This window comes from Pelophylax lessonae (assembly GCF_965119305.1).
Source record: "Pelophylax lessonae genome assembly, chromosome: 10".
Lineage (NCBI taxonomy): Eukaryota > Metazoa > Chordata > Amphibia > Anura > Ranidae > Pelophylax > Pelophylax lessonae.
In genome coordinates, this window is record NC_138777.1 from 75,450,100 (window position 1) to 75,521,443 (window position 71,344).

Below are 71,344 nucleotides of genomic sequence, written 5' to 3' on the forward strand. Positions count from 1 at the left end.
GCCCCCTCCCTCCTGATTGGCTAACTGACTTTGATTGACAGCCGCGGGAGCCAATGGTGCTGCGGCTGTGTCCCAGCCAATCAGGAGAGAAAGTCCTGGATGGCTGAGGGACTTGTGGACATTGCTGGAGAAAGAAGTGGTTCAGGTAAGTATTAGGGGGTGCTGGGGAGGCTGCTTCACACAGAAGGTTTTTTATCTTAATGCATAGAATTATTGATTAAGATAAAAAGCCTTCTGACTTTACAACTCCTTTAAGTAACAAAGAGCTCATGCATATGGACTGGTTTGGCTCATATAGTATAGGTGTAAAATAGGGGTGCGCTGATATAAATGATAGCTGCAACCTGAACTGTGCCTTAGTGAAAATTGTGTGTAAAATAGGTGCGCTAACAATGAATATTCTCCTATCTCAGCAGAAGCCTGTTTGGAAGAAACGTCGTTAGAGAGGAGGCGTGTCGCGCCGCCACGAACGTCCAACACCGCTCGGTCTGCAGCCGAGTCAGGTGTATCGTTTCTGTACTGCCGCAAATGTTTCCATCCCTAATGTAAGTGCAACACTTTATTTTGAATAAATTTACCTCGGGGATATTACACTATGGTCCGTTTATTTTCTATCACCATAATGCTCATCTTGGAGAGCTAATAGGAGGACGGATTCTTAGTGAAAGTGAAACACAGCTGCCAGTTACAGATACAGTGAAGAGGCATTGTCTGCTCCATATTCTCTGTGCTGATTCCATCTGCCATTTGGTAAGAGGCTAATCCTGCACCATATCACAGGGTGGATTAATTGATTATTTTCTTCTCCCCAACACTATCATCAGAGTTTTCTCTGCCTTCCTAATTCATTCATCTGGTAAGAAGGATAGTGTGGTGGTGGCGGGATCTTCAATCACAGAGCACTGGCAACTTACTTTACCTTTTCAACATTTTGGTGAAGAGTTTTTGTGGACTTTTGAATTCACATCACCATATGAGTTTTTGTATTTAATAAGTCAAGGATCACAACGTTTCATCACTTGTCACTTTTGATTTCTTTTGGACATTTGATTTATTTTATTTACTCACTTGGAATATCACCATATTTAAGATTGTTATTTATCACTGTGTTGATATATTCATTTATTCATATAGTATAGTAAACAAGCGTTTTGGGGGTTTGGTAGACACAGGTGCAGTGTACAGCTTGCTGCCAGCAGCCTGTCAAAATGTATGGCTTATGGCCATGTGCTTTCAGGGATGTATGCCCCAAACATGGAGTTCTTGTGTTTGGGACATACATTCCTAAATAGCTCTAAATGGGAATACTGCTCGGAGCAGCGTCAGCTGACATGTCATTGATTTTAAAAATATAGAAAATGTGCCACACTATGTATTAGAGCTATCTAACTAATAAAGGGGTAATTCTCTTCCTGTTTGTTAATACAAGCATTATATGTGATCAGAATTTACTGTATATACATGAGTATCTAATATACATCAATTCTTATGTGCCACCAAAAACCCAAAGAGTGGTATAAATTCTTAAAGAATACAATCACAAATATAATGTCCACAAAAAATAAAAAATAAAAATTGTGAGTTGCATCAAAAAGCTATATAAAAGAAAGAAAATATATAATAATATTATTATTATTATTAATATTTATTATTATTCGATTATATAATAATCTAATAATAATAATAATAATAATAATAAAAAAAAATCAAGAATAAGGCTAACACCAGAGAAAATTGTAGGTAACTCTTACTGTAGGTCTTTCACCCGGATGGGGGACTCAAAACAGAGAAAAACAATCCATAGTGCTCTCCACAGTCCACACATTTTAAAATGTATTTTCTTACACTGTGCGAGCCAAACCAACCATGTGCATGAGCTTTTAAGAGAAATGCTGTGCAGCAACCTATCCAACATCAACTTTTTATTACAATTTTGTACTTGGTGAATAAAGAAAAGTCGACATACAGAAAATCAAACAAAAAGCAAACGCTTTATGAAAAACATCATAACATGTATACAAAAGTTACAAAGATACAAAAATATGCATGTTTACAAACTATATTATTACAATCACTATGCAATGCATAATATACTGTATGTTTGGCACACCAAACTGTTTACATTTTAGATAGGTGGTGGCCACATTCTTTACATTTTTTGGTATAGTAAAAAAATACATTCACTAAGCATGTAAAAATCTGGTTTATGGAGGGAATTGACAAGAAATGTGAGTAATAAATCTTACTAATTCTGAGTAAGCAATACCAACAGATGTATTCATGAATCCATAGCACACAATCAGTTCATCAAAGGTCTTGTTTACATTTGCTGTGTGGGAATCTTTGGTGGATCGCTCTTCACAGGGCTTTTTACAGGTGGTGAAGAGGCATTTTATCACCTCCTCACCACCTGTTTTAACTTGCATTGCACGCGGTGGCCGTGCAGACCCATTCAATCGAATGGGTCACGTTCAGTGGATGCTACTGCCTGCCGAATGCAACAGCAGGGATCTTTTTTGATTTGCAAAAGCATAATGGCCACAATGTGTGTATACCCCTTTACAGCTTAGAGGAATATTTGAGAGGTGGTAAAATTGCTGCTCAACCTTGAGTTTTTACAGCTTTCACTGGAACAGACATAAAGGGGGAAATTTTCCAATGGAGAGCCCAATTCCGGTGACAACTATTTTAGCCTCCTTTTACTTGGGTGGCCAGGGTCCGGTAAAAACAAATGGTTGATCTACCTCTGTACCACCCAAGACTGCCCACCTACAAGCAGGCATGGTGCTACTCAAGTGAGTAGACATTGCCACGTGGACTATGCTTTGCATCACAGCATGACATGGGGAATTTGACAGCCGGCTCCACCTGTCAAACTCTTCTTGAATGGGACCGCAGCTCAACTGCGAGCCAAAGGCTTGGCTCACAGTTGCTGTTCAGTCCCGCATAGTGAAGTGATCCTATGTCTAGCCCTGTTAGCAAGAAACTATAGAAGATGCCCTTTCATTTGAAAATCCTAGTTGCCTGGCTGTTTAAATCCAAAAACCATTGTTTCTGGTCATTGATTTAGAAAGTATTGAGCACAGAGTCAGGCAAAGCATATTTTAATAAGGATGTCAGAAATTGCAGCTCCTATATTTTATTTGTAAAGAATTTCTGTATCCTATTGTTACAAGTGTCGGAGGGATATCATAAGTTGTAAGGAGGCTCTTGGGTTTCTTTGGTCTGTGGAAATTCCCTGGGACCCAAGAAGTTGGAGGTTTCAATTGCATGAGTTTATTCATCTCAAACAGCTTCCCCAATCTTTGCAAATATGACTTCACCTAAAGTGACTCTAACATGATGAGGTAGTTATGGAAGCTGTCATCACTTTCACATCATTGTGAAATGATTATGAAAAGCATTACGTTAACCTGCCTAGCAATATATCTGCCGGTAAGAGAGCAGCAGAGAGCACAGCAGGTGATCCTTGGTAAAATCCATGATTTACCATCTGCAAACAGTAAATATTAAGGTCTACCAAAATTCAAATTTTCTTTTTAAATAGAGTATAGAAGTGCTTGGTCAGATTTTTTATTGCTGTCTATGTCCATGGTGGGCAATTCACAGGACAAAAAGTAATGACGAAGCCAACATTTTTAAAAAATGTTCCAATGATGGCTGTCAAAAAGAAGATGTTCTTTCAGTTTGGAGAGATTTCCCCTGACTTCCGTTGTGTCTCTAGGGTAGGAATGGGAAGAAGATAGATATCATCCTGCTCCTAAATAATACAGTAAAACCTTGGTTTGAGAGTAATTTGGTTTGAGAGTGCTTTGCAAGACAAGCACATTTTTTAAAGCGATGTCTTGATATACAAGTAGCGTCATGTATAAAAAAAGAAGAGAGCAGCCTCTAAAGTGTAGCAATATGGTTACATTTAATGAAGGTACAATATTTAGCAACTCGCATGGTTGATGATTAAAACAGGCACATCTAAGTATGCAGGCATCTGGGGTAAAGCTGTCCACATAGACCATCCACCGCACTGCCATCTTCATCATCCCTTCGCCGCTGCACTCCACGAGTGATTCAAAGCCTCACTTTCAGATCACTCTACTGCAAGCTATTCTTCCCGGTCATGATTGCAGACTGACAGTGGTGAGAGCCGGTGGTTCAGAAGATGGTCTATGTTACATAGTTACATAGTAGGTGAGGTTGAATAAAGACAATAGTCCATCCAGTTCAACCTGTGTAGGTGTGTGTGGCTGTAATCATCTCACATACCCCTGAATGTTCTGATCCTTGAGATGCACGTCCAATAGTCTTTTGAAAGCCACCATACTACCCGCAGAAACCACCTCTTGTGGTAGAGAATTCCACAATCTTGTAGCCCTAACAGTAAAGAACCCCCCACGTTGCCTGAGGTTAAAACGCTTCTCCTCTAATCGCATTGTATGCCCCCGAGTCCTCATGCAATCCCTTCGACTAAACAGCTTTTTTTCTAAGCTGAGATCCCCATTGAGATATTTAAAAATTGCTATCATGTCACCCCTCAGGCGTCTCTTCTCCAGGGAGAATAAATCAAGCGATTGCAGACGCTCTTCGTAATCAAGGTCCTCCAATCCCCTATGTGGACAGCTTTACCCCGGATGCCTGCATTCTTAGGTGTGCCTATTTTAATCATCAACCATGTGAGTTGCTAAATGTTGAACCTTCATTAAATGTAACCATATTGCTACACTCTCATCTCTCTTATATTCTGTAGCTCTGCTAGATTTTGCTTCTAATCCCCTTGGGAAGGCTGCATATTGTGGATGGACATTTTATGGTTACACAACCTATCACATTGCTATAATCTTTGTATATAGACTATAAACTGAAGGACTTGTGGAACGAATCATCTGAGTTTCCATTATTTCTTATGGGGAAATTTGCTTTGATATGAGTGCTTTGGATTACAAGCATGTTTCCAGAACGAATTATGCTCGCAATCCAAGGTTTTACTGTACATATTTTGCTAAACATTATCCTTGAAATAGCAGTAACATGACCTGTCTCCTCATAATCTGTCTGGACTGGTAGAGGAGCAGAGTGGCACATACACATGACACAGTAACGAAGCATGTGTTCTGCTCCTGGACTATATCTCCATTAATGCTCGGCTTCAGCAAAGTTCTAGGGGAGCATTCTCTCAAATATATAGGCATGGCAAGGGATATACTTTTATTTATTTATGATCACAAATTTGGTTATGCTCCCAGAAAAGTCCTCATAGATGGAATCAAGCATTAGGAAGGGCTTCATTTAGTCCAGAAGAATAAAGGAGGCATGTCTCTGACATCCAGCGATAGAGAAAAACCAGCAGAACAGGACATTTCAAGCTTTCCATCAGAAGCAGAAGGAAGTGTTGGCTGATTCAGTTATTTGCATGACAATAGGCAAGGAAATAGCAAATATTTAACAGGAATGTTGGTTTGGCTTTAACCATTCCCTAGTCTACTAAAAAAAATTGGTTTATACCTTAAGGACAGATCTAAATTGTAGAATGGGAAATGATTAACAGAATCTGGAGAATGGGATTTATAACTGTACAGTTAAAGATCTGATAAGGCCCTGGTGGCTGCCAAGAAACAAAGCGATCGTGTCCACATTTGAAATATATGTGTTGTGTGATATTCAAAGACTGTCTCTATTTGGAAGACAGAATAAGAGGCAAAAAGAGGCTGAAAAGGCATAGTCATTGATTTGTTCCTTAATCCATTCCATTAATCCATTCATTAGCCATATCTTTGGTTTACACGATCATGGAACATTTCAAACATTTTGGCTGACCGAAGAATGGAAAATATTATTACAATGGCAAAAAACAGGAAGCTAAGGACAAGGGCGGCGATGTTCAGGGAACGGGCGGTGGTTCCATAGCTTTGTGCTCCATGCCTATCTCCTTGCTGTTTCCTGTCCCGAGACTATGAGATAGAAAAATAAATAATTAGAATTTGGAAGTTTGAATTTGTTTTCACTTACAAAGTAAGGACCATTTTATACTATACAAGAACAGAAATATAATAGGTTACAGAATTATTCTATTGTACCCAGTGCCCAGGGTACTGCATTAATTCACATACACTATAATACCAAATGTATTGGGAAGCCTGCCTATACATGCACATGATCTATAATGGCATCCCAGTCTTAGTCTGTAGGGTTCAATATTGAGTTGCCCACCCTTTGCAGCTATAACAGCTTCAACTCTACTGGGAAAGCTGTCCACCAGATTTAGGAGTGTGTCTATGGGAATGTTTGACCATTCTTCCAGAAACGCATTTGTGAGGTAAGGGACTGATGTGGATGTGAAGGCCTGGCTCACAGTCTAGTACACTCTCTAATCTAACCCATCCCAAAGGTGTTCTATCGGGTTAAGGTCAGGATTCGTCCACCCCAAACTTGCTCATCAGTGTCTTTATGGACCTTGCTTAGCACTTGCACTTAGCAATAAGTATCCCATCCTTGCTCAGTATGCTTTGTGCACTGGTCCAAATCATTTGGTGGAGGGGGATTATAGTGTTTGGTTGTTTTTCAGGGGTTGGGCTTGGTCCCTTAATTCCAGTGAAGGGAACTCTTAAGGCGTCAGCATACCAAGACATTTTGAACAATTTCATGCTCCCAACTTTGTGGGAACAATTTGGGGATGGCCCCTTTCTATTCCAACATGACTGCGCACCAGTGCACAAAGCAATGTCCATAAAGACATGGATGAGCAAGTTTGGGGTGGAGGAACTTGACTGGCCTGCACAGAGTCCAGAACTCAACCCCATAGAACACCTTTGGGATGAATTAGAGTCCACATCCACATCAGTGCCTGACCTCACAAATGCGCTTCTGGAAGAATGGTGAAACATTCCCATAGACACACTCCTAAACCTTGTGGACAGCCTTCCCAGAAGAGTTGAAGCTGTTATAGCTGCAAAAGGTGGGCCAACTCAATATTGCACCCTATGGACTAAGACTAGGAGGCCATTAACTTTCATGTGCGTGTAAAGGCAGGTGTCCCAATACTTTTGTTAATATAAACAAAAGGAGTAGGTGACAATCAAAATATTAATACCCACTCACCTAGCGCTATATCTGATATCAACAGACAATGGATAAATAACAATATTATAATAGAATCTAATTCCCTTACGGGAGAATCAAGCTGCTGCTATAATGGCAAAAGATTATGTATAAAGGTGCTGAATTGACTTGATATTCTTATACAAGCACAAAAAACACTAGCAGCGCTGGCAGTGTATATCAATAAGTCCACCACAATAATGAGAGTACTGCTGTTGCAGCTGATACTATCACAAGTCCAAGAGAACTGTCGGGACTATTGGGGGGTTGATTAAAATAATAATAGGTAAAAAGAAAAATGATTTTAAAAGCCATGTATATTTCATATTATGCATATAAGGGATTCTGAACAGGATGGCGTCCATCTTGTTTTTAAGGTGAAACAAAGTTCATATATACTTGTTAAACAAAATGTCTCTCACAGGCTTACAAAGGGTCTATGGTTTCAACAGAGATCTTTGTATTTCTATGTAATCGTAAATAAGATTTCTTTTGACATCTCGATCAGATAAAACTTAGTCAGTCTGACGCTATGTTAAGGGGGGATATCTCAGTCTGTCTATAGGTATTTAACAATAGACAATGGCTCAGTGTTTTTCAGCATACATTTAAAGATGAACCATATAAGTTTTTATAGAAAACATCATCATATGTAAGATGTATATTAACGGTAATACATTGTATTCTTATTAATATAGAAGTGTGAACTTGATACTTATATAATATTAGATATATAATATATAAGTATACTTTTCTATGATGTGTAAGGACTTGTGCGTCTTAAAAACAAATTACTTCATGTTAAGGCATGTGGTAGGAGTGTTTATATAAGGATTGCTTTGGACTGGTTTAGTGCTCAAGGTGTCGTAAATATTCCCAAACCTAGACTATATCTGACAGCCCTTTGGCATGGTCAAATAAGTAATTGCTTTTCACTAGCCGACAGGTCAATAGGTCATCAGATAACAAATTGTTTTAATTATATTAAATACAAAATCTAATGAACGGTACGATACTGCCCTCTGGAGGCGAAATACCAGGTGCAGTCTTGAGATAATTTGAGATATTCCAATATAAAAATATTATATTGTGTTAAATAATATAATTATTGAAATGGCATTACTTGCCAAGATGAATAATGGAAATACAGGTGGACATTTATGTATGTACTGGTAGTCTGGACAAAGTTCTATGTTGTGTTTTATGATTAATCTCACATATAGAGAAATCATCATTTAATTTTATTATCCAAGTACGGGGTTAATTATCAAAAGAGGTGTCTATGATCTCATCAGTTTAGGTATAGAATATCCCAACCAATTGGGATAATGTTTCATCCCTCTGGGTTTTACTTATGGTAATTTTTATAGCTCTTTGTTCTTACCATATAAAAGACCAACCCAGATATGAGATAGACACACTTTACACTACTGACAACACACCTCACACTTACACCACACACGCTATTACATTTTTCAATAGACTCATGCAGACATACTCCCTGATCCACATCATTCATCTGAAACTTGAAGGGAAGCCACCATCTTAAGAAAGGCATCCATCTTAGGACTCTGGTAACGATTTGAAGCTAGCGGCTATCTTAAGTGTGGTAATTATGCCTTGCTATATTATTTGATTTTATTCAACAATTGTTTATTCCTTCCTTATATGTTTTATATTGCATATTTAAGGGTAATGAGATTACAATCCCAGCCGTATAAACCATGGTAGATTTTTCTCTAAAAAGCTGATTTTTGTTTTTATACATTTTTATTAATATCAGATTAAGTGCATTATTTGCAATTTTAAGTCTTCCGTTTTGCATGGCTTATTCTCATTCCTTCTGCAGTGGAATGACTTTGGGCCCTGTGATTCGCAGACCATTGTAGTCTGTTTATATAGAACATTAATTTATGGCTTATACTATACCTGGGAAGAAATGGTAATCTTGCTTTCATTTTGTTTTGGTTTCACTTTGTTTCACTTTGTTTTAGTTTCACTTTCATTATTGAGCTAAACATCACATTGCATTGATTATTTGAAGTTAGTATTTTTCTTGTAGAGTTATCTTTTTGTGTCACTTCTTGTTTGATCATATATTGTGTTTGCATGTCTTGAGAATAAATATTTTTATATATATTCCACGCTGTAGACTGTACTCACTAAGATTGGTATATGCTTTTAAAAAGAAATTAATCAATTAAAAAGAATTCACGACATTGATTTATGGCAATAGGTGAAGACTCTCCTTTTTCACAGATCTTTGCTTATTAACCATAAATAAATACACTGCTATATTCAGAGCAGTATAAATATTCTGACATAATTAAGTACGAGCGCAAGATATTTATTATTAAATATTCTTACATATAATGGAGGCCCCAGCGAGATAATTATTGATTTCTTACATATGCCAATCATAATATTGATCAGGTGACATAATCAATAACTTAAAAAAAAAAAAAAAAAAATTTTTTTTGGATTTTTTTTTTAATAATTATGAATGTTGATAGAAATGCATTAAAAATGTCTACAGCAGATAATGTTCATGCTGCCAACTCTGGCAAGGTGTGAGTCCCTAGTGGTAATGCCACAACCCCAGTAGATTTGGCACAGATCATACATGTGTGGAAACACCTCTCTGAGTCTGAAATGGTGGAATATGTAAATGCTGGTTAGAGTCATATATCAAAATCCTCAGAACGTCGGGCCAATAAAGGGCATCTGACATGGGTAGAGGAAAACCTGTATGTATGAACTCACCAATAAGCTTATCTAACACCAAAAAACGTCAGGAAGTGTGATCACATACTTTTTGAGTCATGGCCAATCTTACTGTATCTTTATGAGGAACTGCACCAGAAGGCTCAGCAAAAAGGAGTTTAGTAAAGTTTCAATCTCCACTCCAAATAAATGAGAGTATGAGATTAGGAACCTCCTTGAACAGGTGAAAGTAACCTCTATTGGGACACATAAGTTAAGAGAATGTAGCGTGAAACTGCAAAATGAAGTAGAACTGTGGCAAGAAGTTTGATCAAGTAAACTGTAATGGAAGTAACCATTTGAAAGTGAAATGTAAATGATTAATGCAATATTTAGGAAGTTTGAGCAAGGAAAAATGTTTTCTAGCAAAAGTTGCCGAGTAATAAGCAGTGGAAAATTTTGAAAAAAAATAAATAAATATATAAAATAAAAATGTAACAGTTCATTGTAATGACAGGAACTCATCAGTAAATACATAGGAGAGTTCCATAAGGTCATGGTGTAAATGCATAAGGGTAAATGTTTTATTAATCCTGCATTAAATATAATAATTATTCATAGACCCAGATATGACTCCCAGTCTGTTGGTTATGACCCAGACAAGGGGGGGAATCAGGCAAAGAGTCCATATCCTACCCCAGCCATATTCCTAAAATAGGAGGGCAGGAATTGGGCAGCCATGCATAAATAGGTATGAGTCATATCAGGTCACTGCAAAAAGACTAGCACCCCTAAAAAGACACCATGCACCTCCAGAATTTAAAAGTTTTAAAAAGAGTACTGTCCTGTATATTTTTTTTTTTGTTAATAAAAGGTCCTTAAACTTTATTGATCATCTTGAGGCCTATGAAAACAACTTTCTGTGTTGTGCCTGCAGGATGTCATTTAAAATGCAGCCCATATAAAACTTCACTGCTGCTAGAGCTGTGATCTACAATTTAAAATGTACACAGCACCAAAGCCCCATTGAATTATTTTTTTTTTTGCTGTACTCAAAAGTGCTTAACACCCTTCAATGAAGGAGCTGAGTACAACCATCAGGAATTTATATCCCTGTGCTTTGAGGCATTGCCCATGCACATAAAAATAATATGTTTGGCAAAGGAGCAAGATCTGCCACCTAGGCCCCAAGGGGAACACCGGATACCTTAAGGAGGACACCGGACATCCCATTAACAAGGGGGGGGGACAACCGCAAATAAATAGGGATTTGCCCCATCCTAGGGTTCCCCAAAATCCTTGGGAAAATCAAGTGACATTAAGGCCCAGACCTCACGCCAGAACCGCGTAACTGGTTCTGATGGGGATCTGTCCCATATGTCTGAACCCGAGAGATATAGGCACCGCAGGAGGCGGAGCCAATAATTCAACTCTGTAAAGTTTTCAGCAGAGTAGAAGCCAAGTTGGATCGGCTGATCACTTGGTTCACTTTGGGCACTGCAGCCCAGAATTAAAATAATTCCTCTTCAAGAACAAATCCTGTGGCCAGCCAAGGGCCACAAAATCCTTTAATGCCCAAATGGCAGGAATCAAAGGGATACACTGAATAGAGGCATAGGATGCAGAGGTTCTAACACCCTTTTATCCCAGGTCACAGCATTGAGGATCCTGAAATCCCTGTCAGGGGGGGATCTTGGTTGTGAGATACTAACTACCCTCCTATTTTTCAGTGGTCACTTCATCCCTCTGACTCAAACAGGTCGCTCAAAGCGGGCACATTTTCAAAAATCGCCAATGACGGTGATACCAAGGAAGATCAAACCCTAATGACGTAATGCAGTCAAGAGGTTAAAGGTTGTATACGGTAACCAAGAAGGAATCCTCAATGCCAGGTAGTTTGTTGCCTACAATAAATTGCATTGATGCCCCAAAGGGGGAGATATTATATTTTTTTCTCCTAAGTAGTAGGTAAATTTTAACAACATATTGTATTATTGTATCATTGTCCAATGTGTGGCATCCATGGCGATGGATACATCCCCATGTTAATAAAGCCCCAGAAGTCAGTCGCCCTAGGAAAGGTCGCATATATAATCTCACCTTCCCTTGTGTCATAAAAAGACTGATCACACGGTGAAAAAGCTTAGGGTACCTACATCGCATTGAAATGTCAATTGATAAGAATGTATATTCATACTGTATGTTTCATCCAATAGGAAGAGATTAACCTTCCATGCCAGGTCGTTGATTGGTACAGACGGTGATGTTTGCCAAAGACACAGCGATCGGATGGGTCATCTCTCCCTAGAGCACAGCTCAGGATGGAACCTCTCATTGAATCGGATCCCTCTACAGGAATCAAGCTGCGAGACGCCCCAGATTCTTGTTGACGGAGAGGAAGATTTGTTTCAACAGATCTTTGTGCATTTGATCCAAGGAAATCCATTGAGAGGAATCACACTACCTCCTGTTTTCAGTTGAAGGAGATGTGAGAATGGTGCATTGCACATGTGAGCAAAACCTCAGTCTGGGTGTATGACACTCTAGACCTTGCTGAAACCATTCATTATCCAACCAATATCCAAGGTTGAACGTCCAAACAGATTTCTCGGATTCCTGATTGCCAACATTGTTTTACTGCGATTTGAATGGTAATTGTCAATGCCATTGCAGCAGTTAATTTCTGTCTCCATCAAGACTTTGCAAGCTGGAGATGCAGATTTCAAGGAACATTTGTGTTTCTTTACCAGGAGATCAGAATTCAAAGAGACTAAATAGGAACAGTTTGTGACATAGCTAACACCAGCAAAGTCGCTACGAACTGACATTTTGAACTGATTTTTTTTCTCAATTTTTTTTTTATCGCTTTACTTAAAAGTTATGAACAATTCCCAATATGAACTATTCTCTTAAAAAAAAAGAGAACAAGACATTTTTTTTTCCCTTTTACTACTCCTTAAAAAGCTTTCTTTCCAGATAGGCCTAAGTTGCTCACTTGTCTACTGGGAAGAAAGGGGGGGATATGTCGGGACTATTGGGGGGTTGATTAAAATAATAATAGGTAAAAAGAAAAATGATTTTAAAAGCCATGTATATTTCATATTATGCATATAAGGGATTCTGAACAGGATGGCGTCCATCTTGTTTTTAAGGTGAAACAAAGTTCATATATACTTGTTAAACAAAATGTCTCTCACAGGCTTACAAAGGGTCTATGGTTTCAACAGAGATCTTTGTATTTCTATGTAATCGTAAATAAGATTTCTTTTGACATCTCGATCAGATAAAACTTAGTCAGTCTGACGCTATGTTAAGGGGGGATATCTCAGTCTGTCTATAGGTATTTAACAATAGACAATGGCTCAGTGTTTTTCAGCATACATTTAAAGATGAACCATATAAGTTTTTATAGAAAACATCATCATATGTAAGATGTATATTAACGGTAATACATTGTATTCTTATTAATATAGAAGTGTGAACTTGATACTTATATAATATTAGATATATAATATATAAGTATACTTTTCTATGATGTGTAAGGACTTGTGCGTCTTAAAAACAAATTACTTCATGTTAAGGCATGTGGTAGGAGTGTTTATATAAGGATTGCTTTGGACTGGTTTAGTGCTCAAGGTGTCGTAAATATTCCCAAACCTAGACTATATCTGACAGCCCTTTGGCATGGTCAAATAAGTAATTGCTTTTCACTAGCCGACAGGTCAATAGGTCATCAGATAACAAATTGTTTTAATTATATTAAATACAAAATCTAATGAACGGTACGATACTGCCCTCTGGAGGCGAAATACCAGGTGCAGTCTTGAGATAATTTGAGATATTCCAATATAAAAATATTATATTGTGTTAAATAATATAATTATTGAAATGGCATTACTTGCCAAGATGAATAATGGAAATACAGGTGGACATTTATGTATGTACTGGTAGTCTGGACAAAGTTCTATGTTGTGTTTTATGATTAATCTCACATATAGAGAAATCATCATTTAATTTTATTATCCAAGTACGGGGTTAATTATCAAAAGAGGTGTCTATGATCTCATCAGTTTAGGTATAGAATATCCCAACCAATTGGGATAATGTTTCATCCCTCTGGGTTTTACTTATGGTAATTTTTATAGCTCTTTGTTCTTACCATATAAAAGACCAACCCAGATATGAGATAGACACACTTTACACTACTGACAACACACCTCACACTTACACCACACACGCTATTTCATTTTTCAATAGACTCATGCAGACATACTCCCTGATCCACATCATTCATCTGAAACTTGAAGGGAAGCCACCATCTTAAGAAAGGCATCCATCTTAGGACTCTGGTAACGATTTGAAGCTAGCGGCTATCTTAAGTGTGGTAATTATGCCTTGCTATATTATTTGATTTTATTCAACAATTGTTTATTCCTTCCTTATATGTTTTATATTGCATATTTAAGGGTAATGAGATTACAATCCCAGCCGTATAAACCATGGTAGATTTTTCTCTAAAAAGCTGATTTTTGTTTTTATACATTTTTATTAATATCAGATTAAGTGCATTATTTGCAATTTTAAGTCTTCCGTTTTGCATGGCTTATTCTCATTCCTTCTGCAGTGGAATGACTTTGGGCCCTGTGATTCGCAGACCATTGTAGTCTGTTTATATAGAACATTAATTTATGGCTTATACTATACCTGGGAAGAAATGGTAATCTTGCTTTCATTTTGTTTTGGTTTCACTTTGTTTCACTTTGTTTTAGTTTCACTTTCATTATTGAGCTAAACATCACATTGCATTGATTATTTGAAGTTAGTATTTTTCTTGTAGAGTTATCTTTTTGTGTCACTTCTTGTTTGATCATATATTGTGTTTGCATGTCTTGAGAATAAATATTTTTATATATATTCCACGCTGTAGACTGTACTCACTAAGATTGGTATATGCTTTTAAAAAGAAATTAATCAATTAAAAAGAATTCACGACATTGATTTATGGCAATAGGTGAAGACTCTCCTTTTTCACAGATCTTTGCTTATTAACCATAAATAAATACACTGCTATATTCAGAGCAGTATAAATATTCTGACATAATTAAGTACGAGCGCAAGATATTTATTATTAAATATTCTTACAGAACCACAGCCAAATTCAGCAAGGCCATACTCCAGTGGTTAATAGTGCACCTCCACCGCACCACTATGAAGCCCTGCAGCAATTCACACTCACCAGATATGACTTAAATTGCGCCTTATTCCACCACTATGATGCTTATGTCACCCAGAAGATCCCAGTCTTGCTGCTCACCAAGACAGAGTAATCCAGATGATATTCAGCACACTGTGAAGCTTGGTCCCATGGAATCTTCCATGGGATCTTCTGGGTGATATAAGCATCAGTGTGGTGGAATAAGGTGCAAGTGAGTCCATTGGAGTATGGACTCACTTGCGATCCATTCACTGAATTTGGCTGTGCTGCTAGTGTTTGTTTCAAATCTTTGCAAATGTATTAAAAAAAAAAAGAAAAAAATCCCATGTACATAAGTATTCACAGCCTTTGCTCAGTACTTTGTTGAAGCACCTTTGGCACCAATTACAGCCTCAAGTCTTTTTGAATATGATACTACACCCATTTTTGGGCAGTTTCTCCCATTCTTCTTTGCAGGACCTCTCAAGCTCCATCAGGTTGGATAGGGAGCTTGAGATGGGGTGCAGCCATTTTCAGATCTCTCCAGAGATGTTCAATCGGGTTCAATTCCGGGCTCTGGCTGGGTCACTGAAGAACATTCACAGAGTTGTCTCTCTTGTTAGGGTCGTTGTCCTGTTGGAATATGAACACTTGCCCCAGTCTGAGGTCCAGACTTTTTTGTTTGAGTGTCATGGCGAAGGCTGTGAATACTTATGTACATGTGATTTTTTTTTTTGTTTTTTATTCTTAATAAATTTGCTAAGATTTCATACAAACTTTTCATGTTTTCATTATGTGTTATTGTTTGTAGAATTTAGAGGAAAATAATGCATTTCATTTATTTAGGAATAAGGCTGTGACATAACAAAATGTGGAAAAAATGAAGCGCTGTGAATACCTTCCAGATGCACTGTATCTAATTATTATTTTTGTATTTGCGTTGCTTATGGAACCTTTTGCTCAGAGTATTAGAAGCAACATGAAGATAACAGGGTGGAAAGTCGCAGAAGTGGAACACAAGATTAGCTTGTTTGCTGATGATGTTATGCTAATCATCACAAACCCATTATCTTCTTTAATAGAAGTAGAGAAAATGATAAATGAATTTAGCGCAGTATCATTCTATAAATGAAACATTGCAAAATCACAAATTATGGGCATTAATTTTCCTACTTTAAGGGTAGTTATTCCATATAATTTGGGAGTGTAAATCGATTAGAGCATTCTGGAACAAAATATTCTCTATGGTTTCAGAAGTTGTGGGAAAAAAACACAATTCCAAGCCCAGAGATGGCGATTCTTCATTTAAATATACATGAGATTCTCCCTAAGTACCGAGTAGTTATTATACATCTTTTATTAGCGGCAAAACTTTTAATTACAAGAAGGTGGAACTCCCAGGAAGTACCAACTCCATCTGATGCGGTTGAATTACTTAATCAACAATGTGAGATGGAAAAAATTATGGCTACTATAAGTTCGACGAAGAAAATATTTGGAGTCAGATGGAAGCCATGGTTAAATAATTTAAGATGTATAGTAACAATGGATTAGAGATATTGTATATGCATCAACATAGGAACTGTCTGTCTGTAAAAGGAACTTCCCATTTTAAAATGGATGTCGAGTGACGAGAGACTCAAGATAAAGGGTATTCTAAATATGCGAATCTCTTGGTTGGTGATTAAACTAGACTGGAAGGAAGGCTCTGCTTCTTCCTCTCCTTTTCCTGTTTCTCCTTTTCTCTTTTTCTCCCTTTCTTTCTTCTTCTCTCCTTTCTCCCCCCTTGTTTTTTTTTCTCTTCTTCTCTATTTTTTTTTGAAGGTACAGTAAAACCTTGGTTTGAGAGTAACTTGGTTTAAGAGCGCTTTGTAAGACAATAGTGTTGAGCGAACACGGACTGTATTATTCGTGTTCGTACCGAATAATTGGATTTTTTGTACCCGAACACGGACACGGACACTTTACTGTATGTTCGGGTAAAAATCCGTGTTCGGTCGTTTTATTTCCGGGTTTTGCATGCTTTGGCGCTCTTTTCATGGCGGGCTTTCAACAGCCAATCAACAATCGTTTAACTGGTGTGCCTTAAGCCATCCCAGCCATGCCTGCAAATGTCTCAGTAGCTGTGATTGGCCGTCTGAAGCATGTGACCAAGTCTTTATAAGTTCGAGGCAGCCGCAGCGGCGTCATTATGCTGCTTAGATTCAGGGACAGAGCACACATCAACGTGCTGGCTGCTGATTAGGGAAAGATAGGCAGGAAAAAACCATTTGTGTCCGGATAGAATTGAGGGACAGGTCGGAGTGTTTAGGCAGGGCGAGTTGTAGGCATTTTAGGGATAGAGTCTGCTGAATTATAGGGTCAGTGTCTTCTACAAACTACAATCGATATTGCTGTGTGGGGGGTGGGGTCTGCACTCAATCCTGATCTACGATCTCTTCTCAATCCTGTTAGGGACAGAGTCTGCTGAATTTTAGGGAAACTGTGTTCTACAAACTACAATCGATATTGCTGTGTGGTGTGGGATTGGAGATAGGCAGGTGTCAGTGATCCACATCCATTTTTCTGTGTGTGAGCTGCAGTGAACACAATCTTTTTGGGCTGCAGTGAACACAATCTTTTTGGGCTGCAGTGAACACAATCTTTTTGGGCTGCAGTGAACACAATCTTTTTGGGCTGCAGTGAACACAATCTTTTTGGGCTGCAGTGAACACAATCTTTTTGGGGTGCAGTGAACAAAATCTTTTTGGGGTGCAGTGAACACAATCCTTTTTGGTGTGCAGTGAACACAATCTTTGTGGGGTGCAGTGAACAAAATCCTTTGTGGGGTGCAGTGAAGACAATCTTTTTGGGGTGCAGTGAACAAAATCCTTTTTGGGGTGCAGTGAACAACATCCTTTTTGGGGTGCAGTGAACACAATCTTTTTGGGGTGCAGTGAACAAAATCCTTTGTGGGGTGCAGTGAACACAATCTTTTTGGGGTGCAGTGAACACAATCTTTTTGGGGTGGAGTGAACAACATCCTTTTTGGGGTGCAGTGAACAAAATCCTTTTTGGGGTGCAGTGAACAAAATCATTTTTGGGGTGCAGTGAACACAATCTTTTTGGGGTGCAGTGAACACAATCTTTGTGGGGTGCAGTGAACACAATCTTTTTGGGGTGGAGTGAACAACATCCTTTTTGGGGTGCAGTGAACAACATCCTTTTTGGGGTGCAGTGAACACAATCTTTTTGGGGTGCAGTGAACACAATCTTTGTGGGGTACAGTGAACAGAATCTTTGTGGGGTGCAGTGAACACAATCTTTGGGGGGTACAGTGAACACAATCTTTGTGAGGTGCAGTGAACACAATCTTTGTGGGGTGCAGTGAACACAATCATTGTGGGGTGCAGTGAACTCAATCTTTGTGGGGTACAGTGAACACAATCTCATACTTCTGAAGGTTTGAGGGTGCTGCCTGTTCCATACTCCCCCTACTCCTCATCTAGCCTTTTAGGGGTACAAACAATAGTAATTGGGGCCTAGTGTGGTTGTGTACGTGTGATATACATACACTTTTTTGGGATCATATTTTCTATTCCGCTATTTAATCAAAAACCTTTGGGGATCAGTTAAATTGGGGGATAGTCTGTGTTGGTACGTGTGAGAGAGATCCACCTTTCCAAGTTGTTGGGGTTCATCTCATACTTCTGAAGGTTTGAGGGTGCTGCCTGTTCCATACTCCCCCTACTCCTCATCTAGCCTTTTAGGGGTACAAACAATAGTAATTGGGGCCTAGTGTGGTTGTGTACGTGTGATATACATACACTTTTTTGGGATCATATTTTCTATTCCGCTATTTAATCAAAAACCTTTGGGGATCAGTTAAATTGGGGGATAGTCTGTGTTGGTACGTGTGAGAGAGATCCACCTTTCCAAGTTGTTGGGGTTCATCTCATACTTCTGAAGGTTTGAGGGTGCTGCCTGTTCCATACTCCCCCTACTCCTAGCCTTTTAGGGGTACAAACAATAGTAATTGGGGCCTAGTGTGGTTGTGTACGTGTGATATACATACACTTTTTTGGGATCATATTTTCTATTCCGCTATTTAATCAAAAACCTTTGGGGATCAGTTAAATTGGGGGATAGTCTGTGTTGGTACGTGTGAGAGAGATCCACCTTTCCAAGTTGTTGGGGTTCATCTCATACTTCTGAAGGTTTGAGGGTGCTGCCTGTTCCATACTCCCCCTACTCCTAGCCTTTTAGGGGTACAAACAATAGTAATTGGGGCCTAGTGTGGTTGTGTACGTGTGATATACATACACTTTTTTGGGATCATATTTTCTATTCCGCTATTTAATCAAAAACCTTTGGGGATCAGTTAAATTGGGGGATAGTCTGTGTTGGTACGTGTGAGAGAGATCCACCTTTCCAAGTTGTTGGGGTTCATCTCATACTTCTGAAGGTTTGAGGGTGCTGCCTGTTCCATACTCCCCCTACTCCTAGCCTTTTAGGGGTACAAACAATAGTAATTGGGGCCTAGTGTGGTTGTGTACGTGTGATATACATACACTTTTTTGGGATCATATTTTCTATTCCGCTATTTAATCAAAAACCTTTGGGGATCAGTTAAATTGGGGGATAGTCTGTGTTGGTACGTGTGAGAGAGATCCACCTTTCCAAGTTGTTGGGGTTCATCTCATACTTCTGAAGGTTTGAGGGTGCTGCCTGTTCCATACTCCCCCTACTCCTAGCCTTTTAGGGGTACAAACAATAGTAATTGGGGCCTAGTGTGGTTGTGTACGTGTGATATACATACACTTTTTTGGGATCATATTTTCTATTCCGCTATTTAATCAAAAACCTTTGGGGATCAGTTAAATTGGGGGATAGTCTGTGTTGGTACGTGTGAGAGAGATCCACCTTTCCAAGTTGTTGGGGTTCATCTCATACTTCTGAAGGTTTGAGGGTGCTGCCTGTTCCATACTCCCCCTACTCCTAGCCTTTTAGGGGTACAAACAATAGTAATTGGGGCCTAGTGTGGTTGTGTACGTGTGATATACATACACTTTTTTGGGATCATATTTTCTATTCCGCTATTTAATCAAAAACCTTTGGGGATCAGTTAAATTGGGGGATAGTCTGTGTTGGTACGTGTGAGAGAGATCCACCTTTCCAAGTTGTTGGGGTTCATCTCATACTTCTGAAGGTTTGAGGGTGCTGCCTGTTCCATACTCCCCCTACTCCTAGCCTTTTAGGGGTACAAACAATAGTAATTGGGGCCTAGTGTGGTTGTGTACGTGTGATATACATACACTTTTTTGGGATCATATTTTCTATTCCGCTATTTAATCAAAAACCTTTGGGGATCAGTTAAATTGGGGGATAGTCTGTGTTGGTACGTGTGAGAGAGATCCACCTTTCCAAGTTGTTGGGGTTCATCTCATACTTCTGAAGGTTTGAGGGTGCTGCCTGTTCCATACTCCCCCTACTCCTAGCCTTTTAGGGGTACAAACAATAGTAATTGGGGCCTAGTGTGGTTGTGTACGTGTGATATACATACACTTTTTTGGGATCATATTTTCTATTCCGCTATTTAATCAAAAACCTTTGGGGATCAGTTAAATTGGGGGATAGTCTGTGTTGGTACGTGTGAGAGAGATCCACCTTTCCAAGTTGTTGGGGTTCATCTCATACTTCTGAAGGTTTGAGGGTGCTGCCTGTTCCATACTCCCCCTACTCCTAGCCTTTTAGGGGTACAAACAATAGTAATTGGGGCCTAGTGTGGTTGTGTACGTGTGATATACATACACTTTTTTTGGATCATATTTTCTATTCCGCTATTTAATCAAAAACCTTTGGGGATCAGTTAAATTGGGGGATAGTCTGTGTCGGTACGTGTGAGAGAGATCCACCTTTCCAAGTTGTTGGGGTTCATCTCATACTTCTGAAGGTTTGAGGGTGCTGCCTGTTCCATACTCCCCCTACTCCTCATCTAGCCTTTTAGGGGTACAAACAATAGTAATTGGAGCCTAGTGTGGTTGTGTACGTGCGAGATACATACACTTTTTTTGATCATATTTCCTATTCCGCTATTCAATAAAAACCTTTGAGGATCAATTGAATTGCGGGATAGTCTGTGTCGGTACGTGTGAGAGAGATCCACCTTTCCAAGTTGTTGGGGTTCATCTCATACTTCTGAAGGTTTGAGGGTGCTGCCTGTTCCATACTCCCCCTACTCCTCATCTAGCCTTTTAGGGGTACAAACAATAGTAATTGGGGCCTAGTGTGGTTGTGTACGTGTGATATACATACACTTTTTTTGGATCATATTTTCTATTCCGCTATTTAATCAAAAACCTTTGGGGATCAGTTAAATTGGGGGATAGTCTGTGTTGGTACGTGTGAGAGAGATCCACCTTTCCAAGTTGTTGGGGTTCATCTCATACTTCTGAAGGTTTGAGGGTGCTGCCTGTTCCATACTCCCCCTACTCCTCATCTAGCCTTTTAGGGGTACAAACAATAGTAATTGGGGCCCAGTGTGGTTGTGTACGTGTGATATACATACACTTTTTTGGGATCATATTTTCTATTCCGCTATTTAATCAAAAACCTTTGGGGATCAGTTAAATTGGGGGATAGTCTGTGTCGGTACGTGTGAGAGAGATCCACCTTTCCAAGTTGTTGGGGTTCATCTCATACTTCTGAAGGTTTGAGGGTGCTGCCTGTTCCATACCCCCCCCTACTCCTCATCTAGCCTTTTAGGGGTACAAACAATAGTAATTGGGGCCTAGTGTGGTTGTGTACGTGCGAGATACATACACTTTTTTGGGATCATATTTCCTATTCCGCTATTCAATAAAAACCTTTGAGGATCAATTGAATTGCGGGATAGTCTGTGTCGGTACGTGTGAGAGAGATCCACCTTTCCAAGTTGTTGGGGTTCATCTCATACTTCTGAAGGTTTGAGGGTGCTGCCTGTTCCATACTCCCCCTACTCCTCATCTAGCCTTTTAGGGGTACAAACAATAGTAATTGGGGCCTAGTGTGGTTGTGTACGTGTGATATACATACACTTTTTTTGGATCATATTTTCTATTCCGCTATTTAATCAAAAACCTTTGGGGATCAGTTAAATTGGGGGATAGTCTGTGTTGGTACGTGTGAGAGAGATCCACCTTTCCAAGTTGTTGGGGTTCATCTCATACTTCTGAAGGTTTGAGGGTGCTGCCTGTTCCATACTCCCCCTACTCCTCATCTAGCCTTTTAGGGGTACAAACAATAGTAATTGGGGCCCAGTGTGGTTGTGTACGTGTGATATACATACACTTTTTTGGGATCATATTTTCTATTCCGCTATTTAATCAAAAACCTTTGGGGATCAGTTAAATTGGGGGATAGTCTGTGTCGGTACGTGTGAGAGAGATCCACCTTTCCAAGTTGTTGGGGTTCATCTCATACTTCTGAAGGTTTGAGGGTGCTGCCTGTTCCATACCCCCCCTACTCCTCATCTAGCCTTTTAGGGGTACAAACAATAGTAATTGGGGCCTAGTGTGGTTGTGTACGTGCGAGATACATACACTTTTTTTGATCATATTTCCTATTCCGCTATTCAATAAAAACCTTTGAGGATCAATTGAATTGCGGGATAGTCTGTGTCGGTACGTGTGAGAGAGATCCACCTTTCCAAGTTGTTGGGGTTCATCTCATACTTCTGAAGGTTTGAGGGTGCTGCCTGTTCCATACTCCCCCTACTCCTCATCTAGCCTTTTAGGGGTACAAACAATAGTAATTGGGGCCCAGTGTGGTTGTGTACGTGTGATATACATACACTTTTTTTGGATCATATTTTCTATTCCGCTATTTAATTTAACTGGGCCTCCATGCGAGACCTGTGTGCCTTGTTGCGCTGTTTTGAGTACTCCACCAACATGGCCAGTGGCAATGACGCCGTTCTCAGCTTAACTATCCCACTTCTATGCCTCCTTGAAAAAACAATTCGGGCGATGATGGAAGAGGATGTGGCACAGGATGAGGAGGAGGAGGAGGATGAAGAGGTAACATTTCCAAGGCTTTCAGGGCAGTCATTCGCAAGGGGCTCCGAGGGTGGGTTCCTGCACACGCAAACGCCAGGGACGCAATTGTCCAGCAGGGGCACAGTTCTGGAGGATGAGGAGGATGAGGAGGAGGAGGAGCTGGAGGAGGAGATGGAACCATGTTCACAGCAGGGTGGCACCCAGGCCAGCTCATGGCCATCACTGGTGCGTGGCTGGGGGGATACAGAGGACACGGACGATACACCTCCCACAGAGGACAGCCTTTCGTTGCCTCTGGGCAGCCTGGCACACATGAGCGATTACATGCTGCAGTGTCTCCACAACGACCGCCGAGTTGCCCACATTCTAACTTGTGCTGATTACTGGGTGGCCACGCTGCTGGATCCCCGTTACAAGGACAACGTACCGTCCTTAATTCACTCACTGGAGCGCGATCGCAAGATGCGCGAGTACAAGCGCACGCTGGTAGACGCCATGCTGCTGGCATTCCCATCTGACAGCGGGGCCACAGTGGAAGCACAAGGCAGAGGAGGAGGAGGAGGAGGTCGCCAACGCAACCAGGGCACCGCCAGCACCGCAGAAGGCAGGGTTAGCATGGCCGAAATGTGGAAAAGCTTTGTCAGCACGCCACAACAAACAGCAGCACCAGCAGCTCAGATGGAACGTCTTAGCAGGAGGCAGCATTTTACCAACATGGTGGAGCAGTATGTGTGCACACGCCTACATGTAGTGAATGACGGGTCTGCCCCCTTCAACTTCTGGGTCTCCAAATTGGGCACATGGCTTGAGCTTGCCCTTTTCGCCTTGGAGGTGCTGGCGTGCCCTGCAGCCAGTGTATTATCTGAACGGGTATTTAGCACGGCTGGGGGCGTTATAACAGACAAGCGCAGCCGCCTGTCCAGAGACAATGTGGACAAGCTCACGTTCATTAAAATGAACCAGGCATGGATCCCACGGGACTTTTCCGTACCTTATGCAGAATAGCAATGGATACCGACCTTACCCACCCATTGTTCCATTTTTGCTCTTTCTCACTCTTTTGGGGTGTACCCTCATTTAAAATTTTTGAAAAGAAGCAGTGTTGGCTACCTCGTCCTCCTCCTCAGGGCCAGATTAATGTAGGGGCTATTGGAGCTGCAGCTCCAGGCCCCTACCTTTTATATAGGCCCCGGGTTGGCCATATTCACTGTTACCGCTCTTCTGTCACTTGTAAACACAGAAGTCTGGCTTCTATGCTCGCTTCCCCAGGCAGCACCCTCAGAACCTCCCCACACAGCGTGAAGGCCGGACAAGGAGGGACAGTTGGCGATGCATGGATGTGTTTATGGGCTTCAGAGACAGCATCCCATGTTGAATTAGGCATGCATGGTTGCACCCTTCCTCCTCTGGGTGCATGGCAAGGCACGGCCCTTAAGGCCCTTCAAAATCCTCAGCACCAAGCCCATGATGCTGTTAATCCGGCCCTGGTCCTCCTCCACCGCCGCTTCCACCTACACCGCCCATAGGTGTGCGCAGCCTATTGCATTAAGGTGTGCACCCCAAAGTTGAAATACACATGCATGTGTTTGCCAGCAGGGAGAGTAATGTATCGGGGCCATGTACCTGTAGGCAAGGAGAAATAGAGCAGAGCAGGTCCCAGGGAGATCTTTCCCATCTCCTCACTGGCAATGCTATGTGCCCTAGGTGATTAGGGTGTGCCCAGGCACACCCAGCACACCCTGTGCGCACGCCTATGTCACCGCCACATCCACCACCACCTCAACCTCCCTCCTACTCCATATGGGCCTCGTCCTTCAGAGATGAAGAAGAACATTGTTTTATTTTTCTGTTTTTTTTTTGTTGTTTTAAGTTATTTCCCTATCCACATTTGTTTGCAGAGCACTTGCCATGCTCTTAATTACGTTTTGCTGCCATTTGCAGCACTCTAGCCCTTTCCTTTGGTGTTTTAGAGCCATTTTAGTGCCTTAAAGTTCGGGTCCCCATTGACTTCAATGGGGTTCGGTGTCCGGGAAAAGTTCGGTAAAAGTCCGGGACACGGACCCGGACTTTTTTTTAAAGTTCGGCCGAACCCGTCGAACACGGACATCTAGGTGTTCGCTCAACCCTATAAGACAAGCAAAATTTTCAAATACATTTTGACTTGATATAAAAGCGATGTCTTGATATACAAGTAGCCATAAGTCACAGCTGAGTATAAAAGAGAAGAGAGGTGCCTCTAAGTGTAGCAATATGGTTAAATTTAATGAAGGTACAACATTTAGCAACTCACATGGTTGATGATTGGAACAGGCACATCTAAGGATGCAGACATCCAGGCTAAAGCTGTCCACATAGACCATCCTCTGCACCGCCATCTACGTCATCCCTTCCATGCTGCTCCTCGCTTTCAGATCGCTTTACTGCAGGGTGGTCTTCCCAGTCAGGATTACAGACTGGCAACCGGCGGTGCAGAAAATAGTCTATGTGGACAGCTTTACCTCGGATGCCTGCATACTTAGATGGGCCTGTTTTATTTATCAACCATGTGAGTTGCTAAATGTTGTACCTTCATTAACCGGTTGCCGACCGCCGCACGACTATATACTGCGGCGGTCAGCCCCGGCCAGGCAGAGTGACGTATCGGTACGTCACTCGCCTGTCACTGACTTGCGAGCCTATCGCGGGCAGGCGCGCGCCCGCCGCGGCTCGTTCACAGACAAGTCAGTGCGTGTGACCGGCGGACTCGATGTCCGCCGGTCACACTGCGATCGCTCCTGTGAAGGGAGAAAGACAGAGCGGCTTGTGTAAACAAGCTGCCTGTCAGTTCTCCCTGTGTAAAAGTGAAGATCTGTCCGTTCTACTATGTAGAACGGTTGATCTTTGCTTTTACACCAATAGGAATGTCCCTACACAGTAGAAAGCACGCCCCTAGGACACACTTAACCCCTCCCTGTCCAATAAAGTTAACCCCTTCCCTGCCAGTGTCATTTTTGCAGTAACAGTGCATATGTATAGCACTGATTACTGCAGTAATGTCACTGGTACCCCCAAAAGTGTCAAAAATGTCAGTCAAGGGTCCGATCTGTCCGCCGCAATGTCGCAGTACCGAAAAAAAATCGCAGATCGCCGCCATTACGCGTTAAAAAAAAAAACACCAAAAATGACAAAAATCTTTCCCTTTGTTAGTAAACGCGATAACTTTTGCGCAAACCAATCAAAATACGCTTTTTGCGATTTTTTTTTTACCAAACATAGGTAGCATAAAACAAATTGGCCGAAAAATGTTAAAAAATTTTGATTTTTACTTTTTTTTTTGGGGAATTTCATATAAAAAAATGTGAAAAATATTGTTATTTTTGCAAAATTTACGCTCTTTTTTTGTTTATAGCGCGTGATCAAAAAATCGCACAGGTGATCAAATACCACCAAAAGAAAGCTCTGTTTGTGGGAAAAAAAGGACGTCAAATTCGTTTAGGTACAGCGTCGCACGACCGCGCAATTGTCCGTTAAAGTCACGCAGTAAAAAATCACAAAAAAACCCCTGGTCCTTTAGCAGCCAAATCCTCCGGGGCTTAAGTGGTTAAAAGTAACCATATTGCTACACTTAGAGATAGAGACGCCTCTCTTCTCTTTGATACTCTGTAGCTCCTGCTGGATTTTGCTTCTAATCCCCTTGTGGAAGCGGCTATTTGTGGATGGACATTTTATTGGTTATATAACCTATCGCAATGCTATAATCTTTTTAAATGGACTATAAACTGAAGGACTTATGAATAAATGGTTGTGGAACGAATCATCTGAGTTTCCATTATTTCTTATGGGGAAATTCGCTTTGATATAAGAGTGCTTTGGATAACAAGCATGCTTCCGGAACGAATTATGCTCGCAATCCAAGGTTTTACTGTATAATGTTATGACTAGTGTTGAGCGAACACGGACTGTATTATTCGTGTTCGTACCGAATAATTGGATTTTTTTTACCCGAACACGGACACGGACACTTTACTGTATGTTCGGGTAAAAATCCGTGTTCGGTCGTTTTATTTCCGGGTTTTGCATGCTTTGGCGCTCTTTTCATGGCGGGCTTTCAACAGCCAATCAACAATCGTTTAACTGGTGTGCCTTAAGCCATCCCAGCCATGCCTGCAAATGTCTTAGTAGCTGTGATTGGCCGTCTGAAGCATGTGACCAAGTCTTTATAAGTTCGAGGCAGCCGCCGCAGCAGCGTCATTCTGCTGCTTAGCTAAGGGACAGAGCACACATCAATGTGCTGGCTGCTGATTAGGGAAAGATAGGCAGGAAAAAACCATTTGTGTCCGGATAGAATTGAGGGACAGGTCGGAGTCTTTAGGCAGGGCGAGTTGTAGGCATTTTAGGGATAGAGTCTGCTGAATTATAGGGTCAGTGTCTTCTACAAACTACAATCGATATTGCTGTGTGGGGGGTGGGGTGAATCTGCACTCAATCCTGATCTACGATCTCTTCTCAATCCTGTTAGGGACAGAGTCTGCTGAATTTTAGGGAAACTGTGTTCTACAAACTACAATCGATATTGCTGTGTGGTGTGGGATTGGAGATAGGCAGGTGTCAGTGATCCACATCCATTTTTCTGTGTGTGAGCTGCAGTGAACACAATCTTTTTGGGCTGCAGTGAACACAATCTTTTTGGGCTGCAGTGAACACAATCTTTTTGGGCTGCAGTGAACACAATCTTTTTGGGGTGCAGTGAACAAAATCTTTTTGGGGTGCAGTGAACACAATCCTTTTTGGTGTGCAGTGAACACAATCTTTGTGGGGTGCAGTGAACAAAATCCTTTGTGGGGTGCAGTGAACACAATCTTTTTGGGGTGCAGTGAACAAAATCCTTTTTGGGGTGCAGTGAACAACATCCTTTTTGGGGTGCAGTGAACACAATCTTTTTGGGGTGCAGTGAACAAAATCCTTTGTGGGGTGCAGTGAACACAATCTTTTTGGGGTGCAGTGAACACAATCTTTTTGGGGTGGAGTGAACAACATCCTTTTTGGGGTGCAGTGAACAAAATCCTTTTTGGGGTGCAGTGAACAAAATCATTTTTGGGGTGCAGTGAACACAATCTTTTTGGGGTGCAGTGAACACAATCTTTGTGGGGTGCAGTGAACACAATCTTTTTGGGGTGGAGTGAACAACATCCTTTTTGGGGTGCAGTGAACAACATCCTTTTTGGGGTGCAGTGAACACAATCTTTTTGGGGTGCAGTGAACACAATCTTTGTGGGGTACAGTGAACAGAATCTTTGTGGGGTGCAGTGAACACAATCTTTGGGGGGTACAGTGAACACAATCTTTTTGGGGTGCAGTGAACACAATCTTTGTGGGGTGCAGTGAACACAATCTTTTTGGGGTGGAGTGAACAAAATCATTTTTGGGGTGCAGTGAACAACATCCTTTTTGGGGTGCAGTGATCAAAATCCTTTTTGGGGTGCAGTGAACACAATCTTTTTGGGGTGCAGTGAACAAAATCCTTTGTGGGGTGCAGTGAACAGAATCTTTGTGGGGTGCAGTGAACACAATCTTTGGGGGGGTACAGTGAACACAATCTTTTTGGGGTGCAGTGAACACAATCTTTGTGGGGTACAGTGAACAGAATCTTTGTGGGGTGCAGTGAACACAATCTTTGGGGGGTACAGTGAACACAATCTTTTTGGGGTGCAGTGAACACAATCTTTGGGGGGTACAGTGAACACAATCTTTTTGGGGTGCAGTGAACACAATCTTTGTGGGGTGCAGTGAACACAATCTTTGGGGGGGTACAGTGAACACAATCTTTTTGGGGTGCAGTGAACAACATCCTTTTAGGGTGCAGTGAACACAATCTTTGTGGGGTGCAGTGAACAACATCCTTTTAGGGTGCAGTGAACACAATCTTTGTGGGGTACAGTGAACAGAATCTTTGTGGGGTGCAGTGAACACAATCTTTGGGGGGTACAGTGAACACAATCTTTGTGAGGTGCAGTGAACACAATCTTTGTGGGGTGCAGTGAACACAATCATTGTGGGGTGCAGTGAACTCAATCTTTGTGGGGTACAGTGAACACAATCTCATACTTCTGAAGATTTGAGGGTGCTGCCTGTTCCATACTCCCCCTACTCCTCATCTAGCCTTTTAGGGGTACAAACAATAGTAATTGGGGCCTAGTGTGGTTGTGTACGTGTGATATACATACACTTTTTTTGGATCATATTTTCTATTCCGCTATTTAATCAAAAACCTTTGGGGATCAGTTAAATTGGGGGATAGTCTGTGTTGGTACGTGTGAGAGAGATCCACCTTTCCAAGTTGTTGGGGTTCATCTCATACTTCTGAAGGTTTGAGGGTGCTGCCTGTTCCATACTCCCCCTACTCCTAGCCTTTTAGGGGTACAAACAATAGTAATTGGGGCCTAGTGTGGTTGTGTACGTGTGATATACATACACTTTTTTTGGATCATATTTTCTATTCCGCTATTTAATCAAAAACCTTTGGGGATCAGTTAAATTGGGGGATAGTCTGTGTTGGTACGTGTGAGAGAGATCCACCTTTCCAAGTTGTTGGGGTTCATCTCATACTTCTGAAGGTTTGAGGGTGCTGCCTGTTCCATACCCCCCCTACTCCTCATCTAGCCTTTTAGGGGTACAAACAATAGTAATTGGGGCCTAGTGTGGTTGTGTACGTGTGATATACATACACTTTTTTTGGATCATATTTTCTATTCCGCTATTTAATCAAAAACCTTTGGGGATCAGTTAAATTGGGGGATAGTCTGTGTTGGTACGTGTGAGAGAGATCCACCTTTCCAAGTTTTTGGGGTTCATCTCATACTTCTGAAGATTTGAGGGTGCTGCCTGTTCCATACCCCCCCTACTCCTCATCTAGCCTTTTAGGGGTACAAACAATAGTAATTGGGGCCTAGTGTGGTTGTGTACGTGTGATATACATACACTTTTTTTGGATCATATTTTCTATTCCGCTATTTAATCAAAAACCTTTGGGGATCAGTTAAATTGGGGGATAGTCTGTGTTGGTACGTGTGAGAGAGATCCACCTTTCCAAGTTGTTGGGGTTCATCTCATACTTCTGAAGGTTTGAGGGTGCTGCCTGTTCCATACTCCCCCTACTCCTAGCCTTTTAGGGGTACAAACAATAGTAATTGGGGCCTAGTGTGGTTGTGTACGTGTGATATACATACACTTTTTTTGGATCATATTTTCTATTCCGCTATTTAATCAAAAACCTTTGGGGATCAGTTAAATTGGGGGATAGTCTGTGTTGGTACGTGTGAGAGAGATCCACCTTTCCAAGTTGTTGGGGTTCATCTCATACTTCTGAAGGTTTGAGGGTGCTGCCTGTTCCATACCCCCCCTACTCCTCATCTAGCCTTTTAGGGGTACAAACAATAGTATTTGGGGCCTAGTGTGGTTGTGTACGTGTGATATACATACACTTTTTTTGGATCATATTTTCTATTCCGCTATTTAATCAAAAACCTTTGGGGATCAGTTAAATTGGGGGATAGTCTGTGTTGGTACGTGTGAGAGAGATCCACCTTTCCAAGTTGTTGGGGTTCATCTCATACTTCTGAAGGTTTGAGGGTGCTGCCTGTTCCATACTCCCCCTACTCCTCATCTAGCCTTTTAGGGGTACAAACAATAGTAATTGGGGCCCAGTGTGGTTGTGTACGTGTGATATACATACACTTTTTTTGGATCATATTTTCTATTCCGCTATTTAATCAAAAACCTTTGGGGATCAGTTAAATTGGGGGATAGTCTGTGTTGGTACGTGTGAGAGAGATCCACCTTTCCAAGTTGTTGGGGTTCATCTCATACTTCTGAAGGTTTGAGGGTGCTGCCTGTTCCATACCCCCCCTACTCCTCATCTAGCCTTTTAGGGGTACAAACAATAGTAATTGGGGCCTAGTGTGGTTGTGTACGTGTGATATACATACACTTTTTTTGGATCATATTTTCTATTCCGCTATTTAATCAAAAACCTTTGGGGATCAGTTAAATTGGGGGATAGTCTGTGTTGGTACGTGTGAGAGAGATCCACCTTTCCAAGTTGTTGGGGTTCATCTCATACTTCTGAAGGTTTGAGGGTGCTGCCTGTTCCATACTCCCCCTACTCCTCATCTAGCCTTTTAGGGGTACAAACAATAGTAATTGGGGCCTAGTGTGGTTGTGTACGTGTGATATACATACACTTTTTTTGGATCATATTTTCTATTCCGCTATTTAATCAAAAACCTTTGGGGATCAGTTAAATTGGGGGATAGTCTGTGTTGGTACGTGTGAGAGAGATCCACCTTTCCAAGTTGTTGGGGTTCATCTCATACTTCTGAAGGTTTGAGGGTGCTGCCTGTTCCATACTCCCCCTACTCCTAGCCTTTTAGGGGTACAAACAATAGTAATTGGGGCCTAGTGTGGTTGTGTACGTGTGATATACATACACTTTTTTTGGATCATATTTTCTATTCCGCTATTTAATCAAAAACCTTTGGGGATCAGTTAAATTGGGGGATAGTCTGTGTTGGTACGTGTGAGAGAGATCCACCTTTCCAAGTTGTTGGGGTTCATCTCATACTTCTGAAGGTTTGAGGGTGCTGCCTGTTCCATACTCCCCCTACTCCTAGCCTTTTAGGGGTACAAACAATAGTAATTGGGGCCTAGTGTGGTTGTGTACGTGTGATATACATACACTTTTTTTGGATCATATTTTCTATTCCGCTATTTAATCAAAAACCTTTGGGGATCAGTTAAATTGGGGGATAGTCTGTGTTGGTACGTGTGAGAGAGATCCACCTTTCCAAGTTGTTGGGGTTCATCTCATACTTCTGAAGGTTTGAGGGTGCTGCCTGTTCCATACCCCCCCTACTCCTCATCTAGCCTTTTAGGGGTACAAACAATAGTAATTGGGGCCTAGTGTGGTTGTGTACGTGTGATATACATACACTTTTTTTGGATCATATTTTCTATTCCGCTATTTAATCAAAAACCTTTGGGGATCAGTTAAATTGGGGGATAGTCTGTGTTGGTACGTGTGAGAGAGATCCACCTTTCCAAGTTGTTGGGGTTCATCTCATACTTCTGAAGGTTTGAGGGTGCTGCCTGTTCCATACTCCCCCTACTCCTCATCTAGCCTTTTAGGGGTACAAACAATAGTAATTGGGGCCCAGTGTGGTTGTGTACGTGTGATATACATACACTTTTTTTGGATCATATTTTCTATTCCGCTATTTAATCAAAAACCTTTGGGGATCAGTTAAATTGGGGGATAGTCTGTGTTGGTACGTGTGAGAGAGATCCACCTTTCCAAGTTGTTGGGGTTCATCTCATACTTCTGAAGGTTTGAAGGTGCTGCCTGTTCCATACCCCCCCTACTCCTCATCTAGCCTTTTAGGGGTACAAACAATAGTAATTGGGGCCTAGTGTGGTTGTGTACGTGTGATATACATACACTTTTTTTGGATCATATTTTCTATTCCGCTATTTAATCAAAAACCTTTGGGGATCAGTTAAATTGGGGGATAGTCTGTGTTGGTACGTGTGAGAGAGATCCACCTTTCCAAGTTGTTGGGGTTCATCTCATACTTCTGAAGGTTTGAGGGTGCTGCCTGTTCCATACCCCCCCTACTCCTCATCTAGCCTTTTAGGGGTACAAACAATAGTAATTGGGGCCTAGTGTGGTTGTGTACGTGTGATATACATACACTTTTTTTGGATCATATTTTCTATTCCGCTATTTAATCAAAAACCTTTGGGGATCAGTTAAATTGGGGGATAGTCTGTGTTGGTACGTGTGAGAGAGATCCACCTTTCCAAGTTTTTGGGGTTCATCTCATACTTCTGAAGATTTGAGGGTGCTGCATGTTCCATACTCCTCTTCCTCATCCTCCCTTTAGGGTAGGAAAAAATTTAATCGGGCCTAGTCTGTGTTTGTACGTGTGAGATACACAGTTTTTTATCCTATTCCGCTATTCAATACACACCCTTTTGGTGTAAAAAACATTAAATTGCGGCATAGTTTGCATATTTGACATTTGCATATATTGTGCCTTGTTGCGCTGTTTTGGGTACTCCACCAACATGGCCAGTGGCAATGACGCCATTCTCAGCTTAACTATCCCACTTCTATGCCTCCTTGAAAAAACAATTTGGGCGATGATGGAAGAGGATGTGGCACAGGATGAGGAGGAGGAGGAGGAGGATGAAGAGGTAACATTTCAAAGGCTTTCAGGGCAGTCATTCGCAAGGGGCTCCGAGGGTGGGTTCCTGCACACACAAACGCCAGGGACACAATTGTCCAGCAGGGGCACAGTTCTGGAGGATGAGGAGGATGAGGAGGAGGAGGAGCTGGAGGAGGAGATGGAACCATGTTCACAGCAGGGTGGCACCCAGGCCAGCTCATGGCCATCACTGGTGCGTGGCTGGGGGGATACAGAGGACACGGACGATACACCTCCCACAGAGGACAGCCTTTCGTCGCCTCTGGGCAGCCTGGCACACATGAGCGATTACATGCTGCAGTGTCTCCACAACGACCGCCGAGTTGCCCACATTCTAACTTGTGCTGATTACTGGGTGGCCACGCTGCTGGATCCCCGTTACAAGGACAACGTACCGTCCTTAATTCACTCACTGGAGCGCGATCGCAAGATGCGCGAGTACAAGCGCACGCTGGTAGACGCCATGCTGCTGGCATTCCCATCTGACAGCGGGGCCACAGTGGAAGCACAAGGCAGAGGAGGAGGAGGAGGAGGTCGCCAACGCAACCAGGGCACCGCCAGCACCTCAGAAGGCAGGGTTAGCATGGCCGAAATGTGGAAAAGCTTTGTCAGCACGCCACAACAAACAGCAGCACCAGCAGCTCAGATGGAACGTCTTAGCAGGAGGCAGCATTTTACCAACATGGTGGAGCAGTATGTGTGCACACGCCTACATGTAGTGAATGACGGGTCTGCCCCCTTCAACTTCTGGGTCTCCAAATTGGGCACATGGCCTGAGCTTGCCCTTTACGCCTTGGAGGTGCTGGCGTGCCCTGCAGCCAGTGTATTATCTGAACGGGTATTTAGCACGGCTGGGGGCGTTATAACAGACAAGCGCAGCCGCCTGTCCAGAGACAATGTGGACAAGCTCACGTTCATTAAAATGAACCAGGCATGGATCCCACGGGACTTTTCCGTACCTTATGCAGAATAGCAATGGATACCGACCTTACCCACCCATTGTTCCATTTTTGCTCTTTCTCACTCTTTTGGGGTGTACCCTCATTTAAAATTTTTGAAAAGAAGCAGTGTTGGCTACCTCGTCCTCCTCCTCAGGGCCAGATTAATGTAGGGGCTATTGGAGCTGCAGCTCCAGGCCCCTACCTTTTATATAGGCCCCGGGTTGGCCATATTCACTGTTACCGCTCTTCTGTCACTTGTAAACACAGAAGTCTGGCTTCTATGCTCGCTTCCCCAGGCAGCACCCTCAGAACCTCCCCACACAGCGTGAAGGCCGGACAAGGAGGGACAGTTGGCGATGCATGGATGTGTTTATGGGCTTCAGAGACAGCATCCCATGTTGAATTAGGCATGCATGGCTGCACCCTTCCTCCTCTGGGTGCATGGCAAGGCACGGCCCTTAAGGCCCTTCAAAATCCTCAGCACCAAGCCCATGATGCTGTTAATCCGGCCCTGGTCCTCCTCCACCGCCGCTTCCACCTACACCGCCCATAGGTGTGCGCAGCCTATTGCATTAAGGTGTGCACCCCAAAGTTGAAATACACATGCATGTGTTTGCCAGCAGGGAGAGTAATGTATCGGGGCCATGTACCTGTAGGCAAGGAGAAATAGAGCAGAGCAGGTCCCAGGGAGATCTTTCCCATCTCCTCACTGGCAATGCTATGTGCCCTAGGTGATTAGGGTGTGCCCAGGCACACCCAGCACACCCTGTGCGCACGCCTATGTCACCGCCACATCCACCACCACCTCAACCTCCCTCCTACTCCATATGGGCCTCGTCCTTCAGAGATGAAGAAGAACATTGTTTTATTTTTCTGTTTTTTTTTGTTGTTTTAAGTTATTTCCCTATCCACATTTGTTTGCAGAGCACTTGCCATGCTCTTAATTACGTTTTGCTGCCATTTGCAGCACTCTAGCCCTTTCCTTTGGTGTTTTAGAGCCATTTTAGTGCCTTAAAGTTCGGGTCCCCATTGACTTCAATGGGGTTCGGTGTCCGGGAAAAGTTCGGTAAAAGTCCGGGACACGGACCCGGACTTTTTTTTAAAGTTCGGCCGAACCCGTCGAACACGGACATCTAGGTGTCCGCTCAACCCTAGTTATGACTGTTAAGTCTAGTGCAATATTGATTGTTTATATGATGCTGTTTTTTTGTTTTTTTTTTCCCTTGTATGTTGTTTGTTTTTGTGGAAAAAAATGTAATAAGAGATATTGAAATTAATTATTATTTTTCATAATTTCTTCCAGATTCATAATAAGTGTAACATATCAGTTGGATCTGCTCTGGGTTTAAAAAATATCAGGCTACAAACTAAGTTTGTCCCAAACTATGTATTTGTGTCCTTCCTTTGTACTGCTCTGGAACACAGCACACGCAGGATGACATCAGAAAAAGTATCTATTGCATTATCAGAACTGAGAACATTACTTTAAATTTAGAAGATTATTTGATCCAGATGTAAAGACCTATGATGTGCGCTGACAGCAGAAACTATCATTCAGATTTGTGCCTAGGTACTTGAGCCACAGAGAAACCATAAATCCTTATTGCAAAATGGAAATGCTAATGGAGATTTGTATTATTTCTAGACGATCATTTAGTTTTGCTTGCTGTGGCTGTCTTTGCCTTCTAAATCAGGCTTACAGATTCCCACACTACAGGCTGCATTGCATCACTAAAAGTTGAAGTTTAATCTAAACACTGGAAAATTTGATTAAAAAAAAAAAAAAAACATAAAGTGAATTGCTTAAAGGCTTTGCCAGTTTTAATCTTTGTGACTGCCCTGAAGGTTACATTTCATGTGTAACAGGATACAAAGGGCTGTTTGCAAGAAAAGAATGTGCTGGAAGTAAACATTCCAGAACTGATGTGGACGTATTGCAATAAATCAAAAGTGGGTCTATGGGCATGAACTCAAAGTGTAAATTTGCTCCATTTAGGAAATATCTATAAACGTCAGTTACCCCTAAGCAGTACCCTAAAAAAAATCTTACTTTGTCATGAATTCCTGATGAAAAAAGAGCACATTTCTTATTCCAAGGCATGCCTATACTAAAGCCTCATATCTGCAGTGTGAGGTCGTCTAAGGCACTTCTTGTTTTCTGAGTCCCTCAAGATTTGGACTGAGATTTAACCACTTTACCACTAAGCCTATTTTTGACATTTTTTGTTCACAAGTTAAAAACAGTATTTTTTGCTAGAAAACTACTTAAAACCCCCAAACATTATATATATTTTTTTTAGCAAAGACTCTGGAGAATAAAATGTCGGTCATTGCAAAATTTTTTGTCACGCGGTATTTGCGCAGCAGTCTTTAAAACGCCATTTTTTTGGAAAAAATTAGAAAAATCACATTTCACTGCATTTAAAAAATACTAAACAGTATAGTTAGCCCATTTTTTTGCATATTGTGAAAGATGATGTCACGCCGAGTAAATAGATACCGACCATGTTACGGTTTAAAATTGCGCCCCCCCGTGGGATGGCGACAAACTATGGTCAATAGAGATGTCAATCTGCGACGCTTAAAATTTATTTAACGGTTACCAGTTTAGAGTTAGAGTGTAGCTCTTTTTTTTTAAATTATTGCCCACGCTCTGGTGATCGCGGCGATACCTCACATGTGTGGTTTGAACAGCGATTTCATTCGCGGCTCAACTTGCATATACGTTTTTTTTTGTGCGCGAGCTAATGGTGACGGGGGCGGCTAAATTTTTTTTTTTTTTTTTTCCTATTTATTTTTTCTTTTTTTTTAACTTTATTACAGGTTTTTTTAAAAAAAAAATCTGATCACTTTTATTGCTGTCACAAGCAATGTAAACATCCCTTGTGACACCAATATGTAGTGACAGGTACACTTTATGGAGGGATCGAGGGTCTAAAAGACCCTAGACCCCTCCACTACACTTCCCTGTATGCAAAACGCCGAAAATGGCATTTTTGCATACAGCCGTTTTTCAAATGTGCCGCCTTTTGCAGCACAGTAACCCGGAAGTGACGTCATGGACACCGCCTCCGGGTTACGTCATCGGAGACCCGATCGATGCCGTTTCCGGCATTCATCGGGACGCCATCCAGCCATGGAAGGAGGCGGGAGGGGGGGGGTGTCCCCTCCCGCCCACCCGGGTAACGATCGAGCGGCTCCCGAGCCGCATCGGTCGTTACCGACGGAAAGCCGACCGTCGGCTTCAAACAACGGTACCGGGATGGTGTCTCTAGCTAGAGGCATCATCCCGGTATAACCCCTTAAAGTCAGCCGACGTAGGTCTACGTGGCTAGACGTTAAGTGGTTAATGATGTTTCTCCTGTACTGCTTGCTGTTCTTGCAGGAAGTAAAGCTGTATCTGTGGACCTGTAATGCAAGGATTTCCCTGTTTCTGCTTCATTCATTCTATGGATTTGTGCTTACTGAACAATTCCTGCTGTTTCTTACATATTACCCCATCCATGGGTCCCCCCCCCCCCCCCCCCCCCGTTGCTACTCCACTGTCCTTGTGTTCATAACTGACAGAACAGCGGTCTGCTGTGTTTACAATGGCAGACAGCCATTCTGTCTCCACGGGGAGCGATCACGCTGATTGGCTCCCCCTGTAGTCAATTGGCATGTGTGCGCATCTCTGGCGGCGCGTGCGCCCCCACTATTGGTCTGGCGTACAGTTACGTTGTTTCACAGGGCAGAGCTGACCTGCTGCAGTATATGTACTGCTGGTGGTCGGCAAGTGGTTAACTGGAATGCATACTTTGTGAATGAACCATCTCTTTTAAAGGTAAAGTGGTTATAGTTTATGATACAATATTTTGCACCTAGACAAACTATCAGCTTATATGTTTAACCAGACAGGTTCCTCTACTGTAGAGTTACCATGATTGTTTCTTGTCTGAAAACAAAACCACCTCTGGTTCATGACAATTTCTGCATGTGTATACACTCACTGGCCACTTCATTAGGTACATCTTGCTAGTACCAGGTTGGACCCCTTTTGGCTTCAGAACTGCCTTAGAGTTCCGGGCCCCTCCCCTCTGTCCAGTGCCCCAATGGAAAGCCACTTCCCATAGCGGAAATCGTGTGTGCTCACACCTGTGCTTCGCTGCTGCGTCCATTGACACAGACAGCAGGACTCGGATCCGCCCCCCCCCGCGCTTCCTCGTCACTGGCTTTGATTGACAGCACTGGGAGCCAATGGCTCCCGGTGCCCCAGCAAAGCCAGCAAGACCCGGAAGTGAGGGGAGAGAAGAAGTGCAAATGTTCACAGCACTGGATCAAATGAGGGATCTGGTAAGTAAAAGGGGGGGGATGCTGACACCTAAACATTTTTTACCTTAATGCAAGAAATGCAATAAGGTAAAAAATGTTTAGGCTTTACAATCACTTTAATTCTCATGGCATAGATTCAACAAGGTGTTGGAAACATTCCTCAGAGATTTTGGTCCATATTGACATGATAGCATCACGCAGTTGCTGCAGATTTGTGGGCTGCACACCCATGATGTGAATCTTCTATTCCATCGCTTCCCAAAGGTGCTCTATTGGATTGAGATCTGTGGAGGCCATAGGAGTACAATGACCTCATTGTCATGTAGAAGAAACCAGTGGTGAGATGATTTGAGCGTTGTGACATGGTGCATTATCCTGCTGGAAGGAGCCATCAGAAGATGGGGACACTGTAGTCATAAAGGGATGGACATGGTCAGCAACAATACTCAGGTAGGCCATGGCATTTAAACTATGCTCAATTGGTACTAAGGAGCCCAAAGCGTGCCAAGAAAATATCCCCCACAACATTACACCACCACTAGCCTGAAATATTGAACTAAGGCAGGATGGATCCATGCTTTCATGTTGTTTACACCAAATTCTCACCCTACCATCTAAATGTCGCAGCTGCAATCGAGACTCATCAGACCAGACAACATTTTTTCCAACCTTCTATTGTCCAGTTTTGGTGAGCCTGTGCGAATTGTAGCCTCAGTTCCCTGTTCTTAGCTGACAGGAGTGGCACCCGGTGTGGTCTTCTTCTGCTGTAGCCCATCTGCTTCAAGCTTCGATGTGTTGAGTGTTCAGAGATGGTACTCTGTATTCCTTGGTTGTAATAAGTGGTTATTTGAGTTCCTGTTGCCTTCCTATCATCTCAAAACAGTCTGCCCATTCTCCTCTGACCTCTGACATCAACAAGGCATTTTCGTCTACACAACTGTCGCTCACTGGATATTTTCTCTTTTTTCATACCATTCCCTGTAACCTTGAGAGATGGTTGTGTGTGAAAATCCCAGTAGATCAGCAGTTTTTTCCAATATTTAGACCATTCCGCTTGGCACCAACAACCATGCCACGTTCAAAGTCACTTAAATCCCCTTTTTTCCCCATTCTAAAGCTTGATGTTGGCATCTTAATGTGAGTGGGATATATTAGGCAGCAAGTGAACATGTTTTCCCTGAAGTTGATGTGTTTATTAACTGTGTAGTATGGCCTGCTGCTAGCCTGCAGTGTTATTGCTCCCTGCTCAGAGGTAACAGGGGGGGTAGTTGGGTGGGTCACAGCGTGTCTAAAAGGGTTATACCATCTCTTAAGACTGGAAATGATAGGGGAGGAGGAAACATTTGTTGTTCACTGCCCAGTGTGTTACCTACCTCTTAACCATGTATAGTGCACACTCCTGACCACTGTGTGAATCACACTCTTGAACCCTACTCTACTCCTCTACTTCATGTGTTATGCACTCATGCAAAAGAATCAAACCTGAGCCCAACACCCTGTGTGATACGTACTCCTGTGCACTGTGCGATACGCACTCCTGTGCTCGGTGCGATACGCACTCCTGTGCTCTGTGCGATACGCACTCCTGTGCTCTGTGCGATACGCACTCCTGTGCTCGGTGCGATACGCACTCCTGTGCTCTGTGCGATACGCACTCCTGTGCTCGGTGCGATACGCACTCCTGTGCTCTGTGCAATACACACTCCTGTGCTCTGTGCGATACGCACTCCTGTGCTCTGTGCAATACGCACTCCTGTGCTCTGTGCTATAAGCACTCCTGTGCACTGTGTGATACGTACTCCTGTGCTCTGTGCAATACGCACTCCTGTGCTCTGTGCGATAAGCACTCCTGTGCACTGTGTGATACGCACTCCTGTGCTCTGTGCGATACGCACTCCTGTGCACTGTGCGATACGTACTCCTGTGCTCTGTGCAATACGCACTCCTGTGCTCTGTGCGATAAGCACTCCTGTGCACTGTGTGATACGCACTCCTGTGCTCTGTGCGATACGCACTCCTGTGCTCTGTGCGATACGCACTCCTGTGCACTGTGCGATACGCACTCCTGTGCTCTGTGCGATACGCACTCCTGTGCTCTGTGCGATAAGCACTCCTGTGCTCTGTGCGATATGCGAGAGAGACAGCCTGGAGCACAGTCTCATCTTTCTTGATGAAGTCCTATTGGACGTAACGCGTACGGGGGGAGGGAGGAGCTACGCTCAGATGGCGTTCCCCGCTGCCATCCCTAAAAGATGGACATTACTTTGCTTCGCATCTTAAAACTGTTTTTGATCATTTTTACATTTTTAAACGGAAAGCACTTAGATCTTTCTTTATTTACATGTGCCTGTTTGGATTCTTGGGAGATTGTTTCAGGCTGTACTGGCTATTATTTGCCCCTAAGGGGAAACGCACTATTTACTCCCTGTTAGCTCAGGAGACCCTTGATTACGGTGAGCGAGCAAGCATCTCAGTGGTGGAGGGATTGTCACGCATGATTCCCTTTTTCCCATACGTGGATCTTTTTTGCTGCTGCCTGGGCTTTGTGGTTCATTGATATTGTGTGGACCCTCTATTTAGTATATGTGAATTTTAGATTGGACTGTTTTGCACTGCACAAAATTTTTTATTTTTACTGTAAATTTACTAAAGCACGTGTGGCGCATTGGAGCATATGACTGTATTATTCTACATCGGAAGAAGTGCACCTTGTATTTTGTTTTGGAACACCATTTGGACACTTTACAGTATATATACTTTTTTTACTTGATATTTTCTCACTTTTCACATTCATAATTGGATTGACCACATTGTGTTATGTGTTTTGCTTAAGTTGATACATTTGCAACCCTTTTTTCACTTAAAGTGGAGTTCCGGCCACAAAATCGACATAATCGATTTTGGGCTATCCGCTTGCTTTTTGTCACCTGAAAAAGAAATGGATAGTTACGATTTTTTTTTGTTTACTTACCTTGTTATTGAAGAAAAATATATTCACCTTTCTTCCACTTCCTCCCTCAGCGGCCGCGGCCCGTGGCCCGCGCCGTCACTTCCTCCTTGCATTGATTCCTGGGAGCTGAACGTCATCGCTCCCAGGAATCAATGCGCCTGCACCGGCCCCGCTCGTCACTTCCGGTGCGGCGCCTCATTCCCTGCTAAACAGCTTCTGGGCATGCGCAGAAGCTGTGGAGGGATGACGTGCCCGCACCGGAAGTGACGAGCGGGGCCGACGCAGGTGCATTCTGGGAGAAGAGGACACGGAAGAGGATGCAGAAGAGGACGCGCTGGCTTCAGCTGGCCACATCCGAGATGGCAACACTGGAGAAGAAATTTTCAAGGTAAGTATTTCTTCTGAAAGGTAAGTGCGAACCGGGACAGTACAGAGGCTATCCATTGTGGAATGTACTAGCCCTGACTGTCCCGGGGGTATAGTTATTGAAAATAAAATGTTGTGGCCGAAACTCCGCTTTAATTGTTTTTTTTTTTTCACTTTACTGTTGGTTTTCTGTTAGTAGAGAGCGCAATCTTTTTATATTGTTTTCATTCATTTATCCTTTATTCGAGATTCTAAAAGTGTGGCAGTCTGTTTCCTTTCTGAGCGCAAGGTTCACCAGTTATATACATGATCCCCTGTGTCAGCAAACGGCAACTGCAGGGGAGAAGAGGGAACATTCGACAATGACGGGGAATTCGGGGAGCCGTGACATCACCCATGGGCTATCATGGCCAATCCATTGTCTACGCTTCCCCCTCTTCCCTGCAGCTGCTGATCTCCGACATGGGGGAGCCAGAGCCGCGGGATCACATGACTGTACCAGAGCAAACTAAAAATTAAAATGTATACACAACATCTTTTGTACACAGGGTAGGCAGAAAATTTGCAGTAGGGAGCGGGAACATTTGTAAGCAAAGTAAAAGCGGTATTCCAGCTAGGGGAAAAAAAATAATTAAAAGTCAGCAGCTGCAAATACTGTAGCTGCTGATTTTTAATATAGAGACACTTACCTGTCCAAGGAGCCCGCAACGCCGGCACCCCAGCCGATTTTTGGATCGGCTGCCGCGTCCATTCGTTGTAAGGGAAACCGTGAGTGAAGCCTTTTGGCTTCACAGCGGGTTCCCTACTGCGCATGCGCGAAGCGTGCTGTGCTTTCTAGTTGGCCCAGGGGTGGGGAAAAGAGGAGGGGGGGCCGAACTTTCGAGTGACCGGGCCGCGGCGCTGTCTCCCAAAAGTGGGGAAGGGTACCTGTCAAAAACAGGTACCTGTTCCCCCCTCCCCCCCTGAAAGGTGCCAAATGTGGCACTGGAGGGGGAGAAATCACATCAGTGGAAGTTCCACTTTTCGGTGGAACTCCGCTTTATTGTTAGGCTGGAATTTCCGCTTTAAACCTGAATTTGGGGCTAACACTTTTTAAAGTGGAACTTCAGCCCACCTGGTATGGTGGCCCTGTCCCCTCCTCCGCACCACCATACTAGTGTATGTGTAAATGTGCCCCATAGGCTTTGCTGGCCTTCGGGTCCCAGCAGAGCCCGTCGGCACACCTGAGCACATGCAGGTGGTTTACCATGACGGGGCTCTGTAGCGTACGCCTGTATTTGCAAATGTGTGCAAATGAAACCCCTGTTTTTAACGCATGCTGTTAGAAGAATTCGGTTGCTTAGCAGGCTGGTCGGTAAGTTGAGTCGGGAATTTCTCTGATTTTGTTTTGCATGCCTTGCCCTTTCATATGCTCCTTGTTGCAAAGACCAGTTATAGGTGAGGGCAGGGGCCATTGGTTTGTATGGTTTACCACGCACCAACAAACACATGGACCTTTTTACACTTCCCTGGTCATGCATGGGAAACCCTGCAAGTTTTCACAGATATGAGGGACCAGCGTATGCGCAAATGTTGTAAGCACCCCTGTCAGTGTTAAATGGTTTGTCTCGTCCCTGTAACTGCCACATTTTCTTGATAGCTTGGTCTGTTAAAGGAAATTGAAAAATTAGAGATTTACTGGCAGGATCACCAGGTGAAAAATAAAAAAATAGAACTAGTTCAGCCACCACATTTAGGAATTAGTAAGCTGCAGTATAATGCATTCGTATTTCTGGGTTTATTACCTCTATAAGGCTCCATTTACACTTGTGCGACTCCAAAGACTCACGATCTCCAGCAGGACTTTGAGGGCGACTTTGATCCGACTTTACACTCTCTGGACCTAAGTCGCATCAAAGAAGTGCAGGCACCTTTTCAAAATCACTGCAACTTTAAGTTGCACCATTCTGAACGGGAGCTATTGAAATGAATGGGATGCAGCTGTCCTGTCCAAAGTCGCATGACAAGCTGCATCCCATTCATTTCAATAGCACCCGTTCATAATGGTGCAACTTAAAGTTGCAGTGATTTTGAAAAGGTGCCTGCAGGTGTGGGCCATCTTACCGAATAGGCACACTGGGCAGTTGCCCAGGGACCCCACTTGTCCAGGGGGCCCCACCTGCCCAGCGACCCAGCCCCAGCCAAGCATTAGTCCCGACTCCCGTGTGCATCTTAGCAGGTGGCAAGTGCCTGTCGGCCCTGCGCTGCTGTCAGGCCACTTGGGCCGTGGAGGGAGAGCCCACAACTGCAGGAATGCCTGTTCACCTCCACGGGAACAGGCACACACAGGACAGTCGAGTCTGACTCCCGTCCCTGTGTGTGTGTTCAACGGACCCAGCCACCGAACTTGGAAGCTGTCATTAGCCTGGCACTGCTGTACCAATAAATATCGCCTTATCCAGAATTTGCATTTTTATTCTAGTGGGTGGTTGTGTAGGCAGGGCCCCAGTGCGTTGTATTGCCTGGGGGCCTATAATGCTCTTAAGATGGCACTGGTCCTATCACTTATGCTTGATAGCCTGGTCTTCAGGTAAATGTGGAGACAAACAGACAAAAAGGTGTGTTATATGGGAAAGCAATTCATATGCTGCATACCATTGTTCCATGAATCACAGTTATCAGAATTTATCATGCTTATTATGGCCATAAAGCAGTGATGTTCTGTTTGCAGAATAGGGACCAGATGCTGCGCTCTTAGATTTACAAAGCTTTACAGCTTGTCCTATTATGGGCAAGTAAGACCATATTAATAAATCATTTTTACTACTGATTTGTCTGTTTAATATACACACAATGCGTCAATGGATGGCATTAGGATCAAAGGCCTCCTCATTGAATATCACTATATTGTTCAAAGTATTGGGACGCCTGCCTTTACACTCACATGAACTTTAATGGCATTCCAGTCTCAGTCCATAGGGTTCCAGAAGCGCATTTGTGAGGTCAGGCACTGATGTGGATGAGAAGGTCTGGCTCGCAGTCTCCACTCTAATTCATCTCAAAGGTGTTCTATTGGGTTGAGGTCAGGACTCTGTGCAGGCCAGTCAAGTTCTTCATTCCCAAATTCGCTCATCCATGTCTTTATGGACCTTGCTTTGTACACTGGTCCAAATCATTTGGCGGAGGGGGGGATTAGGGTTGCTTTTCAGGGGTTGGGCTTGGCCCCTTAGTTCCAGTGAAGGGAACTCTTAAGGCGTCAGCATACCAAGATATTTTGGACAATTTCATGCTCCCAATTTTGTGGGAACAGTTTGGGGATGGCCCCTTCCTGTTCCAATATGACTGCGCACCAGTGCACAAAGCAAGGTCCATAAAGGTCCACCTTAGGAGTTCCCTTTACAGGAACAAGCCGCTGGTAGGTTAATTGGATCCTGTATAAAAAATTGGCCCTACTATGTATGTATGAATGTGAGTTAGGGACCTTAGATTGTAAGCTCCTTGAGGGCAGGGACTGATGTGAATGTGCAATGTATATGTAAAACGCTGCGTAAATTGACAGCGCTATAGAAGTACCTGAAATAAATAAACAAGCCCAACCCCTGAAAAACAACCCAACACCATAATCCCCCTCCACCAAATGATTTGGACCAATGCACAAAGCAAGTACCATAAAGACATGGATGAGCGAGTTTGGGGTGGAGGAACGTGACTCGCCTGCACAGAGTCCTGACCTCAATCCAATAGAACACCTTTGGGATGAATTGGAGTGGACACTGTGAGCCAGGCCTTCTCATCCAACATCAGTGTCTGACCTCACAAAAGCACTACTGGAAGAATGGTCAAACATTCCCATAAACACACTCCTAAACCTTGTGGACAGACCCATTAGTTCCAGTGAAGGGAAGTCTTAAGGCCTCAGCATACCAGGACATTTTGGATAATTTCATGCTCTCAATTTTGTGGGAACAGTTTGGGGATGGCCTTTTCCTGTTCCAACTTGACTGCACACCAGTGCACAAAGCAAGGTCCATAAAGACATGGATGAGTGAGTTTGGGGTGGAGGAACTTGACTGCCCTTTGGGATGAATTAGAGCGGAGACTGTGAACCAGGCCTTCTCGTCCAACATCAGTGTCTGACCTCACAAACGTGCTTCTTGAAGAATCATCAAACATTCCCATAGACACACTCCTAAACCTTGTAGACAGCCTTCCCAGAAGAGTTGAAGCTGTTATAGCTGCAAAGAGTGGGCCAACTCAATATTGAACCCTACAGACTAAGATTGGGATGCCATTAAAGTCCATGTGCATCTAGGCAGGCGTCCCAATACTTTTGACAATATAGTATATATTCCCCTTCTAACTTATTCCATATGCAGCATTTCCCATAGGAAAAGTGCCGCTATTGAACCTCCAATGCCATCTCCCCTTCTCTCATGGCACCTCTGTAAAAAGGGGCCATGTGGAGCAATTAGGAGCTGCATTTGAGGTCCTCAGTTCCTACCGAGATGGCAGTCCCTGGCACAAGAAGTCTTACCTTGATGGAAAACACAAGGGCAAGAAATCCAAGGCAGCAACAATTTATGTACATGGCGTTGAACAGTGACAAAATTAGGTGGTCTTTTACAGGGGGGTCTTCAGGAGCTGCTGGAGCAATCGTTACCACAGTGGACTGGATCTGCTGCCTGGGGATATTCAGAAACTCCATCTCTTGTTGTTCGCTTGCCTTCTTGCTGTACCTTGGTGGCAAATTAAGTTCTGAGTTATAATCTCTGGGTTCCATAACTTTAGTGAAGGAAAAAGTTCAGATCTTTTCTGGAGAGCTTTGTTAAGAAAAGGATTGTGGAAAGCAGTCAGGAGAATGTTTGCCGATGGGAGGGAAGGGAAGTGTGCCAGATGTTCGGAGCAGTTTTTTTTTTTGGCATTTTTCTCAACACTGGGAGAACAGTTAACAGATTGTACAAGGAAAAAAAAAAGAAACTTGAAGAACAAAGACAACCAGATGGTAGAAAAAATGTTTTATGGCTCATATAGACAGCTGTAAAAAATTGTTATATCGAACCTGAGTTTTAAGTTGGGAGGTTTTTGGTTCTGTTGCATATAACATAAAAAGGGGGGAAGCCTGGAGATGGATGCACAGCAGTAAGCGGAAGGCTGGACATGACTGGGGTTTGCAGGGAAGGTTGCTACCCAGTGGGGGTTAACTTTTTTAAGGAAGAATTAAAGCAGGTGATTGGTTTTTGGGAAGGTGGGGCAGGGTGGGGCAAGGTGGGGTTAGCAGGGGCTAGTTTAGGGTGGGACCAGGGGTCCGGTCAGTTGGAGACCAGACAGCAATAGGAGAACTTCTGTACCCCCCCCCCTTGTCTATTGGTATGGCGGATTTGGACTCTATGCTGGCCCAGTTACGCAGCGCGGCCATGGCGAATGGTCCGCAATGGCTTCAGGCCAATATGGATGGATTACTACAGGGGTCGGGGCAGGTACCAGCTTCGCCTGCCCCAACTTTAGCACGGCCTAGGAGGTCAAGGCCTCCTGAGCGCCTCAGCCCAGAAACGACCCCTAGGGTCCTCCGTCGCTTAGGGAGCCCCCCTAGGGACCCTTCGACCTCGGCTGTCAGTGGGAAGCCTCCTACAGGTACAGCGGGAGTCGGGAGGAATCCTCGACAAAGACGGGGCCCTGGCAAAGTGAGCGCAGCCCCCTCCAGCTCCGTTGCCCCCCTCACCTGCAGCTCTGGACCATCCGACTGGCTCCCCGGGTCCCTCCGGTGGTAGCGCGGTCCGGCGTGGGAGTGAAGTGCGGGGTCCGGGTGCGGGCCTTCTTCCGGGTACGGCCGTGGCCTCTCGTGGACGAAGCCGAGGCTCCAGGAGGGTCCCCTGCGTCCCATCGGTGGTTCCGGACCAGATCTCGGCCTGTGGCGGGGCGTTCGGCGGGAAGAAGAGGAGGCGGGAACGAGTGGCGGTGCTCGGTCGGAGGCGCCCGTCTATGACGTCACGGGCATGCGACCTTCGGATGGAAGCCTGCTGAGGACAAGTGCTACAGCGTCGCAGGGCAGTGACGTCACCGCCCAGCGCCAGAACTACGGAGGCCGCTCTGTTCCCTGCAGAGTGGCAGCTCCCAGCGAAGAAGTCTTCAGCCTGTCCGGCTGCAGCGGTGGCTCTTCAGGGACTGACCAGGTGTCCCACTCGGCGGAGGTGGAAGAGCGCTCTGAAGGGGAACTGTCGGCATCGGATGAAGAGGATACTCTGGACGTCGGGGCGGCTCCTCATTCGGGACACGGACGAACGGCTGAGCGGAGGCTTTCACCGGGTCAGCCAGGTAAGTCAGTGTCCTTTGCCTCTCCTTCCCTTCTGTTTACTTCTCCTTCTGTGCCTGCCTCTCCTCCTGTTGGGTCTTCTGTGGTATATTCCTCTGGTGTGTCTGCTCTGCCTGCTGTCCAGGCTCCATCTACGCTGTCTGCACTGCTTAGTTCGTCTTCTCTTCCAGCAAGGGGGCCCTCTTCGCCTGTTACTGGCGCGGGGGTCCTAGGTAGCGGTGGGGGGACGCATGTTTTAGGGGGTCTGGGTGCACAGGCAGTCCCGGACGGCATAGGGGGAGTGTCTTTGCTGCATACTCTTTTGTCCGGGTTTAAGGATTTGTTGTCCAGGTACGAGCCGGCTTTAGCGGCTGCACCCGCGGGGGCGCCGATACATGCGTGGGCTGCTGCGACAGGGGGGGTTACAGCATCAGTGGGGTCGGCAGCGGGATGTTCTTCTGTTTCACGGCCGCTGGCGGAATCAACTGGATCACAAGAGGTGAGTTCGGTGACGCCGGTCCCAGCTCCTTCGGTCGGCTGGTGCAGTGGAGGTAAGTTCTGTGGTGCCGTCGTCTTCTCCTGGGGTGACGCCGGTGACAAAAGGGTCGGGATCAGCAGATGGGGTCAAGGAGCTGGTGCGCATGGCGGACTCTGCGAAGTGCGAAGTTTATGTCTGCTTCGAGGGACCTCTGGGTGCTCATTTGAAAACGGAAGTGAGGGAAAAAATTTGGCGTGGTGAGTATGTTGAGATTTTTTCTCTACTGCCGTTAGAAAAATTCAACTTGGACAGGGTCAAGCCTGATGAATCAAAAAAAGAGGAGGAAGAAAAGCGCCGGTATCGTTTGATTCCGCGGTCGTTTACCAACTGGTTGCAGGCGTTCACCATTCTGGCCAGTGTAATTGGGGAAAAGCATTCCGATCAGTGTTCCCCCCTATTTTGTTATTTGGATTCCATTGGGGAAGCTTATCGGGTCTACGGAGGTACGGCCTGGTTACGATACGACGAACATTTTCGTCAACGCAAGGCCGTCAGACCATCTTTGCGCTGGGATCATAAGGACATCAGTCTTTGGATGCGCCTCATGACCCAGGCTAGATCTACTGGTCACCCCTTTCAGGGCGGGGTCGGGGGGGCGGCTTCCTCGCCTTCTCCGGCCGCAAAACGTAAAGGCTTATGTTGGCAGTTTAACGAGGCCACTTGCAAGTTTGGAACCTCCTGTCGCTTCAAGCATGAGTGTTCCATCTGCGGCGGGAATCACCCGTCGGCACGATGCTTTAAGCATGGGGGAGCCAAACATGCCGACGCTGGTGAGAGGGCGGACGCCGGTGAAAGTGGAAAGGTTGGCCAGGTTCCTAAGTAGGTACCCTGATCGGGAAGCAGCCGCTCTTTTGCTGGGGGGGTTTTCGCAAGGCTTTCGCATTCCTTGTTCTTTGTCGGTGGTTCCTCCTCCCGGGGGCAATTTAAGTTCCGCTAGGGCGCATTCGTCAGTGGTCTCGGCGAAGCTTATGAAGGAAGTGAGGTTGGGCAGGATGGCGGGCCCTTTCTCGTCTCCGCCTTTGCCGAATCTGGTGCTTTCCCCTCTGGGTGTGGTTCCAAAAAAGGAACCCTAATAAGTTTCGACTCATTCACCACCTGTCTTATCCCCCTGGGGGTTCGGTGAATGACGCTATAGCAGAAGACTTATGCTCGGTTTCATACGTTTCGTTCGATAAAGCAGTGGCCTGGGTGCGTCGTTTTGGGCGGGGGGCCCTTATGGCGAAAACTGACATTGAAGCTGCGTTTAGGTTGTTACCGGTGCACGCGGACAGCCTGCATCTTTTGGGTTGTGAATGGCAGGGTGGAATTTTCGTTGACCAATGTTTGCCTATGGACTGCGCCATTTCTTGTTCGCTGTTTGAAACATTCAGTTCCTTTTTGGAATGGGTTGTTAGGGATGTTTCTGGGTTGTCTTCCATAATTCATTATTTGGACGATTTTCTGGTGATAGGTCCTCCGGGGGAGGTGATGTGTGCAACGCTTTTGGCTACGGTCCAACAGCTGTTTGATTATTTTGGAGTCCCATTAGCCCCTGACAAGACTGAGGGGCCGTGCACGGAACTGCGATTTCTGGGAATTGTCATTGATACGATGGCAATGGAATGCAGGCTTCCGGTTGACAAGCTATTGGACCTACGCGGAGTTATTGCAGGGACCTTGGACACACGAAAAATTCAGCTGCGTGCCCTGCAGTCTCTGCTGGGAAAATTGAATTTTGCCTGCCGCATCATGCCCATGGGGCGGGTGTTTTGCAGGAGGTTGGCGGCTGCCATGGCGGGTGTCAGGGCGCCGCATCATTACATTCGCCTATCCAAAGAGCATCGTGATGACTTGCGGGTTTGGGATTTGTTCTTGAGCTCCTTTAACGGCCGTTCGGTTTGGTTGGAAGCTCCGGTGTCGAACTTTGACCTGGAGCTGTTTACTGACGCGGCAGGCTCGGGGGGTTTTGCGGCCTATTTCCAGGGGCAATGGTGTGCGGGGGAGTGGCCGGCCTCCTGGCGAGATTCTGACTTCATTCGTAACTTGGTTCTGTTGGAATTATTTCCCATTGTGTTGGCCGTGGAGTTATGGGGTCAGGATTTCAAAAATAAGAGGGTCCGTTTTCATTGTGATAACCTGGGTGTAGTTCAGTCGATAAACAGCATTACTGCTTCTTCACCACCGGTTATTAGGTTGCTTCGCCACCTGGTACTCAAATGTTTGCTTCTGAATTCTTTTTTCTATGCTGTGCATGTTCCGGGTGTTGACAATTCGGTGGCTGATGCTCTTTCTCGCTTCCAGTGGGACAGGTTTCGGAGGTTGGCACCGGATGCGGAGCAGCAAGGCCTGATGTGTCCCGGGGAGCTGTGGAACATCGTCTCGCCGCAGTAATGGATTTGGTTCGAGCGTCTGTTTGTCCTTCCACTTGGACGGCCTACAAAAGGGTGTGGGCGACATGGCATCAGATGGTGAGTGAGGTGGGGGGTCTTTCTGATGATCGGGATCGGTTGTTCCTGCTCCTATATTTTGTGAGCCTGAATTTTGAACAGCGTGTGTCTATTTCTACGTTACGCCGCAAAATGGCGGCCTTGGCCTTCTACTTTCAGTTGTGGGGGGTTGCCGATGTAACCAAACATTTCCTTGTTCAAAAGGCCTTGAAGGGTTATGCGAGGGGTACTCGTTCTATTGATTACAGGCGTCCGGTTTCCTTTGATGTGTTGTCCCGGTTGGTGGACTGCTTGCCGGGTGTGTGTTCTGCGGACCAGGAGGTGGAACTCTTCAGGACGGCGTTTATCTAGGCGTTCTTTGGAGCTTTTCGGATTAGCGAATTGGTGAGTATTTCCAGACGGGGGAATGGGGGATTGCAGTTGGGGGATGTTTGTTTGCATCCGGACAAGCTTCTAATCCGGATACGCAGGTCAAAAACGGACCAGCTGGGCCGAGGGGCTTGTGTTGAGCTAGGGGTGGTTCCTGGGTCCTCGCTTTGCCCCGTAGCTGCGGTGCGGCATTGGTTGCAGGTGCGCTCCGCTCAACAGGGTCCTCTGTTTTTACGGGCTGATGGCACGGCCCTCTCACGTTTTCAATTTACGGCTGTCTTCCGGAAGTGCTTGGGGGCAGCCGGTTTTCAGGGGAAGGATTTCTCCTCTCACTCTTTCCGCATTGGAGCCGCCACGGAAGCGGCTCGGTGGGGCCTTAGGGATCAGGCCCTTCGAAAAATTGGGCGTTGGGAGTCCAGGCGATTTCGCTCGTATGTCCGTCCGCATCTGTTGTGATGCGGCAGATGGGATCTGTTCTGTTCTGGTCGGGGCCCAGGGGAGGTCATTTAGTGAATGTTCGTTACGTGTATGCTGGTGTTTTTTCTTTGTTTTTCTCTGTGGGTTTTTGTGTATGTACTCAGGATGTATGTTGGTATGTACCCCTCCTTATGTTTTACAGGAGCCACGGAAGTCTTGGTCTGGATTTTAGGACATTCTTATGTGGTCTGGGGTGCTCGGAGGGCAGCTGTTAGGCCAGAGGGGCGCCAATTGGGTTTGAGCAGGGAGGAGGTAAAGGTTAGATGGATTGGGGTCTCAGGCATGCTGTGGTCCCGTGTCCTCCCTGAAGTCCATCGTTGCGCCCGTCTTGAGCGGCCGCCCGACATACTTTTGTTGCATGCGGGCGGCAATGATCTGGGCCTCCGTTCCTCCAGGGAGCTGATTAGGGATGTCAAACTGGACTTCCTGAGGCTGCGGACGCTTTTTCCGCGGACTGTGGTGGTGTGGTCGGATATTGTCGCCCGCACTTCTTGGCGCCTGGCTCGTTCGGTGACTAGCCTGAACAAAGCCAGGATTAAGGTGAATAAGGCGGTGGCCAAGTTTGTTGTGCGTAACGGGGGACTGGCGATCCGGCATCTTGAGCTGGAGCAGGACCCGGCCCTTAGAGGTGACGGGGTTAATTTGAACGCGGTGGGCATCGACCTGTGGACTTTAGGTCTGCAGGAAGGTATTCAGAGGGCGCTGTGGGTTTGGAGGGCTACACGGCCATAAGGGGTCATGCCCGTGTGCTGTGGCTGGGGTTTTAGGGTCTTGGAGGGCTGTGACTACTTGGAAAGGGAATATGGAGGGGTAGGGCCCATCTTAGGTATGGGTGGACCTACCCCTGGCAACGTCAGTAGGCGGTATCAAGGGATCCCAATGGTTCATAGTCCTTGAGCTGGTGCAGTGGCGGCTGAGGGCCTGGAGGTCTATTGGGGTCAGGGATACAGCCAGGGGGGAAGTCAAGTTGCCTTCCAAGATCCTAAATGGTCATTCGCTTTAAAATTTTGGTATTGGATTGTTTTTGTTGAATAATGGTAATTCTTTGCTAGCTAGTGTTTTACTAGTTAGTTCTAATAAAGTTGGCTGCTATGGCCTTTTTAAACCCAAAAAATGACTGTAGTGTCCTTTTTCTTTAGACAAGTAAAGGGGGGGGTCTGTTGGTAAGTTTGGGTTGTATGGGGCAAGGAGCAGCCGCAGCGTCGGCAATACCACAGTCAAGGGGGGAAGCCTGGAGATGGATGCACAGCAGTAAGCGGAAGGCTGGACATGACTGGGGTTTGCAGGGAAGGTTGCTACCCAGTGGGGGTTAACTTTTTTAAGGAAGAATTAAAGCAGGTGATTGGTTTTTGGGAAGGTGGGGCAGGGTGGGGCAAGGTGGGGTTAGCAGGGGCTAGTTTAGGGTGGGACCAGGGGTCCGGTCAGTTGGAGACCAGACAGCAATAGGAGAACTTCTCCCGCCCGCCCATCCCTTTGTAATTTCGGAGTGTGCAAAAAAAAAAAAAGATATGGTTATACTCAGTTAAAAAAAAAAAAAAAAAAAATTACAAAAAAAAAAAAAACTTATCGAACAAATAAGTTTAGAAAACATAGCTAAAAAAAAAAAAAAAAAAAAAAAAACTAAACAAAATTAACTTAATTTGTTTACTGATGATGAAATTTGTAATATTTCTTGGCTGCGTTTGTTGTATGATGAACGTTGCTCGCATACTGTGAATGTCAATTTGTGTTTCGGATTTTGCTGTTCATCTAGGTTTTAGCTAGGGCACGGTTCGCGTGTTTTTCTTTGTCATGGCAGTGGCTGGGGTTTTAGGGTCTTGGAGGGCTGTGACTACTTGGAAAGGGAATATGGAGGGGTAGGGCCCATCTTAGGTATGGGTGGACCTACCCCTGGCAACGTCAGTAGGCGGTATCAAGGGATCCCAATGGTTCATAGTGCTTGAGCTGGTGCTGAGGGCCTGGAGGTCTATTGGGGTCAGGGATACAGCCAGGGGGGAAGTCAAGTTGCCTTCCAAGATCCTAAATGGTCATTCGCTTTAAAATTTTGGTATTGGATTGTTTTTGTTGAATAATGGTAATTCTTTGCTAGCTAGTGTTTTACTAGTTAGTTCTAATAAAGTTGGCTGCTATGGCCTTTTTAAACCCAAAAAATGACTGTAGTGTCCTTTTTCTTTAGACAAGTAAAGGGGGGGGTCTGTTGGTAAGTTTGGGTTGTATGGGGCAAGGAGCAGGCGCAGCGTCGGCAATACCACAGTCAAGTGTTTACCCTTTTCTGGGTTACAGAACCACATAACTATGGTACACTGCCATGAAAACATCTTTTCCTTTGTTAGATGCAGTTTGCATTTAGTTATGTTGGCCTGACATTAATTATTCTTGCACCATGAAGACCTAATGCCGTAAGTGACCTACCCTTTAAAAACATGTTTATTTTATTTTTTTTAAAGCCCGTGGTGTGTGAACACACTCAAAAGACTAAGCCCCCGTTCACACTGGGGCAACCCTGACAGGTCGCCGTAGGTCGCCTGGCATAGAGAAGCTGTGGACCCGTTCTAATAGGAGCGACACAAGTCGCTCCGACTTAGAAAAAGGGTCCGGAGCTTCTTTGGGGTGACCTGGAGCGACCTGCATTGACTTCAATGTTATGAAGTCCGTGTCGGCCGTTCCGAGGTCACGGTGTCGGAGTCGGATCGCCCCAGTGTGAACGGGGCCTTACACCTGGTGCATAAAAAAGTGCACACATGCAAACGTGAAGCACACATAAACTGCACAGGGTGTGCGAAATGGTTTGGCCTCCGAAGAGGTTGGACCCTGACCCTGATCCCCCGGGGCGCAAGACTCCTGACAGGGACTGAGGTAATTCCAATGGTCTGCCTTGCCGAAACCAGGCAAACCCTGTTCTCCAGGGGGACTGCTGAAACAGCCCTCCCCAAGTACTAGGTGGGGCTCCCCCGAAGGGAGACCCCATGAGAGAGGGCAAACTAAGCCAGAAGGCCATGTCCACCCCCTCCCAAGACTTTAAAGGCTGGGCCCGAGGACCCACACTCTACTCGTCGTGCAGGAAGAAAAAGGTGAAAGTGAAGTGACACACAACAAAGAAAACCACACACAAACAAAAAGGTGGGGAAAGGGAAGTGGGGAAGTGCATAGGTGCCAATGTGAAATACAACCAGTGTAGAACAGATGTTGCCCCTTACTACTGGCTGAAAGGCCATTATAAACTCCCCCACCAACCATTACACCTTAACTATCCCATTAACGGAGACCACACAGCAAAAAGAGTGAAAATAGCCATAGCAGCCTTTTATTAAAAAATTTTAAACTTTAATTAACATAATGACTAGAAAACACATTCCTTAAAACAGAAACAGATCAGTTGCTAAGCCTGTTGATCTTTGAGACACCCCAAAATATATTTCATTGTACACTGCGGGCCTTTTTCATAATAGACCTCTGGCCAAAAATAAAACAGGCTCGGAGACAACACCCTACCCACATTACATATAGTTACATAGTTACATACTTAGTCAGGTTGAAAAAAGACACAAGTCCATCCGGTTCAACCATAAAAAAAAAAAAAAAAACAGTATTGAAAACCCTACCATACAATCCCATATACACAATCCTATAGACCTGCTGTTGATCCAGAGGAAGGCGAAAATAAACCCCAGCCAAGCATGATCCAATTTGCTACAGCAGGGGAAAAGAATTCCTTCCTGATCCCCCGAGAGGCAATCGGATATTCCCTGGATCAACTTTACCTAAAAAAATGTTAGTACCCATTTATATTATGTACACCCAGGAAAGAATCCAGTCCTTTTTTTAAAGCAATCTAGTGAGCTAGCCAGAACCACCTCTGGAGGGAGTCTATTCCACATTTTCACAGCTCTTATGGTGAAGAAACCTTTCTGTATTTGGAGACAAAATCTGTTTTCCTCTATTGCAACCACTTCCATATATATATACCACCGATATATCCCGAACAATTTACTTATCCTCCAGTTTCTACCCCCGTCAGCAAAGACCAACAAAACACCCAGCTGCCATGACACCCATTAAGACAACACAATAAACAATGAAGAACAAAAATAATCGGGAGGGTGGGTGGGAAGCTGTCCTCCTGTCCGCCAATTTTCCGTTGGACTCCCAGGACCAAACCCACCCCTCCTAAATTTCCTCAGGACCCCACCCAGCCATCGCATACCTTCAATCAGGTAAGGGAAGAGGGGGAAAGGGCAGGACTTTAGATGAGACGCACGGTGGGATTAGCTGTGCGTCTCCATCCCTAAATTCAATATCAAAGAAGAAAAAGGTTTGGGACTTTGAATGAGAGACATGACACTGACAGGCTTGCACGGTTGAGAAAGATCACATTTAATGATGAGCAGCAAGTACAGACATAATGTACATGATAAAACAGGATGCATAGTATCCATATATCTGAATTGATAGATATATATTAAAAATTGATCCCCATGACAGCCTCAACAAACCAGCATAACAATGAACAATCATGTTGAGTAATAGGGTATGATCATCACATCCGTAAACTGACGCGTTTCGTGGACTAAGTATGCCACTTCTTCAAGAGTAGATGTGTGGTCCATATCTATAACAAAAAATGCGTATAAGACTAAAATATGGAATGATGGTTAATGGAAGCTGAAAAGGGGAAGAAAAGAGGGAACAAAGTCCCTACAATTCCAGAAACTTACATGGCGTGAACTGGTAGTGGAGGTGGAGGCAAAGACCCAGAGTGCCTCCCACGGGAGCTGAGGGCGCATAAGGTCAACGCGTGGCATCTCTTGTCTGTACTTGCTGCTCATCATTAAATGTGATCTTTCTCAACCGTGCAAGCCTGTCAGTGTCATGTCTCTCATGTCTCTCATTCAAAGTCCCAAACCTTTTTCTTCTTTCATATTCAATCAGGTAAGCCCCCTTTTTCCCTTGCCAACTTTCACACTACACTTAATCCTTCCCTATCCTGTCTACCCTCTTCACCCGGTCATGACTGCCCTGAGCTTTTTATTTATTTTTTTATCTCTCAGGGCCTTGCCCTTAATTTAAATGCATATTTTCTAATCCTCTATTGGATTTGTTTATTATAAAATATATAAATTGTAATTTATGTCTTTCATATTCCAGAGCAAATACCTAAAGCAGACTCAGTATTGTCCTTCTGCCTTCATTGCAAGGTTTAGCAAATGGAAACCTGCACTGGTCATTGTTGTCTTTAATCTTACAAAGAGTAACCTAAAGTACTCAGAAGTCGCAAATTGTTCAGTAGCACAGGTTTAAAGTCGTTGTAAAGCCTGAACCACTGTAAAGTGGTTGTAAACCCCCAGGTAGTGTTTGTGCCTATAGGTAAGGCTATGATAGGGCTTACCTATAGGTACTGTAAATATCTCCTAAACTTGCACCGTTTAGGAGATATTTACATTGCATGTAGCCGATGACGTCCACCCGTGCTGTTCCTTTAGATCTCTGTGCCGTAAAAGGCGGCTCCCGTGTGCATGTGCATGACTTCTTCACGGCTCCAGCCAATCAGATGGCCGGATGGCACGAACCCGGAAGTAAGATGGCTGAACATGTCGGCCATGTTACCGGTGAGCGGGCGTCACTGCGGGGGCCTCGTTCTAAGGTAAGTATTTCCTAATGAGCTAGGTTTTTTTTTCTGAGGTTTACAAGCTCTTTAAGTCAGCAGGAGGGAGAGGAGAAGAAGCCAGCTTTATGCTGCTGCAGAAAGAGCCATACAGGGGACTGGTTCAATGAATTGCCCCCCTGCTGCACTGATCACCCTCCCTGCCCACATATGATTTACCCTGCTGCCTGGGACCCCTGCTGGCCCATGGCCCCATACAGGAGGACTGGTGGTGGCCCCTTATCTACAGCCCTGTTTTCTCTTCTTGTTTGGTAATCCTCTCTGATCAAGGTCTGATTAATTTTCTTAAAAGTCAGCTTCTCATTCACAAATCAAACCTGCTGGACTGAATGTCCTCTCTGACATGACACATGCAGCAGGGCAGGCTAGTACTCCCAATGTACGTTGAGCCACCTCCAACCAGTGGTACATCCTTGACAAGTAGTCCATGGATCTGATCACTGTCATGCATGTTTCACACAGGCTTCAGCTTGTATAAGAACAGTATGAACAGCAAGCTATTACAAAGCATTTGCAGAGCTATCAGCAAGCTTTGTTGAAGCTTTTAAAGTACTGCCGAGCAGTAGTTTGTAAATGATGAACACAGATTTTAATAGGAGTGCTGATTGCCACTTTACACAAGCTGCTAGCAGGTTTCATCACATCTTAAAGCTTGTTGAAAGCCAAGTGAAGCCTGCTAGCAGGCTGCTTAAAATGACAATCAGCACTCCCATTAAGATCTGTGTATACCATTTCCGGACAAGAGTCGAAAGACACTTTATAGACTTTAAAAGCTGCTCGAAGCCTGTTGCCAAAACCTTTGCAAAACTTGATGAAAGTTTCAAAAAAGCTTGCCTTCACACTGCTCCTATATAAGCTGAAGCCTGTGTAAAACAAGCCTAAGCATTTTGGTTAAAGGCTTACTGTCTCTCCGTGTGTTTTTACGTAACCAGGGAGCCTTGCAAGTAAAAAAAAATTAAAATTTGTTTTACTCAAGACACAAGTTTGCAATTTGTCTTTAATATATGGGTGTGTTCAAAGTGTTAAAAAACCTGCATGAATGAGTCACAAATGTTTGTGGAGGTAACCCAGTCTAATGCCTAATACACACAGGCTGAATGTCAGGCGACATCGGGACATTCGGCCCCTGTGTATGGCAGCCGGTCCGTAGAAGCTTGGCTGGCTACTGTCGAACAGCAGCTGACCGCCTCCCAATTAGTGCTCTCAGCCAATGGCTGAGAGTGCTGACTGGAGTGTTCTGGCCGGGGGGGGGGGGCTTCCCGGGGCGTCTCCTTGTCAGAACACAATAGAACAGCAGGGGTGCTTTGTCAGGCTTTTGTTTGCTCAACCAGCTGGGTTGAATGAAAAAACTAGTGGTGTGTACTAGTCTTAACCAAATTTTTGCTGAGTTTATTGGGGCGGCCTCTGGCTTCGTATGTCATTTTGGAGAGATGTAAGACCCAGTGCTGTATCTTGGCCTAGGCCAACAAGGCCCAGGCCTAGGGCAGCACTTTGCAGGGGGGCAGCAAAAAAGCTGCACCCTGCATGGAAAAAAAATAGCCTTCTCCTGGCTACCGCAGGAAAATGGTTCCCACCGGCTTGCACTACACTTTTAGTATAGTGCCAGTCCTATAGGGCAAATCAGTCTGGCACCCCCATAAAGTGGTCACACTGCTACCTGCCGGTACTGATGGGCACTAATAGGCTTCACTGATGGCTACACTGATGGACACTGATATGATGCACTGATAAGCTGCACTGATGGCCACTGATCGGGCTGTACTGATGAGGCCGCACTGATATGCTGCACTGATGAGGCTGCACTAATGGGCAGTAATGAGGCTGCACTGATGGGCACTGAAGAGGCTGAACTTATTGGAAATGATGAGGCTGGACTGATGGACACTGATAGACTGGTTGTGGTCTGTGGTTTACAGATGACAGGGCGGGTCATAAACAGGAAGGGGTGTGGTCTTTACAGGAAGAGGTGGTTCATATTTAAATTAGGGGGTGCACAAGTTTAGTCAGGCCTAGGGCAGCACAAAACCTAAATACATCACTGGTAAGACCTGGTTCACCACCAGGTTAAGCTCAGTGGTTGTGTGTTGTAGACCAGAAGGGTCTGATTTTCCCACAGCTCCAGCTTATGTATAATGAGTCAACTTCTTCCTTCTGGCCAGATTTATGTTCTTTTTAGCATTTTTTAGAGACAGTTGGTCTATATCCCTTGATTAAGGACACTGTGAGGCGAGTGTCTGAGCTATCACGCAAGGAACCCTTTTTTCTTTTTGCATAGAGACAAGGTGGTGGTGAGGCCCAGGACTTCCTTCTTACCTAAGGTAATACCCAGTTTTCATTGCCAATCCCAGACTGTGTTGCTTAGCAATAGCAAGAATAGGCACACAAGGAAAACAATTAAAAACTTAAAGTTTAAAATGTTTTTCCCAGTATATGTAAAAAAGGTGTAAACAATTGTATATACCTACCGCAAACTGAATATACACAGCTTCCAGTCAGTCGACGTCCTCCTGCAGACGCTTTCCCTGAAATACTTGAGTGTTGAAGGAAGATAAGGGAAGGGAGGGTACCCTATGGCCATATGATTTCACTCTTAACTTTCTGCTACTGTCTATCGTTCCCCTGGCTGTAGAATTTCCTCTCCACCATTTGTAGATTTCCTGTTTTGCCAAATTTCCTCTTTCTCCTCATCACCAGCACCCCAACCCTCCTGTGTGTATTGCTCATCTGTCTCCTGCTACCTCTCATTGGATTCCACATGATAGGTTCCCCACTATTGTCGGTCAGTGGAAGTAAAATTGAACCCCCTCCCCCATATTGATGATCAATGTCAAGGAAATGTAACCCCCTTCCCTCTTTGGTGGTCAGTTACAGTGAAAGTTATCTCCCCCCTCCTCATGCATTGTGATCACTTACCTTATCACATGCTCCTATGATGCGCTCTCTGAGGCCACTCTGCTACCCAATAGCTGGCCATATTTGGTCATTGATGTAATCCACCAAGCCCATCTGCCTAGGGGAATTATAGATGATTCTTGCTGAATCACCTCATCGATCACCATTTTGTAACAATGTCAGGCTTTTTAGAGATGTCTACAATTTAGGACAATAGATATATTGTATAAAACAAGTCTGGACAAATCTAAAACTCAGTAAACATATTTATGAGTGCAGTTTTTTTAAGTCATTACCTCAAGACTCAAGGCGCATCAACAAGGATATTTTCAGACATCAAGAGTTACTAGATGGACCCACACCCTGCTAGCCTTATAGTGGAAAGTCAAACCAAAAGGGTTCCCCTTGGGTGGGACTTTAAAGGCACCAAAACATGTGACAAGAAGAATATATGAAATAAGAAAATTTTATTAACTTATACAGAAATGTAAAAACAGTAGGCAAGCTGTAAAATATTCCACATAGAACAGTGAAACTTAGACCACTTGGCCCCCGGGTTTGACCCGACGCGTTTCGGAGTGTAGACTGAACTCCTTCCTCAGGGGTACCCTTGGAGGGTGGTACAGTTCACTGGAGTGGGAGATATGGATAGCCTGCCTGGTATTTAAAAGCAAATGGTCAGCATGCCAACGTTGTCCACTAGGGGTGCCGTCTGGTTATCCTAGAGAGTCTAGGGATCTTAAATGAACTCCTGGATGCACTTTATCAGCAATTGCCCGCTGTCTAGTCTCAATAAGAGGCTAGATGGGAGCAGCTGAAACCTGGTCACAGCAATTCTATAGCCACGATAGTGCATATGTCCCTGGTGGGTGTTGGAGCTTGAAACGTCCTGCGTGTCCGACAGCGGCAATTGCTGATAACGTGCATCCAGGAGTTCATTTAAGATCCCTAGACTCTCTAGGATAACCAGACGGCACCCCTAGTGGACAAGGTTGGCATGCTGACCATTTGCTTTTAAATACCAGGCAGGCTATCCATATCTCCCACTCCAGTGAACTGTACCACCCTCCAAGGGTACCCCTGAGGAAGGAGTTCAGTCTACACTCCGAAACGCGTCAGGTCAAACCCGGGGGCCAAGTGGTCTAAGTTTCACTGTTCTATGTGGAGTATTTTACAGCTTGCCTACTGTTTTTACATTTCTGTATAAGTTAATAAAATGTTTTTATTTCATATATTCTTCTTGTCACATGTTTTGGTGCCTTTAAAGTCCCACCCAAGGGGAACCCTTTTGGTTTGACTTTGCATTTTTGGGATGTGGCACCTTGGGGATTATGCAACATGAGCAACATTTTTATGCCTTATATTGGAGAACACGATTCATGGACATAGACATTTATATTAGTGATCGACCGATATTGTTTTTTTAATGCCGTTACCGATACCGATATTTTGGTCATCGGATATCGGTATCGGCCGATATCTGCCAATATTTTCGGACATGTAAAAAAAATTTTTTTCTAAAGGTACTCCTTGTGGAGGGATCTGGGGGTCTAAAAGACCCCAAACCCCTCCGCGGCACCGAAAAGCATTCGACAAACCAAGTTTGGCTGTTTTGAATGCTGTCAGTTTTCTTAATTCGGCATCGAGTATCCGGAAGTTATGTCATGACATCACGTCCTGGTTTTTTACATGGAGACCCGGGTCTTCTTTTCGGCAGCGGCGGCGGTGGAGGTAGGATGCCCGGGTCTCCCGCATCCGTTGTCATTACAAGTCAGCCGACCGTCAGCTATGGAAACCGTTATCGGGATGATTCCTCTAGCTGCAGGCATCGCCACGGTACAAGCACTTTCCCTAAATATCAGCAATATCGGTAACCTCAGGAGCCGATTTCGATATATCGGGGAAAGTGCACATCGGCCCCCAATATATCAGTATTGCCGATAATCGGTCGATCCCTAATTTATATAATACTATTTTAATGATTGAATGAAAATGAAGTAATTCATTTGATTAAATAGGGATGAGCCAAATGTGCCTGAGTAGGGTTTGATGCAGATTCAGTAAACAAAACAGAAGTTCGAGTGCCAAATCCAAACCCTTTTCAAGTCAATGGGAGCCAATTGTTGAAAATATTTTCTGGCAATTTTCGGGCAAATATGCAAGTGACTGTCAACAAATGATATGGGGGCTGGGCAGTGTTTTGGGGAACATGTACAAAAGCAAAAAAAAAAAAAAAAATATCCAGTTTGGCATTTGTTGCCATGCATTTTGAATTAATGACACCAACGCGCAAAGGGCTGCACATTTTTGTGTGTTGCAGGAAAGCATGCAATTTTGCACACATTTACACAACACACAGATGTGAACCTAGCCTGTGATGGCTACAAATGTCTGTTTCCTGACGCCAACATGGCAGCATACGAAGTCACATTTATGCTGCCATGGATTGGCATCAGGAAAGGAAAATTGCGATAAGTATTTTATACAATTTTCTGTTTTCCTGACGCCAGCATGGCAGCATACATGTGACTTTGTATGTTGCTATGGATTGGCGTCAGGAAAAGAAAATTGTGGAAAGATACAATTTTCGGTTTTCTTGGGAGGTCATTGAAAGATGGAAAAGAAACATCAAAAAGTTTAATGATACTTCTAAAATTTGGCTCTGAAGGGATGGGAGACCATTTGTAACACCTTCAATGTACTCCTCACTTTATGCAGTAGCCAGAGGGAGGAAAAAAGATTTGCTAGTTGATTTAATCATAAATTCTAGGTAACTTAGGATGCCTTTTGCTTGAAATGCGCAAAAGTGTTATTTTCAGCATTTGGAGAAATTATTTATAATATTTATCTTTCCTTGTAAGTTGTGTTTAGCCTGCAATATGCCTCAGCCCATTCTGGGCATTTGGCCAAATATGCATTTTGTATCTTATCTATGTGCGCAGGAAGTGCTGTCCTGACCATTTGGTGATACTATACCCTGACCTTACAAAATGTTAGTTTTTTTTTTTTTTTTAGCATGAAACCAATTGGGCTTTAGATCTAAAGTAATTCCCTTCATATGTACAATTGGCTTAACTCACTAGGCTATAATATTTGATTCCTCATGAATGGTCATTATGTTTCAGTGAATGACGCTAATGTAAGAAACATCCAAAATATTTCACACAAATGTAATGGCTTTTGTGTTCTGAACTTATCGGAATTTGTTGCTCAATTTTGAATGAATGGACATCCGGATATATTTGGAGTATTAAAGTGTTACTAAACCCAGGACACTGAATTCACTATATCAGGTCTCCCACAGTACACAGAACATAGAAATGCAATAATTTTAGTAAATAATAACTGAGAAGAATGAAAACTCCTCCTACAAGCTTTAACCAGGCACTGATAGAAGTAAAAAAACTGCCATATACTGCTGATATGCCATATACTCATCAGCAGTATATGGCAGTTTTTTTACTTCTATCAGTGCCTGGTTAAAGCTTGTAGGAGGAGTTTTCATTCTTCTCTGACAGGACCCCTGACCCTCTGTCTGGACAGTGCTGATTGGCCTTGTGCCGAACACATGAACCCTCCCCCAAAGAAAAAAAAAAACCTCTAGCAGTACTCACCAAACTGAGCATGAGAGTGCCACCAAGGCTCTGTTCTATCAGTAGATGGATTATGTGGAAGAATGGGAGGATTAGAGGAGACAGACTCAAACAGCCTTTTTACACAATGTGGAGGATTAACCCATTCAATCCCACAGGGAGTATAATAAGCATGCTTTACTGCATATACAGACTGATTTTACTGTTGTGGGTTTAGTAACACTTTAAGGGTTCTAATTAATATACAGAACAATCTGAAGGCACTATGCCTTCCTCCAAAAGCTACAAATAGAACATGTACATGTACATGTACAGCGTAAGCCAAGTCTAAGGAGTGTCCACCCCAGGGGTCCCTCTGTGGATTATACGGTGTCAAGCCTATGTTTATTAGTTATCTGGTAAGAAGCAACCTTATTCATTTATTACCACGTGGTGACACACAAAGTGTGGGGACAACACTTTGGTTACAGTACCCTTTTCCAGATGTGGTTATACATATGCTATATGATAATAGGAAGCCATCTCACCTGAGTGTTTGAGTCACGTGGTGCTGCATGAGAAGTTGGAGCCTGCTTACCTGTTTTAGGAAGTGTTTATGCTTTCAGAAACTTACCAGTAGAGACTTATTCACCATCTTATTTGGACTGTACCCATTCACAGTACACATGTCTATATTTTATGTCTCAATATCATTTTTCTGATGTATATGTGTTTAAATACGCACCTTCTACGGTCACATCATTATTTGAATCTTTTATATATTAATTTCATGTAATTGATTTTTTGCATTCATTTTATGTTTGCAAAATTTGATGCAAATATTCTTATTGAGCGCACTAGCATTTTTTTAACATTTATAGAATACTATTTTATTTGTAATAACCAATGAGGTTAAACAATGATCTTACCCCTCATATGTAGAGTATTTAAAACCAATACAATTTTAGAGAGTTTTAATCGGTCCATAGGCTTCTACGTTGAGCCCCCACATGTGTGTACAGCGTGTGCTTCAATACAAGCTTATCTTATTTGAACCTACTCATAGACGGTGCTGTAATTGGTTCTTTGAATATCCCCTGACACGCCCATTTGTTTACATTCCACCTGACCGCTCAGGGAGCCGTTGTTCCGTGAGAATTACCTACCCGTGAGAAAAACCTACCCCTCGTCACTTCCGGTTCACGGCACTGTATGGAATGCAGCGCTTACATTAAAACAGCGGGGCTGCAATACGAATCATCTCCGCTCGTGTGCCTGTCACTTCCCTGATCTCGGCAACTAAATATAAAAGCGGCGGCGGGTGTATGTAAACATAAATCACGGAGACGCCAGCCGCTTTTATTTTTACTTGCCGAGATCAGGGAAGTGACAGGCACACGAGCGGAGATGATTCGTATTGCAGCCCCGCTGTTTTATTTCACCGCCGCGTGGGTAGGTTTTTTCAACGGTACACTGTGCTATTTCCATACTAGTGCGCATGCGCACTAGTCTGCTCCTCTGTTGTTCCTTTAGGTATCCGGCCCTGTGAGCATGCGCACTGCTGCGCTGCTCAGCTGTTCCTGGCCGGAAGTGACGAGGGGTAGGTAATTCTCACGGGGTAGGTAATTCTCACGGAACACCGTCATTAGTTGGAAAGAGTGCGTCAGGTGTGGACAAATTGGTGGGTTTTATCTTTTGGTGTTATTAATTGTGATTGATGATAGTTTCACAACTTTGAATATTTTTTATTAAAAAATTTGTCAAATGTTTGTGTGTTTATTTACCAATGTAATTTTTTTTTGTGTTAATGAGTAGGGGTACAATTTACATTTACATGAGAGGGTAGCTGGATATATTGGAGCCTGCATATATTAACCACTTTACCTCCGCCCACAGTAATATTACTGCGGCAGAGTGGCTCGTTATCGTCTGACGACGTAGTACTACGTCGTCAGACACTCCCCCTTCTGGGCGGCGCTTGCGCGCCGCCGGAGGCTCGCTCCCGCTGTTTTCGGTCACAGCGGGAGTCGGGCCAGGGGAAGAGCAGCGGCGATCGCCGCCGCTCATCCCCGATCGTCGGGGATCTAGTGTGAAGATCCGCCCGCCTGTGTAAACACAAGCGGGCGGATCTCCCAAGTGACAGGGAGTGACAGATCGGAGTGTTCAGCATAGCTGAACATCCGATCTGTCCCTGGCTCACTCAGCCACCTCCCCCTCCACACGTCAGTAAGCACCAGGCATACATTAACCCCTCCCTCTCCAATAAAATTAACCCCTTCCCTGCCAGTGTCATTTTTACAGTAACAGTGCATATTTATAGCACTGATTACTGCAGTAATGTCACTGGTACCCCCAAAAGTGTAAAAAATGTCAGTCAAGGGTCCGATCTGTCCGCCGCAATGTCGCAGTACCGCAAAAAAAATCACAGATCGCCGCCATTACGCGTTAAAAAAAAAACACCAAAAATGACAGAAATCTTTCCCTTTGTTAGTAAACGCAATAACTTTTGCGCAAACCAATCAAAATACGCTTATTGTTATTTTTTTTACCAAACATGGGTAGCAGAAAACAAATTGGCCAAAAATGTAAAAAAAAATTGTTTTTTACATCTTTTTTGGGGGGAATTTCTTAAAAAAAAATGTTAAAAATATTGTTATTTTTTTCAAAATAAACGCTCTTTTTTTGTTTATAGCGCAAAAAGTAAAAATCGCACAGGTTATCAAATACCACCAAAAGAAAGCTCTGTTTGTGGGAAAAAAGGACATAAATTTCGCTTGGGTACGGCGTCGCACGACCGCGCAATTGTCAGTTAAAGTCACACAGCGCCGAATCGCAAAAAGTGGCCTGGACGTAAGACAGCAAAATCCTCCGGTGGTAAAGTGGTTAAAGGAGGCTTCCAGATTCCGAGTCTCCTCTGCATCTCCACATCCATCAAGCAAGGGTTGTGGGAAAGAGGCCCCATTTTGAGGCCATGTGGCCTGGAATGGTTCAGGGGGAGAGGGGGCATTTAGGGGGACCTTAGGTCATTTTAAAATCTGTACCAGATCTGAAGGGCCTGGTATTGCTTTTGGGGACCCCCATTGATTGTTTGTGTTTTTATTGCATGGGCCTTCATAAATGCAAATCCAGATCGGAAGGGTCTGGCATTAATTTGGAGGGGGTAGGAAGGATCCCATACATTTTTTTTTTTTTTTTTACAACCAGCTTTATTTGTAAAACAGCATGGGTCCCCCACAAAATACATGCTAGACCCTCATTCTCTTTGATGAGGGTCTAGTATATCTTTTAGGTGATCCCCATGCATTAAAAAAAAAATGAAGAAAGCTTGCAGGGACATGTAAAATACTGGCAATATAAATGGCATTTTTTTTTTGTAAATGTCATTTTTGCTCTAGCACTTTGCATACTTCCTAGAGATGCACCGCTTCATAGGCAGGTTTGAGGAATCCTCCAAGCATTTTTTAAAAGGAATAGTGCATTATTAATTAACGTGATATTACAATTACTGCTCCCTGCAAAACTGTATTTTTTTTTTGTCATTTGGTGCATTATTGCCAATACATTCCCTACTAGTCCTATAAATGGGGATAATTGAATCATTATCACCCAACTAGCATAAAGCCCAAACGCCTGTATTTACCATCAGTTCAAGACAGGTATCCAGCTAAACAAGACCCCCAGAGGGTGTAAAAGAGGCACTATTAAACACTGGCAAGGTAAAATCTGCCAATAAAGCTTTGACAGTATACAAATAATAGAGAGGGCTGTATTGCATCCCCCACACCCCCCAAGTACACTGCTGTACCATTCTGTTTTGTCAAGAATTATGTAATTTTCTCAATTTTATTTACTGATATATGTGTGTGACTTAAGTGATGCCATTTTTTTTATTATTACTTATTTCAAAGAAGATGCAGAGCCTAACTGAATGACATTTAGTTTTCTAAAGCATGGTGTATTATAAATAATTAAAAAAAAAAATAACTAAATAATTGTCACTTATTTTTAGTAATACATTTGTGTTAACCTTCTTGCATTCCTGCAGCCTCTCTGAAGATACTTGCTGTGACTTTAAGGCTTTCTTTATTTTCACCTGATGATTTGGCCAGTAAGTCTGTTATTCAGCAGAATAAACTGTCCTGCAGATATAGCAGTTAGTCTTTATAAAGTATTAGCTGGAGTTTTTTTAGTGTATCTAATCTGCTAGTAAATCTAACACTTCTCTCCCCCAAGACTAACAATGGTGCTATTAAAAGGTGTCTCTGTCGCTCCTTCATCCAGAGTGGCGGCACTCTAATACAGATAGTGTATTAGGCCACTTTCACACGGGCAGTTATTGTGCCATTGGTAAAAGCATGTTTTGAAACTCCATAACTCCTGGTGTGGCAGTACCTGGAAAGCTTCTAAAATGGTGGATAAATAGCCTTTTAACCTCCTTAACGGTATTCCCGAGGGTGGCTCGGGGTGAAATTTCAGAGCCATTAGCGGTAACCCCGAGCCACACTTGGGTACCACCAGGGAGCATCGCTGGATCCTGGTAGAGGGTTACTTACCTTGTCCCCAGGATCCTGCGATGTGTCCCTGCAGCATATGGCGGTCGGATCTTCCGCCCGATGCTGTGAGCCCCGGCTTCCGTCTCCTGCGACGTGACGCTCACAGGGGGGTGGAACCGGCGGCAAATTCAAATAGTAATACACACAAGCACACTGATAACATTACAAAATAAAATAAATTGACACTAGTTTGCCCCCCAGTGCCCTTTCCTGCAGTTTTACTGTACTTCATATATATACATATATATAGATACATCTATCTATCTATCTATCTATCTATCTATCTATCTATCTATCTATCTATCTATCTATCTATCTATCTATCTTATCTATCTATCTATCTATATATATATAAATATATATATATATATATATATATATATATATATATAAATATATATATATATATATATATATATATGTACATACATACACACTTTAACTCCACTGCCAGGCTTTCTCTACAGCCTCCCTTTTTAAGGATTTTTTGTCTAAATGGATTTTTTGTATGACTCAGTGGATCTGAGCACGAGAAGGAGAAAAAAGTGCCTAGAAGTAGAGGAGAAGTAGCCGATCGCCTTGTGCTTTCTGGGAATATTGGTCATAAAGGCCCATTGGACACAGGACACTTAGCAGGTTCATGCTGTGGATCGAATCATCCTTGTTGGACTAATTGGGAAAGCCGCCTACCATATCCAGAGGAGAAGGGATCAGCGCCATTCCTACATCAGTGTTCTCTTAAACGTATATGGTTCTTTATTTTGGTAAGAGGCCATTACCTTTATATGCACTGGTGTTTTAGCACAAGGTTGTAGGTGGATATCACATGAAAAGTACAGTTTGGAATAAATTGGATTCACTTATTGCACTTACCTTTTATCCGCCGGGTAAGGAGGAAATTCACCAGGTGGAGGGATATCACAGTTATTTATTGATTTGGTTGGATTCCTTTCACATCTGTATTTTGCATCACAGTAATCACCAATTGAAGAAAGATTCTTTATTTTGGACTGTTAGATCACTCATTGTTTGTGTTTTGTCACAATACATCTGTATCTAAATTCTATTTAAATAATGTTGAATTTTCCATACACTAAAGGTTGTATATATTTTTATATATAATTTTATATATATTTACATTTTTTTGAATTAGCGCACTTTTATATTATCCGTTCATTTATTCACATTTTCAGTAGCAGCTTTTTCACAGATCAGCGCACCCCCCCCCCCCCCATTTACATATGTCTATATTACGGTTTGGTTGTAATTGGTTGTGCAGCCACGCCTACAAGGGTGGTATCTCCTCCCCTAATCTCAAAGGTCATGTGGAGGTTTTCCACTATATATAAACCAAGGGTTCAGTCATGGCCCTTAGGCTCTGAGGAAGAGGCATTGCCTCGAAATGCGTCAGCCTTTCGTCTTCACGAGACATTGGACTTTTACAAAATGGACGTTGCTCAATGGAATTGATATGCTGGTTTACATCACATGTTTGTGAGTAGCTATTTTTAATATTTCATTAATAAAAGCCTACTGAGGATAATGCGCTAGGCTGGTGCGCCCTTCTTTTTGTTTATGTCTGCAGTGTTTTGTCGACCACCCCGGTCGTAGAGGGCAGCAAGGCCTAGCCATAGTGGATGCCAATTGAGAGTTCCGGGATAGAGGCAGCCTGAGAACCTGGTTCTGAGCGCAGGAGTATACAAAAACTGAAGCTGCTGACTTTTACCAAACAGACAGTTATCTGTCCAAGGATCCAGCGCCATCCTCACCTGGATCGATTCTTCTCCAGTCTGTGGGTCCCCGACATCAGCATCTTACCTGTGGGCAGGAGGCTGTAACTGCTTGCTTCTTCAAAGCCGATCCACACCAATGACCAGGGCAGGGTGGAGGAGATAGAAAGAGACTATTCTTTTTTTGCTGTCCACTATTCCCAAGAGTTCCGGAGCCCAATCTGTTCTGTTTTTAACATAATACATTTATCTTTTACTTACTACACTTGGTTCCTTTTGCGTTGCTGTCTGCTTTGTTGTTTCTAACAGTTGTTTTTTTGAGTTCTCCTATCTCTTGACCTGGCTGCAATACCTAACCTGAGTTTATTTCTGACTAGTTTGAGGACTACTTCTTCCTTTTATGCTGAATATTTTATATTCTTTGAAGTTTAAATTGATTGACTTTAACCAGTTCTGGACAGCCGGCCACAGTTTTACTGCTGCAGGCAGCCCCTCCTGCGTGAACTGACGTAGTACTTCGTTGGTCGCGCGCCTGTTGCTAGGGGTCGAGCACGCGCTCCTGCCCCCACTCACCAGCGGGGATGCCGATGCACGGGGCGGCGGCTGCGATTGCCGCCGGGCACCCGCAATTGCTCCCCGCTGAGAGAGAAGGATGGGCAGCCATTGTAAACACAGCTTCTCTCTGGAATGATCACAGAGCGCCTGCGATCCTTCTATATAGGTTAATAACCACTCCCCTAGGCTCACATTAACCCATTGATCACCCACTAGGTTAACCCCTTCCCTGCCAATGTAATTATTACAGTAACAGTGCATATTTTTAGCACTGATTACTGTAGTAATGTCCCTGGTCCCCCCAAAAGTGTTGAACATGTCAGTTAGGAGTTCGATCTGTCCACCACAATGTCGCAGTTCCACTAAAAATCGCAGATCGCCGCCATTACTAGTAAAAAAAACAAAAAAAAACAATAGAAATGACATAAAACTTTCCCCTAGTTTGTAGACGCAATAACTTTTGCGCAAACTAATCAAAATACGCTTATT

The 71,344-nt window shown here is 43.9% G+C and overlaps 2 protein-coding genes across 2 annotated transcripts; one reads left to right on the forward strand and one right to left on the reverse strand.

Annotated features, from left to right (window-relative positions):
* Nucleotides 1–5,751: 5,751 nt before the first annotated feature.
* Nucleotides 5,752–46,650, reverse strand: LOC309565081 (dispanin subfamily A member 2b-like). Its single transcript, XM_082269841.1, has 2 exons — nt 46,327–46,650; nt 5,752–5,945 (listed from the first exon to the last, which is right to left on the reverse strand). The coding sequence occupies exons 1-2, from the start codon at nt 46,570–46,572 to the stop codon at nt 5,757–5,759; spliced, it is 435 nt and encodes a 144-aa protein (XP_082125967.1). The 5' UTR covers nt 46,573–46,650; the 3' UTR covers nt 5,752–5,756.
* A 3,565-nt stretch (nt 46,651–50,215) lies between these two features.
* Nucleotides 50,216–50,989, forward strand: LOC309565946 (uncharacterized protein; the record flags this gene model as incomplete). Its single annotated transcript, XM_082270975.1, has 1 exon — nt 50,216–50,989. One exon carries the CDS (start codon nt 50,216–50,218, stop codon nt 50,987–50,989), a length of 774 nt encoding a protein of 257 aa, XP_082127101.1.
* Between the last annotated feature and the right edge of the window lie 20,355 nt (nt 50,990–71,344).

Excerpts from the sequence above, each read along its gene's own strand:
- LOC309565081 (XM_082269841.1), bottom strand. The coding sequence starts at position 46,572 with ATGGAACCCAGAGATTATAACTCAGAACTTAATTTGCCACCAAGGTAC. Across the intron at positions 5,946-46,326 it reads CCCTTGTGTTTTCCATCAAG|TCTCGGGACAGGAAACAGCA; the intron begins GTAAGACTTCTT and ends TCTATCTCATAG.